This window comes from Urtica dioica, chromosome 4, assembly GCF_054948205.1.
Source record: "Urtica dioica subsp. dioica isolate 48M chromosome 4, U.dioica_male_clone48M_v1_H2, whole genome shotgun sequence".
Lineage (NCBI taxonomy): Eukaryota > Viridiplantae > Streptophyta > Magnoliopsida > Rosales > Urticaceae > Urtica > Urtica dioica.
The window spans coordinates 13,171,433-13,242,258 of NC_142759.1; the positions used below are offsets into that span (position 1 = coordinate 13,171,433).

At 36.6% G+C, this 70,826-nt stretch overlaps 5 protein-coding genes and 2 pseudogenes across 10 annotated transcripts; 2 read left to right on the forward strand and 5 right to left on the reverse strand.

The window, feature by feature from the left end:
• The first annotated feature begins 6,456 nt into the window (after window positions 1-6,456).
• Window positions 6,457-7,780, forward strand: LOC149400575 (GATA transcription factor 4-like). The gene is made up of 2 exons (XM_089612405.1): window positions 6,457-6,849; window positions 6,933-7,780. The coding sequence occupies exons 1-2, from the start codon at window positions 6,664-6,666 to the stop codon at window positions 7,497-7,499; spliced, it is 753 nt and encodes a 250-aa protein (XP_089468531.1). The 5' UTR covers window positions 6,457-6,663; the 3' UTR covers window positions 7,500-7,780.
• A 1,193-nt stretch (window positions 7,781-8,973) lies between these two features.
• Window positions 8,974-12,831, reverse strand: LOC149400576 (alanine-tRNA ligase). Its single transcript, XM_089610257.1, has 10 exons — window positions 12,681-12,831; window positions 11,921-12,186; window positions 11,459-11,525; window positions 11,260-11,337; window positions 11,022-11,074; window positions 10,800-10,883; window positions 10,131-10,183; window positions 9,977-10,041; window positions 9,604-9,662; window positions 8,974-9,396 (listed from the first exon to the last, which is right to left on the reverse strand). Exons 2-10 carry the CDS (start codon window positions 12,170-12,172, stop codon window positions 9,307-9,309), a joined length of 801 nt encoding a protein of 266 aa, XP_089466383.1. The 5' UTR covers window positions 12,173-12,186; window positions 12,681-12,831; the 3' UTR covers window positions 8,974-9,306.
• Window positions 12,832-19,786: 6,955 nt separating this feature from the next.
• LOC149400577 (uncharacterized) lies at window positions 19,787-35,670 on the forward strand. Of its 4 annotated transcripts, none has more exons than XM_089612852.1 (50): window positions 19,787-20,075; window positions 20,565-20,862; window positions 20,953-21,181; window positions 21,307-21,646; window positions 21,746-21,988; window positions 22,075-22,260; window positions 22,362-22,556; window positions 22,662-22,799; window positions 22,940-23,062; window positions 23,148-23,398; window positions 23,526-23,629; window positions 23,853-23,947; window positions 24,031-24,267; window positions 24,546-24,794; window positions 25,006-25,090; window positions 25,171-25,238; window positions 25,749-25,894; window positions 26,086-26,194; window positions 26,270-26,416; window positions 26,550-26,597; window positions 26,675-26,803; window positions 26,912-27,151; window positions 27,265-27,405; window positions 27,488-27,573; window positions 27,658-27,763; window positions 28,016-28,111; window positions 28,250-28,402; window positions 28,560-28,742; window positions 28,842-29,065; window positions 29,238-29,370; window positions 29,465-29,596; window positions 29,809-29,853; window positions 30,145-30,222; window positions 30,397-30,513; window positions 30,743-30,869; window positions 31,007-31,107; window positions 31,287-31,430; window positions 32,459-32,542; window positions 32,745-32,891; window positions 32,981-33,109; window positions 33,244-33,276; window positions 33,367-33,513; window positions 33,595-33,656; window positions 33,779-33,932; window positions 34,039-34,230; window positions 34,313-34,417; window positions 34,509-34,637; window positions 34,744-34,977; window positions 35,059-35,160; window positions 35,269-35,670. In XM_089612852.1, the coding sequence occupies exons 1-50, from the start codon at window positions 19,977-19,979 to the stop codon at window positions 35,419-35,421; spliced, it is 7,296 nt and encodes a 2,431-aa protein (XP_089468978.1). In that variant the 5' UTR covers window positions 19,787-19,976; the 3' UTR covers window positions 35,422-35,670. The 4 variants fall into 4 exon arrangements, with proteins under 4 accessions (XP_089468978.1, XP_089468977.1, XP_089468975.1 ...); XM_089612851.1 differs by having other exon boundaries at window positions 24,031-24,144; window positions 24,217-24,267; window positions 33,241-33,513; XM_089612849.1 differs by having other exon boundaries at window positions 33,241-33,513.
• Window positions 35,671-35,721: 51 nt separating this feature from the next.
• LOC149400578 (uncharacterized) lies at window positions 35,722-37,021 on the reverse strand. Its single transcript, XM_089612853.1, has 5 exons — window positions 36,848-37,021; window positions 36,521-36,641; window positions 36,204-36,411; window positions 36,039-36,120; window positions 35,722-35,952 (listed from the first exon to the last, which is right to left on the reverse strand). The coding sequence occupies exons 1-5, from the start codon at window positions 36,992-36,994 to the stop codon at window positions 35,767-35,769; spliced, it is 744 nt and encodes a 247-aa protein (XP_089468979.1). The 5' UTR covers window positions 36,995-37,021; the 3' UTR covers window positions 35,722-35,766.
• A 926-nt stretch (window positions 37,022-37,947) lies between these two features.
• On the reverse strand, window positions 37,948-39,178 carry LOC149400579 (protein transport protein Sec61 subunit beta pseudogene; annotated as a pseudogene). Its single transcript, XR_016296348.1, has 2 exons — window positions 39,051-39,178; window positions 37,948-38,538 (listed from the first exon to the last, which is right to left on the reverse strand). The product of XR_016296348.1 is annotated as a protein transport protein Sec61 subunit beta pseudogene (transcript).
• Window positions 39,179-39,996: 818 nt separating this feature from the next.
• LOC149400580 (proline-rich receptor-like protein kinase PERK8 pseudogene) lies at window positions 39,997-41,004 on the reverse strand (annotated as a pseudogene). The gene is made up of 3 exons (XR_016296303.1): window positions 40,246-41,004; window positions 40,100-40,171; window positions 39,997-40,004 (listed from the first exon to the last, which is right to left on the reverse strand). The product of XR_016296303.1 is annotated as a proline-rich receptor-like protein kinase PERK8 pseudogene (transcript).
• A 1,152-nt stretch (window positions 41,005-42,156) lies between these two features.
• Window positions 42,157-45,269, reverse strand: LOC149400581 (F-box protein At5g51370-like). The gene is made up of 2 exons (XM_089613584.1): window positions 43,645-45,269; window positions 42,157-42,725 (listed from the first exon to the last, which is right to left on the reverse strand). The coding sequence occupies exons 1-2, from the start codon at window positions 44,808-44,810 to the stop codon at window positions 42,452-42,454; spliced, it is 1,440 nt and encodes a 479-aa protein (XP_089469710.1). The 5' UTR covers window positions 44,811-45,269; the 3' UTR covers window positions 42,157-42,451.
• Window positions 45,270-70,826: the final 25,557 nt, after the last annotated feature.

Here is a 70,826-nt window from a genome sequence, read left to right on the forward strand (position 1 = left end):
ACCGTGCACTAATTGCAACGGTTTGAATGGTGTAACCATGCAATGAAGGCTGTGCGTTTTGTGTTTAAACGTGCTATTATGGATGATCATTAAGGAGCCTTAATGGCTATAAATGTTGGCCGAAAGATTTGTAACCGAATTGCTTGGCTCTCTTATAAAAGGAGACCTTTGCTTCTCATTCGAACACACCAATACTGAAAAGCAACTCTTTCTTAGCTTCCTCTTTCCTCTCCGAAATTGTTTTTCTTTGTAGTCCGGTGGTAGTTTTCATGTCGTGGTTCTAGTTCGCCGAAGTCAAGCATTGTGGTTCAAAGCTTGCCTTGTTCCATCGTTGTATCCTGGGGGGGGGGGGCTTTCGCTAAAGTAATCTGACACCCGTGAGAGAGCGATAAAAAGCTTCAAGAAAATCATCCAACGGACCTCGGCGCTTCTTTTCTGATCACTTCTTATTGTGTGCTCATACTGGTTAAGGTTTTAACCGGTTTTGTAATTTTACTTCTTTTGTCTATTTGTTTTTCATTTTGTTAGTTTTCGGTTTTTTGTTAAATTAGTCTTCGCAAATTGTCGTTATTTTCCGCACGATATTATTCTAATATTGCTAACACCAAAAATATATGATATATTCATATAAATCTTTTTGAATTTTTTTTCTTAACACGCTCCTTATAAAATATAAAATAATTTTTAATATCAACTTTGCTCCCATAAATCATCAACCATGCACAAGTGGTAACTTAATTAATGTGTTTTCTTCTTCCAGAGAGAGAGAGAGAGAGAGAGAGTAAATCTATATTTGTTATGATGAAATAAAAAGAAACATGTCACTCTTGAAGGAGAGAAGTTAAGGGCCTGTTTGGTAACATTTTTGTTTTTTGTTTTTAAAAATACAAATTATGTTTTGTTTTGTTTTCTAATTTTAAAAAAATAAAAACATGTTTGTTAGTCGTGTTTTTGTTTTTTATTTTTAAAAATAAAAAATAAAAACATGTTTGGTAAACATATTTTTGTTTTTTGGTGATAATAAATTACAGTACAACACCCGGAGAGAGAGTCTTTATTCACATTTACAAAACACCCCTAAAAAAAATTAATAAAATAATAAATAAATTCGCTGTACATTTCACATGTCAAAGTCAAACACGCCGATCGGCATCTTCCGCCGCGCCTCAACCGACGACGAACCTCCCTCGCCGCAGTTCATCTCTCGGAGGCTCCGGCGACGGAGTCGGCGAGCTAGAGAGGCTGTGGTGGTGGTTCTGGTGATTTTGGTTGTTCGCGTCTGTGCTCTTGATTTTGTTCTTCTTTTCGGCGATTCTCCGGTGTAGAATCTGGATTCTGGAGAGGTCTCTTGTGGTGGAGCTCACCACGGAGTCTCTCGGAGAGTCGGACCCGGCTCGGTGGCGGCGGAGATGGAGCTTCACTGGTTGTTGTTGCGGTGGTGGTTTTGGTTGGGTGTGATCAGAGCAATCAGCGCCGGAGTTGAAGGTCGCGTGGTCGGGGAATTCGATGTTTGGGACGGAAGAGCCGTTGTAGTTTCCGGCGACGGCGATTGCGGCGGTGGCGCCGGAGAAGAAGACGATGAGAAGAACGATCATTGACTTTCCGAAACCCATATTATGTCTGTGTTCGTATGATTATGACCGGAAAAACCCTGCATCAATAAAACGAAGCGCTATTTTTTGAGTTTTTGTTTTTAAAAATTTTGAAAACAAGTTTTTTTTATTCTCCAGTTTTTGTTTTATTATCTCACTTATTTTTAAAAACAAAAAACAAAAATGACTTTATCAAACACGTTTTTGTTGTTTTTGGTCACTTTTTTATTTTTAAAAACAAAAAACAAAAAATAAAAACGTTACCAAACAACCCCTAAGTGTATACATTATTGTATTAAAGCCAAGGGCAACTTATAAAATATAAATACAAAGTTTCAAACATATGTTATATATTACCAACTTCGCTGTTATATTTGAATATTTTAGCACATACACATCAGATATGAGATTAATATAAATACATTAGCACATATACGTTTTGAAAACAGAAAACTCGTTGCAGTGCAAAACAAATAGATAGTTAAACTTAAACTCACTATCTTATTTAAACACCCCCAATGAAATGGGCTCTAAAAAGTAAATAAATAAAAACTGATTTCCCAATAAGATTGTCCTGAATCCAAGGAGACTCGTGTGCATATCATTATTAATCCCAAAGTTCGTTAATTTTGATTTCATAAAACACGAATTAATTGTGGTCTCTTTCAAAACTTCTCTCGATTACAAAAATGTGAAGTAATAAGAAGTACATAATATGCACATATATGTTGCAAAGGCGCGTTAGCCAATGAATAAAGGACACGTGGCACGGCGTTTGCGTGCAAAGTATTGCATGGAGATTGAGCTGTCTCCGGTGGCCACCACAGGCCATGTGCCAACGTGCTAGTTGGGCCCACGGCCCATATTCACCGACACCCAATAGCCTATTTAATACACTCTCGTGCTTTTTCACGTAAAGAATTTACAAACTTTAGAATTAGTGCAAATGCAAACAAAGTGTCCAATTTGTTTTTTTTTTTAATCTTTGGGGTTCAGTAACTTATCGATCATTTAAAATAAAGAAAAAAAAAATCAGCAAAAACTGAGCTTGAATGATGATGATGATCTAAGTCTAAGGTTTTTCTTTACTTCGTTTAATTACTAGACCCATAAGTCACTGTGATGGAAATGGCTGTCAAATAATATATATATATATATAGGTGCGAAGTTTATATTTTTCCACTTGAGAACAAACATAAGGTACGTACGAGAAAGTAAGGATTTACGAATCTTTAAATCCCACCCCATATATATAAGAATAGAAAAAAGGTTATATTAAATTGGTGTATCGTAACGTGCACATGACCTAAGCACGTGCTATTGCTGACTTGCTTGCTGTTGCTTTGGGATCATCATTTTTTTTAATTTATTTTTTACATTTTCTGGCAATGTCACGTGATTCAAGGTCTCTTCCACCAATGCCAGAAAACCTCAATAATTTCTCTCATCTTACTCTACAATTCTCTCTGCACTCATATCTCTCACTGCTCCTAAATTAGCAATTATATACACTTTCGAATATTTAATATATAACCTAGCTAGCTATGTCGCTATGTGAATACCGTGGAGAGAGGGTTTCAAAAATAACAAATTGTCTGTATGGTATCTTATATACTTTGTTTGTAAGAATATGCAGTGCATAGTTTTATGATTTTTTTTTATTTGACCTCCATTGGTTATGATTTACCATAGAAACAAACCCAAAGCGCATGTGATACTATAATTCAACCTCACATGGATATCTTTGGCTTTTTATGGCAAATAATATGTTAAAAGATAAGATTATTACTGCAACAAGTTTCTGTCGATTATTGTATATATTTTTAACGACAATACAAATTGCTTAAACCTCGTTAGGGATTTTTTCAGTGGGCAATATGTATTTCTTGTTTCAAATAGCTTATTCTGATGAAAATTCCGAAACTAGTACCATGCATGTATTTTTTTTTTATTCTTCTTTTTAGTGGTAATTCTGCATAATATTATATATTTTTTTAAATAGAACTCAATATGTCATCATATCATGTTCATGAGAATTAGTAGCTAAGTTGATATGATTGACGGAAAAATATATGGAAAGTTATATAAGGAAAACGTACTTTCATTATTTGATAGGAGATAGTAAGGCTCCGTACGGTCTAGTACTCTTCCTTTTACACAAAATCTTGTCAAACCCACTCAGTCTTGTGTCCCATCACCACAGTCGTCACTTTCTGTCTTGCCACGTGGCATATTCATATAATTGGGATCGATATTGGTAGAGAGTTTTTGGACTCGGGCTCAACTCAAATAATAATCCTAGACGGTTTATAAATATATTGGCATATAAATTTCATAAAAATTAAAGCTCGGAGAAAAGCGGTGATTGATTGTATGGGAAATGAAAAGAATATATAGTGAAAATATACATAGACATTGTATATATGTATATTCTAAATCCAGAGAATACAATGGGAAATTTGTCTGCGGTGGATGGTACGTATTGAATTAGATTAACTATGGTCTACGGATAATGTTAAATATGCGGTGGTACACAGAATATCAATTTAATGAAAATAAATAACAATTTAATCTCATCATCATTCAACTATATATATGTAAATGGCCGTTATTGTATCTAGATATTTTCCAAGTCATGTCCCCCAAAGAAAGAAAAAAGTTATGCATTTAACCAAATTAAAACGCACATCTCAATTTATTTAGAATACTTGCCACTGTTCAGATGCCATGTCCATTTCTGCATTTATATCTTTGGGATAGAAAGAAGAAACAAAAAGGATTAATAGCATCTTAGTTTTTTTTTCGGGTTTTAATTAAGGATATTCTAATTTTATTTAGTAATGTCAAACGTTTAAGTTAACTACATATTTTTCTAATTGACACTATTTGTAATTATTTTGTCCAACTTCCATCATATTTTTAGCAAATCTTATTTTTCAAAGTTAAAAATGCCACTATCAAATTAATTTTAAAAAACAAATTAACAAACTAAGCCACCTCAGATATCAAAATTGTTATTAAACCAACGTTTCATAAAAATTTCAAATATAGCCACAAATGTGATAGGATTTATCCCAAAATTCCGACCTAATCAGAAAATAAAATAATACGCAAAGAACAAAATAACACAAAAAAATTTATAGCGATTCCCTTTTACATCTACTTTATTGCTGGATATTCTCACTAAACCCAAATTCGGGAAGAAAACGCACTATTTTGCGCTCTACCAACATAATCATCGTCGTAAGTTCTTTAGTCGACAATCCGATCAATTAGGCTCCACATATCACAAGATGCTAACGTGACAAGACTAATCCCCATAACTTTTACGTAAATAATTTTTTTTTCGTTATCACCCTTGTAAATTTTAGTTAATGGCTAAAATACAAAATTAGCTAAACCTTTTCTATTTTACAAAACTAAAGTTTGTTATTGGCTGTTAACAGACACATAAAACGTGTCTAAGTTCACAAAAATCAAAACTGTAAATATAAAATTGATTAATTTGCTAGGATAAGTAAAATTTAGAGACCATGTATGGGTAAGGGAAAAAAAAGCATTGGTGTGTGATTGCAAAGAGTTATCCGTGGGGTCAAGTTAGTCGGTGGGCTAATTGATTAGTACCGGAAGATAAATAAAGCCTAATAAATGAGTGATTATTTGAGAGTTAAAGATTAATTATCTGCCTTCTTGTTGAACTTGAATGAGAAATGTGAAAGTACTGAAATAATAAAATCTTTAAGTCAACCACAACTACCACTCCACATTACAAGCTGTATAGGAGGATTGTACTTGAAGAATATTAATTAATTGTACTAAATTCTACTCTATTGCATACATGTGAATGTGAGTGAGAGTTTATGTAACTGTGTGTTCCAAAGTGACATTCATTCATGGTTCCATAATAATGTAAATGCTTCTTTAGTCAAGGAAAACTGGAATTGCATAAAGCTTTCTTCAGCGACCTTAATAAATCTACCGACACACCTTTTTGTGGCCAAAGCTAAGAGAATTTGATTCAGTCATTATATAATTATTTCTATCTAAAGTAAAGTAGACTATATATAATTGCGAAATCTTGCAGTTAAAGTTAATTAATAAAGGTAACAAAAGAAAATTGCAACTAGAACGAGGTTATATATACTACGACATTTTTTAACTTTTAAACATTTACGATCAACTATACATATTCGAATATTTAACAGAAGAAGCTATTTGTGGTTTCCAAAAAATTTATCATAATCCTCATTTATGAATATTGAAAACAGGGGACAGTGAATTTAAAAAAAATAAAATAAAATAAGAGAAAGGGAGAAGATAGCGTATTGTTGTGAAAATATATAGCAGAAAAAGCAAAAAGATACGACGGGGTAAAAACTATGTATTGTAAGTTTGGTGGTATTATTAATTAGTTGATGTGACAAATTCAAGTAAAGAGAAAAAAAAATTAAAGAAAAAGTAAAAAAAAGCTTTAGCATGAGCATATGCATGCACGTGATTGCATCCATGCAGTATTAACGCGACTTAGAAACTAATCTGTAACAATTTAATTATTTGTTAAACCTGTATTACATACATAATACATAAATATATATGTATATAATGTAATAGCCTGTTTTTGGTGCAGGCTGAAATTATTAAAAAAAAAAAAAAAAAGTCTCACACACACAGTCACTCACTCACAGTCTCTTTATATAACTCTCTCTCTCTCTCTCGCAAGTGGTGCGTGGATTTGTCACGCTCTCTGCACGTTCCTGTGCCCCCTCTTCCCGGCTATTTAATAAATTACTAATTTTCGAGCAAACAAAAATAAAAATGATTAATTATATATATATATATATATATATATATATTAGTTGTATATATCTATATATATTCCCAGTCCCATTTTTCACTCTAACTAGAGAGAGAGGGAGATAGTTAGCTGAGCTGAGGGAAAGAATTCTTCAGTAATACACAAGTCTCAGCCCATAACATACAGATCTTCTCTCTCTCTCTCTCTCTCATTTCACTATCTTCCTCGCTTGATCTCAGCAGTTTGAAAGTCTAATAAAGAAAGAAACAAAGAAGAATGGACTTGTACGGATCTTCCGATTTCGGAATCGACGACCTTCTCGATTTGTCAAACGACGAACTCTTCTCGTCGTCCTCCTCCTCCGCCGACACGTCATCAATCGACCACCGTAATAGCCTCCCTTCCATAACAGCCAACATTTCCTCTCAGCAAACCTTCTTCGCCGCCGATCTCTGCTTTCCGGTGATCATCGTCGTCATTCATCACTAAGCCCTAATTTTGGCTCATTCTATTTTTGTTTTCTAATTTTTATTTTTATTTTTCAGAGCGACAATGACGTGGCGGAGCTGGAGTGGCTCTCGCGCTTCGTCGGCGACGAGAACGATAGCGACATGTCGTTTTTCGCCGGCGCTTCGGCTGGATCGGAGTCCTGTCAAAACGACGCGTCGTTCTTGAACAGATCGGCGCGGGGAAAGCGGACCTCGCGATCGCCGTCGTCTTCCTCCGGCGCGACGGCGGGATGGATCGTTGGCGCCGGAAAACCTTCGGCGAGGCCGAAAAGGCTTTCTCCGGCGGAGGAATCACCAACGACAATGCGGCGGTGCAGTCACTGTCTGTCGGAGAAGACGCCGCAGTGGAGGACCGGACCGATGGGACCGAAGACGCTGTGCAACGCGTGCGGAGTCCGGTTCAAGTCCGGTCGGCTCGTGCCGGAGTATCGACCGGCGGCGAGCCCGACGTTCGTGCTGACTCAGCACTCGAACTCTCACCGGAAGGTTATGGAGCTCCGACGACAGAAAGAGCTTTCACGGCAGCCGAGTACGGCGGAGCAACAGCAACAGCAAGGCCAGTTCTACTCTCACCATCAACAGCACGGCTTTAGGGTTTGCTGACGTGGAAGCGTCGGTGTTTGTTCGTAGTTTATTTTCAATTACTGGCACTCTTTAATTTGTTATTACTTTATTTTGCTGCTATTATGGAAGAAGTACTGAGGACTGGTTTTTCCTTTTTGTTGAAAACTGTTTTTTTTTTTTTTTTTTTTTTTTTTTTGGTTTTAAGATGGTGTTATTATTAATGCTTTCAACTACCAAATGAGTATTGACTTTCTTCATTTTGTTATTACTATAATGAGTTTAGAATTTTAGATATAGCAATGTTATTAGTATATATTTACAGATACTAAAAAATGTCTGAATTGAATTGGTTACTTATTCGTGTTATTTATTTAATATACGATATCGATATCCCATTGATCATCAACCCTCTAAATGATTGATATAAAATAATGTTTAAAAATAAAATATATACTTTTGGGGTTTCACGTGATAGTATGGCAAATGAAGTGAAGATGAGGATGAAAAAGAATATTCTTTAAGGATTAATAAATTTATTTATGTGTACATATTTTTCTTTTCTTTTTTGTAGTCATCCATTCCGTCTCTAGAGATAAATAAATCCAGTGAGGTTAATAAGTTTTGTGATTAGGGGAACATAATTTTGTTATACTGAGGAGTGTACGGATGAGCTAGGGGTCCATGATATGAGATGAACATGAATGTATCTAAGATTTGGGACCGAATTGAAGTGGACCCACCGAGTCACATACTAATTGGCCATAACCAGTTGTTAATTAATTTCACTTTTTACTCAACAGCAAACATAACACAACAGGACGTCCAAAACCAGGCTTAATTAACAACGGAAATTTGACAACGCCCATCATAAGTGAAGATCATACCACAAGTTCGTTGCCGAAACCGCAATCAATGCAGTGAAAAACAACGGTTTGACAACGCCCCGGAACCAATCCATGGTCGTCTCAAACAAGGCTGCCAATACTCGCTCTTCCAAAATTTCATGTTACATTACATCAAATATTTTATGCTATTTTTCTTCCATGTGTCCAATCGGAAATTTGTTTTCTCTCTTCGCCAATCGTGTGTCCAATCGAACGATTCTTAAAGAATAATCTCGCTACACATATAATGTTTAATTTCCCCTCCCAAGTCCCGACGACGGTATGGCTCTTATGATCTCGTACTCAAACATGTCATAATACTTATCCAACTTTGTCATGTCAAATCCCTCGCAAGAAGCTCCGTGTTCCTCGCTCATGCTTTCGTGCTCGATAAACAGCGAACGTGGTCTCAGAAAGGTCACGGTGATTGCTAAACTATGCTCCTCCGTATATAGGAATTTATAATTTGATTGATCGTTTGCTGTAAACTTTTCGTCATTGAGCTCTACTTTCATTCTTCTTCCATTTTATTCGATGCATTAGACCATCTTATAGAACTGTATTTCTTCAGAACATAACTCATTCTTGTAGATATAATAGAATTATACCTTTCCAAACACTAGTCAATATGTCAAAAGCCCTCTATTTTTATTGAACTCACCGCCTTTAGCTATCTCCACAATTTCTCTCTAAAAAACAGTGAGAATAATTTTTTTTTTAAAATAACAGTAATATAAAATCATGCATGAGTTAGCTTAGCTGCATAAGGATACGGGGAAAAAAAGACTAAAGAGGAACACGTTCGCTCTTGTGAAGAAAAAAAAAATGCCTCTTCTTTAGTTAAACTTAATGGAGCCAATAATGTCTAATGGCAATTATTCTCACCGAAGGTAACAGTAAAACCGTGTCTCCATTGAGGATCACAAAATTTCAGTGCTCATAGCATTAAGGAAGTAGATTTTTCATACTGAGATCCCAAAATTGCTGATCTTCGTGACCTCCTTCGACAAAACATTCCTTTCTCTCTTTGCCTCGGAGACAACATTCTTAACCTGACAGCCAAATGAATTCCCCACTGTAAGATTTTCTTGCTTCATTAAAAAAAAATTTGAGAATTATTTTTCTTTTTAAAAGACCGAACTGAACACATTTTGGCACAAGCTTAATTCGATCCAGACTATGCCTCCTTTTCCACAGGAGCCAACTTATAATTGCTGACTGTTAGTATTGGAAGGAAATAATTTTACTGAAGGACATACTTGTGAGAGAAATAGGGATGCTTCTCTCCTTGGAAGCTCGCCACAAATATCTTTTAACCCTGATAGATAAAAACAAATAAAAAATGTGGAACGGTCAGAAATTTAACAGCACTCAATTTTGATATTCTTTGTCGTGAAGCATCGTTCATGTGGATTGTGGAGTAAAGGTTTCGTGTAAATAAATCTCTGGAAAGCTCATGCTCATCGGTCTCTTATCTCCCCAGTCCTCATTGCATTTCCTTCACATTAAGCTATCGATTGCCAATACGATAAATAAAACCCTACTGGTTTGTACTCGAACTTATTGTGATGTGGATATATAATCAGGTCTTATCAAAGAGCGGAAGGGAAAACGATGTATCGTAAAGCATACCTCTGGCTTGTTTTTCAATCTTATATGCTGAGTGAATCACACCTTGGATCTGCTTCCCCGTTTGTCTGTAAATGGAAACTATCAACAGTAAATAGAAAAGTAAAGGGAGAAGCTAGTCGAAGTCCAGAAAAATCTAACGATTATAAGTGCAAACCTAAGCTTTGTTCTTCCTCTTATCAATTCATCTTCCGCTTGATTTAAGCTCTTCTGTAAGACCACATTATTGCACGAGCTGTACAGTCAGATATTGCTAAAAGGATATACGGTGATCAAACAGCAGTCAGAAATTCCAAAGGTAAAGGATTTGATCAACAATAAGCTAAAAGTTGTGGTATTTTCTCCTTTAAAGTGTACACCAAAAAAAAAAATTCATTTTGAACTTTGAATATGGAAAACAGTTGAATCAGCTCATATGGTCTTCAGAATTCTACCTTAAAAGTTAGAAAATGTTAGGTTCAGTTTCTGAGTACATACTATATCATCGATCTTGTTGAATTTTCATGGATTTAGGCAATACAAGTACCTCGTGACAAAGAAATATTATCTAAACACTTGGACTAAATAAATAAATAAATAAACCGGATTTTGACCAAAACAGAATAAGTTCTAGGAAGTTCTATATAACAAGTTACATGTCTTGGACTAGGTTCTGTAGATAGAATTTACACACATTTATCGCCTCATATTATTACAATTTCCTTTGTAGAAAATATAACGCAGGTAAAAACTGTTTTGACCGGACAAATCACAGAAGAAAATCTATGGCAAAAGAATTAAATTTTGAAATGAACCAAGCAAAGACAATATGGCACAGAATTGTTACCTCCAATTTCACACTTTCAGCTTTTATGGCATCAAGTGATTGCCGCAACTCCTTTACTCTTGTATCAGCCCTGGCGAGCAAAGTCTACAAACAAGAAATATCTAAAATAAGTACGAACAAAAAGAATAATCAAATCTATTCGTGCATAGACTCTCCAAAATCAAACTAATGACACGATAACAACAAATATTGTATTGAAACAAAGCATCGATAAAAATTCACCTCCTCGCTCAGGAACAAGCGCATTGCCTTGTGGTACAATAATTGCCGTGGTCCTGTAGATAGTATATATAATCCATTAGTAGAGCATGATTTCAACCTATGTTTGCTCTAATAGGCTATACATTTCCAATTAATTCATAGCTTTATTAGGTGATGATGTAATCAAAATACGTTACGCTAAAGTTACACAGAATTTAAAACCCAAAATGTTTGCAATTGGACCACACTTAAACCGTACTTTTCAATAAAACGATCCCCACTCCAGCAGCAATGCTACCCCCAATCAGTGGATGCGAAGCCGCAACAAGAACAGCCTCTGCACAAAAAGATTGAAAACCCGTTATCTTACTCTTCAACTACGACCGGATTATATATTAAAAAAATTCAGATTTAAAGGTTGATCATATAGAATAGAATAAAATACGGAAGAAAGAAACCTTTAATCTTGGAAAATGCAAGGTCCTCGTAAGCACCAATCTCGGACTTGAGATCTTCTAAAGAGTCCTACATCCAAAATTCCAATTCTTAATACCAAGTTCATACTCTGTGTGAAATCAAATGAACAATAATAGAGGCATTGCTCAAACTTAATCAGCTACAACTATTAGGCTATAGAGATTTCAGAACCTTACGCGCATACTGTTAACCAAAACAAATTCCTCAACTTTTCATCTATTTATTTTTCTTTCATTTATTACGTTCAAGAGAGAATCAAGCAAAACCCAAACCAAGCTTTGTCCTAGAATAAAACACTATAATTTGCTTTTACCCTTGTCCTAATATAAAACGCTAACTTGTTTTTACCCTTGACTTTTTCTCTCAGCGCGAACAATCAAGTCTCAGGTTTTATTTAATGCTGAACGAAATTCACTTTTGAGGATAAGTAAATCTGTACTTACGAGAGTCTGATTGAAATGAGCCGAGGAAGTGGAGAGAATCTGGCAAGTCCGCAATCTTGAGGCTTCAATGGTGGAATTTAGAGTCTCTTGCGCCGCCTTCTGGTAGAGCTGAGCTTGTTCTACCGCTTGATCAAGCCACGGCTTCACAGTTTGCCTCAGAATTTGGGGATTCTCGTCTCCTCTAGCTTGCTCGAAAATCATAGGCGTTGGTTTCTCCTCCGTAGCAGATTCTGGGTTCGTCTCAGTCACCATTGCCGCAACAGATTCTGCGTTAGTTTTAGATGAGGTAGGTAGTTAGCACGCTCTTAATCTTACTTACTTTCCTAACCCAATTCAACAATCAATTCTCAGCTTCATAGATCAGACTCAAGAAAATGAACGAATCCTAGAAATCCAAATCCCCAATTCAATTCCAGATTTCCGGTCCAAACAGAGAACGAGAGAGAAAAATCAAGCTATCATTGAATCAATAAGAACACTAAAAGGACATAAATTATAACATGATGAAAACTCCAAATTTGATCTTTACTTTCCGAACTTAAGAGAAGAGTTAGGTTTTTCTAGAATCAAATTGAAAATTAACAACTACGAGCCTTGATTTCCTCTTCCTCGTGACCAAGAATCCGAAATCCCTCAAGAACAACCAAAATAACCCAGACATTAAAAAAAAACCCTAGAAATGATTGAACGAGATTCGGAGAGATTCAAAAGGAATTTAAACAAACTGATGGAGGGGAAGAGAAGGGGAAGAGGATTCAACCTTGGGTTCGAGTTTGCGGCGGAGTTCTTCCTTCTCCGACAAGTTCTTCTTTTTTTCCCCTTAACCGCGGGTCACTCTAATTTATGTCATTTCAAGTTTCAATATTGACTCATTTCAGTTCCCAACTTAGAAGTCTTTTATAATTTGCACCACGAATCAACAATTCTCCTTGCAGATCGGTCAATTTTTTTTTTTTCAAGGCAGTTTCGCTGTGGTGGGGATTGAACTCACGACCTCTACATTGGAGGTGGTGTGTAATTACCACTAGGCTATCCTAGGTACCACTTGCTTGCAGATCGGTCAATTTAATATGAGAATAACTTTATGTGCAGAGAACATCTCTGTTCATTCTTATAAGGTCCATTAAAAACAATAACCAATTTAAATTTGTGAGATTGCTAAACGGCCAAAATTTTATAAATTTTAAGCAAATAGTCACTTTCATATATTTATAAATGTAAATTTTAGATAAATAGTCACTTACATATATTATATTACATCATCATTTACGACTATTTATCTAAGATTTACCAAATATTTACTATTTTGTAATATCAAACGTGATTATTTTCCTAATTTTTTGTACATATAAACTATCACCTATAGACTTTTTACTATAATACATTTATCTGCATATTTAATTTAAAAAAATAAAAATCACCTACCCAACCAAATAGAGAGAATATAGTAGAAACTTAATTTTGTCTTTGAAAACTATTCAAAATGATTCATGAAGGATTTAAACGTTTGAAGCGTTTACGCCATCTGCTAAAGAGTTTGGAAGTATGAACGGGGTTCTTTTTGTATTCATATTAAATAGTTAAGTTTTTTTTTCACCTCGTAATCTCTTAATATATTAATTTAAAAAACAAGCTCGCGCATGGAGAAAGAGAGAAAGATAGAGAGAGAGAGAGCTAAAAAAAATAAGAAAAGAAACAAAAGTTAGAAGTTCATTTCCTACTTATGATAGGATTGCGAAAATAATCAAGTGCTTTTAGCAAAAGTTTTTGTTTCTTTAATTTTTTTAGATACTCATGTATAAGGAATTTGAGAATATTGTGATGATATTTGCATAATTATTTACGATGATTATGCGATAATAGAATGGTTTTTGCGATGTCATGTATGATAGTTTTTTGGAATAGTTATTTAGGAAGGTTAAACCAATGATTTTTGCGATAACTCATTATGATGGTTGTTTGCGCAACTATTACGATAATTTATGACTAAGAATCTCATATGATTTTTAGTGAGAATTTAACCTTTTTATAGTTTTCATATTATATAATGGCAATTGAAAGAAGAAAGGTGAATGATATTTGATGATTCTACTATCTTAGTGTGTGACATCCGAAAAAGGATATTCAGTATGTTGAATTGTGGGATAAACTGTACGAGAAACTTAAGTTAGTCAAATTTTCGTATATACTTTAGAGTAGAGGTATCTCACATTTTCGGTCCTTTTGCCATGCCTCCCCTTGTATTACAAATGATGAAGATATTGCATACTTTATCGCACAAATTTTTTGATATGTATGACTCGAGTAGCGAAAGTGATTGCTCTTTGTTCTTATTTTTTCGAGTGCAAACAAATAACAAAGTTAAGCACAGTCCATGTATTCCGCTCGCATCTGAACAAATTTATTACTACAATTTTGTGAATGAGAATCATGTTGATGACGTTAACAATGATTATGTTGATGATGGTTATCTGCACGAGGAGCATGTTGACAATGATGGTTATGATGATGATCCAGGATTATGTAGTACTACCTGCATCGCCATATGTGTCGCCACATCAATGATCTTATATACCACCATCAACACATGTGCCACCTCCCCAACTTTTTAATGTTCTTGCATCACTACCGTCGGCCATAAAAGAACGTAAAAGAAAGCCTCTAATTTTCAATGTCGATGATATTGAAGAGCCTAACATAATTTATGCGTCCTAGTCGACATGTAATTTTTTTTATATCAACTATATATAATGCCCATGTTTACTTATAGCGTCTTAAACATGTTTTTATATGAGTATTTTATTCAAGAAGCTGCTATGATATTTACAACAATCAAAGAACTCGCTTGCTCAGTATGACGAATCCCCAATAATGGATATGCGGCAATTTGCAAGGATATGACGTGAATTAACCAAATAAGAGAATAATAATTCACTTAAATGTGGAATACCATACAATTTTATGTCAATGACTCTTGCAACGTTACTTGTGGAAACTTGTGTTTTTAATTTGCTAGTAGACCAATAACGAATACTTGGGAACCGAGGCTTAGGTTAGTCGCAAATTCTTGGCCATTTCCCAAATCGTGTCGTAGGACCAATACTAGAAAGCGTTTGTATTGCTTGACAGTGTGTAATTTGAGGCCTTGTGGCTACATTATGGAATTTCGTACTTGTTCCTTTACACCCCAAGGTACTTATTCATATAGTCATGTGTCTTTTGCCAGCTCAAGATCTCCAAAGGCATGTTGTAGAATAACTCATTCTCGATTAGATTCAAATAATTAGCTTCGATTTTCTTACTCATCTATTCTCTCATCAGATATTCCTCGAAAAAAACGATCAAGCAGAGCTTGAAAGGTGTCGTCAACATCGCCACATGGTTCGAAAGATGATATAACATGGCTCAAGTTTACCTCCACATCGCAAACTCATGGCATGTACAAGGTTATGAGTCGATCACTCCAGAGGTTTCTAGCAAGTTCGTCGGGGCTTTGGCCAACTTGAATGCTCAAACCGGTGATGAGCGCCTATGTAACCCGGCCAAATATGCCTCGATTTCCTCCAATTCCTATATGATTTTTATGATTCGAATGTAAACGTAACTCATGCATGGTGACGTGAGAGAACGGAAACTAGTTTCCAAAAAAATAAATGATTGAAAATCGCTGCAAGATATTGAGCTCAACAAATTTAATCTAGACCAGCCTGAACCCCTATAAGTTACCTAGGTCGTAAATTTTTCTTTACAAGGAATAAGATATTTAAGCACCATCTGCATAAATTGGAACATGTATAAGATCATCCGCATAAATTGGAACATGTATAAGATCTTAATTACATAGACAATATATTTCAAATAAAACAAACCAATAACAATAAACATGGTATCTCAAAACTTGGATACTATCTCAAACAAAACAAGCATTGTAACTATCACAATAGAACATGTATATTATTTTAAGTTCTCACTTTATACCGAATATAGTCATTGGTTGCTAAAAAATTTCTATATACAAAACTTGTACGCTATCTTAAATTCTCATTATATACATAAGAAATTCTCAACATTTACTAATATTAATAAAAACATACAAGAATTAGATCAATACAACTTCTTTATTTTCGCTCCGTAACTCAATACAAATTATCAGTTACATGTTTAGCTCCAAATTTTTTTTTTTTAGCATAAGGCTTGTAAGCTTATAACAAGTGTCCAAGCTTTACGTAATATTAGTCATTGCAAATGTTGATATAAGTCATTGCCAACTTATGTTTGTTACAAATAACACCAATAATAAGTGTCCAAGTTTTATTTATAATGAGTAATTGCTAAATATAATTTATTTTCTTCTTTTTGCTTCTTTATTATAAGTATTATGTTTAACTTTGGTACATTTGTTAATAAAACATGAGAATTCACAAACAAAAGAGCGTGATTTGCTACCTCTGAATTCATATGTGGTCGCAATGTGAGTTCGCAGACCTTCGCAAGAAACCACGTCTCGTAGAGCTTTTTGCAAATCACTTAGTAAATCTTGCCGCAAATGCAAATCCCGTCACAAAGGACTCCTAAAAAAATGTCAGTTGCATAATTTTCCTTCAAAGCACTCATCTTTGCTCGCTGTTGATTTTTCAAGTAAAATCGAGCTCACTTTAATCAAATATAACAATAAAACACTAAAACCCTAATTCACTAATCCAACCAACCCAAACACACAAACATTGCAAACGCGAATCTGACCAAATTTGTCAAAGTGGGACTGGGAGCCGCGAGCGCCGTCGTGATAGACATCGAGAGAAGCATCATGCGAGAGATTAAAAGTAAGAGTGTGAGGGTCTGGAAGAACGAGAAAGAGAAATATATATTTTTAAAAGTATATCCAAGTCTTCTTTTATGAGAGTCTTAACTTTTTTTTATTTATGTATTTATGAGGGGTATATACGCACTCAAAGAAGTCTATTAGTGGTAGTTTGAAAGTATTAGGTTTAGTATATGTGATGGACCCACTAGTGAATTCACGGAGGGAAATTTCTCTTTTAAATTTAAGGGCTAAAAATCTCATCCATTTTCAAATGGAAAGTTAAATCCATAATTTCCTCGTAGGATTTAAATTATTTCTAAAAAGTAAATCTACTATTTTTGTGATGTCTCTTAGTGATGTTTTAACAAGTTAAACAACACCAACCACTTTATCAGATTAATACAACAAATTAAACTGTAAATAAAGAGATTAAGAATTGGTAACCCAGTTCAGTCAACCATGCCTATTTCTGGATGAATGATACTCCCGGTGGAAAGAGAACTTCACTAACTGGTATAATAAGTACAATGACGGACAACCCTGAACGATCACTTTTCTGGTTTCCTAAACTTCAAAACTACACATGTGAATTCTAACTCAGGCTCCCCCAGTGTTTGAGCTCCCATCACTTTCCACTCAACTCACTCACCAAGTGATTAAACAACGCTTATAACAATGCGTGTTTTTTCAATACCAATGCAACAAAAGTCAACTCTGTACATTGATCTAATAATGACAATCAAGAACAACCAAGTAACATCACACAAAGGACGATAAACATTTGGTTTGTATGACACGTTCCCAGCTCCTTTGCTAGGATTCTCAAAGAAATCGTTGAACCTCACTGGTCAATAAAAAAAATAACGAAAGTAAATTAGACAATAAGAACTTTGCAGAAATTCCATGTCACCGATGCTGACGTGAAATTCTACAGCACATGTCACAGCACAAATGTTTCAACGTCATAGAGTTCAACATTTTTTCCAATAACAAAAACAACCAATCTGTAGTAACAACAATTTCCACTATATTGAAAGTGTATTTGAGTTTATCATCACCCTTTAAATAATTTATTCATTCGAGAAATTTATAAATCCTAGTCCAAAATATTCAACTCGCTTGAGATTAACTTAAATTTTATCAAATATTATCATGAAATCTTTTGATCAACCTTATAAACTTATTTTTCATAAATTATCGAACCAATCAATGCTTTTGAGAAATTTATATTATATCGATTTGAAACTCGATTCTTAAATATAAATTTTGTATGAAAACACTGTTTAAAAGCTCTTAAAATTCATGAGATGAAAATCTCAAAAATCTTGATATCATAATACATTTACTCATCGACCTTGTTGTAAGTAAGGATGATAATTTTACCTTGCGACCAATTACTATTTTGTTATTTTCTTTCTCATAACATTCAACATATTTTTTTTTATACGAATATAAAAGAGCATACATGTTGAGAGAGAGAGAGGTTTTTTTTAATTATTTATTTTTAATTTTCAACTAAAATGTATAATATACTTTTTCGGTATTAAAAATAGAATTTTGGGTTAGAGATAAAACAATGTTTTATTTGACACAAACGGAAAGATAGCGTGAGAAAAACTATATTACAGAGTTTTGGGTTGGAGATGCCTTGAGTCATTCGTTCATTCACTTCGCATCTATTTGTTTACTCTATGTTACAAATTGCAAGTCATTTAATACTTATATATACTAGTAATTTTTCTAGGATTGTATTGTTCAAATGAACATAAAAATTAAAGAAATCGAAGTGTCATAAAATCTCAATAAAATCTCACGTTTGTACGATTTTTGTAAATTGAATGAATTTTATATTTTTGTAAAAAAGTTTGGCGACATTTTTTTATGAGCAACAATACATTGCATTTGATTATCATTAATAGTATATATATATATATTTCGTGAAATTTTCAGTGATTATGAGATGAAATATACTAAACTGCTGTCCAACCTCCCCGTCATCCTCATCAATACCGTCATCGGCCAATATGTCATTTACACTAGTTTGATGATGCCGTTGACGATCATTATCACAATCGTCGCTAAATTTATCAAAGTTATGTTGTCTATGTCGAGATCAATCTCTACAATTTCATGGGGGGAGGGGGTACCATTGCCACAATCGTCTCTCCTTTATCAAAGTTATGTTGTCTCATGTTGAGATCAATCTCTACAATTCTACTCATTTATATTATGAGTGCAGAAATATTACGAGGAGATTTTCTCGAATTTGATCACAAAATACTCCACTTCGATCATTTTTGTTTGAATTAATGTGTTGTAGCGCCGATCTCATCAGCGAGTGCTTAGCTCCAAAATAGCGGATGATAAAAAAATGATTGATATCAAAATGAGATAATAAAAGAAATAATAGTAGGTAGAAGAACCCTGGATTTTTTGATTGTCTTACTAATGTTACAATTTTTCGTTGTTGTAATCTATAATATTTTATATTTCAAAATTTTTTGTTTTTCATAATCTGTTATTTATCGATTCGATTTGGTTCAACTTATAAAGTTATAATGACTAAATACTTTAAATAAAACCTCAATACTTTGGAATATTTTGAAAAAGCTATACAAGTATTATTATACTTTTTTCTGAACGGAAAAATATTATTATTTTATTGTATTCATTTTTCTCTTGAGAATTCTGCTGCCTCCAACTCCGACTAAGACGATTTATTTTTTATTTTTTTTAAAAGAAACCCAGACGAAATTCTTTTATGCACAAGCTCAGGTCTGCTCTCAAGTATAATGTTAATTTATTTATTTATTAGACCCTCAATTTTAATGTTTGAATATTGCTTCTTATATAATATTGTTTTTTTTGCATGAATATAGAAGTCTGGTTATTGAATATTAACAGAAATTCACTTTGCTTCCCAAATTTTCTCAAAATTAGATTGTGGACCCCAAAATAAGTGGCCACGACAGTTCAAAGCTGACCCGCAGGTGAGCAAATCAAATCTCACCAAAAGGGCCACACAAGCCTAGGAAGAGTAATAGAAAGTACTATAAATCCAGTCTCGACTTTCCTCACCCTTTTTTTCACCCATCGAACTCGAACGATTCTCCCAAAACCCGTTTCGCTCTCAAATCACTCCTCTTTTCACAATTCGAAATCCCAATCGCTCTCGAGTCCCTCACGCGCCGACGCAAATATCACGCGCCACTCATCTCTGGACGAAACCCTAGCGCTCTGGTTTTGGTCACGATGCCGGTACTCTCTTCGACCACGGCGAACCAGATTCGCTTGCTGCTTCAGAGTCTCGGCGATGGGAATGCCGATTCCGTGTTCCGAGAGCTCTCTCAGGTCAGTGTACCAAATATCGATTACGAAGCGTTTCCCTTTCATACAAATTTTGAAGAAAATTAGCATCGTAATTCTTTCCCATATGTGCAGATATAATTTTCTTTTTTTTTTTTAAAGAAAAGGAATTCTTTGTTTATTTGTGGATAATTGTCGGTGAAATTTGTTTTTATTCTTTGGCTTTGTTTTGGTATACGGATTTATTCCCGTATTTTTTTGTTCTTCCACTCTCTTGGAATATCTGAACTTCCATTGCTGCATGTTTTTCTCCGATTTTTTTTTTAATAACTTTGTGTAGGTCACTGTTCCCAAGACTGTGTGTTTCCTTTTTCCGATCCAAATATCCTTATGCGATTGATTTTCCCTTTTGTTTTTTCGCCGTGAAAATTCAACTTCTTAATTCATATTTAAATATATTCTGAGTATCCTGTGTCAACACAACTATAACACTGTTATTGAGAAGGTTTCGTTTTTTTTTTTGGTTGGTGGCAGTTTATTGAATTTGGAACTGAAGGAAGCATTTTGGTGCTTCAAACGTGTTTAGATCATCTTAATCGGCACAAGACAGACTCGAAGAATGTGCAGCTTGAGAAAATTGTTGCATCAATTTTCAGACTCCTCCTAGAAAGACCAAACTTCAGTACGGTATTCTGTGAGTCATCTAGGAATTTGGAGATCAGTGAAGCATTTCTTGAGAACTTCTCAAGCTCATTGCAACTGCCTGTTCCTGAGAAAATCTGCATCGGCCTTGCTTTATCCAATTCTGAAAACTCGGAGACTAGGATATGTGGTAAGTTTGTGAGACAGTTTTTGCTAAGAGTTTATCTTTCCAGTACGGCTTTTGTTGAGTATTGAATTGAGCCGCTTTTATGTTTGACAGGCAAGAACTTTTGCGTAGCACAAATTGAAGATTTGTGTGCCAATCCTGCCAACCTGAATTATTCTGATCAAATTTTGAGCATTGTCTCATTCCTTCAACATTCCGAAGGCCTCTCCAAACATGTTGATTCCTTTATGCAAATGTTGTCTCTAGTCCAGCTGAATGATGTCACAACATTTGTTTTAACTCCGTTACTTTCAGACGATCAACATGATACCCATTTTATGAGGTTAGTGCCGTCTTTCCTTAGTTGTTATGCTCGTGAATGCGGATTGTTTATCATTTCTCTTGATACTGTCATTTTCCTTAGTGATTGAAATGGCTTATAAGACTTTTTTTTTTATTTTGCCACAGGAATATGGATTTGTTACATGATTCCGAAGAAAATGACTTCGATGTTATTTTGGCTGAAATGGAGAAGGAAATTAACATGGGAGATATTCTGAAGGAACTGGGTTATGGATGCACAGTCGACAGTTCCCAGTGCAAGGAGATTTTATCCCTGTTCTTACCTCTCACTGAACTTACTATTTCAAAGATACTGGGCACTATAGCCTGCACTCATGCAGATCTTGAGGACAGCCAAAACACATTTTCAACATTCGGCATGGCGCTTGGTTTCAACACATCTTCTGATCATCCATCGCTCAATAGCTGGAATATTGATGTCCTCCTAGATACAATCCAGCAACTTGTGGGTGTACTTGAAATCAAATCTTATTTTCTTCGTATATGGAGGGTATGACTTGGTGAAAACACTTTCTTATTGCCTAATTTTGTGTGACGAACGCAGGCACCTTCTACAAATTGGATACAAGTTATTGAAAATCTGGATCACGAGGGATTCTGCATTCCAAACGAGGAAGCGTTTTCTTTCTTTATGTCTGTGTATAAGCGCGTGTCCCAGGAGCCATTTCCACTCCATGCTGTTTGTGGATCTGTTTGGAAGAACACCGAAGGTCAATTATCGTTTCTGAATTTTGCTGTATTGGCATCACCTGAAGTATTTAGCTTCTCCCACTCTATGAGACAGCTGGTAAGCTTGTTTTATTATTATTTCTGCATCTTCATTGATTTCTCTTTCTAATCGTTAGAAGGGTATGTCAATGTAATATCTTGTAGGGGTATGTCGATGCGATGGATAAGCTTCAAGTTGGACATGCAAATCAGGCATGGTTATGCCTTGATCTTTTGGATATCTTATGTCAACTAGCTGAGAGGGGTCATGCTTGTACTGTACGATCAATGCTTCAATATCCTCTACAGCACTGTCCTGAAATCCTGCTCATTGGGATGGCATATATAAATGTATTACATCTCTATTTTTACAGTTTGAATTTAAGAGGATCTCTTGATCTTTCTTTTGTCCAGTATTCTAATTTGATTGATTTTTTTATTATTAATTGCAGACTGCATATAACCTTCTGCAACATGAAGTGTCTATCCATGTTTTCCCTATGATTGTGAAAAATGCTAAGGGTAGTGCTATGATTCTTCATCTCTGGCATATAAATGCTGATTTGGTGCTTAGAGGATTTGTTGAGGCTCATAAAAGTGATTTAGACAGCATTGCAAAAATACTGGATATCTGTCAAGAGACAACGGTATTTTTTCCTTGAGCACATTTTTTTATGATAATCCTAAAATTGAAAATTATGGCGTCACATTTTTCCTTTCTATTGTTTCACTGTGCCCCATGTTTGCTGTAGATTCTGTCATCTGTGTTAGATATGGCCCCTTTTTCCTTCCGCATCAAGTTAGCAACTCTTGCTTCTAAAAAGGAGCTTGTAGACCTTGACAAGTGGTTGAGTAATAATATAATTGCGCACAAAGATAACTTTTTCGAGGTATATTCTGATGGCACTTGCCGACCTGCTAAATGTTCTGCAGATGTAGATATTCTACATGTGCGCGCACGCACACACACACATTGATATCTAAATACAATAACGTTAGAACTGGAAGTGACAAATATGCAACTTCTCAGGAATGCCTCAAGTTCTTAAAGGAGATCCAGTTTGGCGGGCCGCATGATTTTTCTGCCAGACCTTTTAAACATGCTGGTGGAATCTCCAACCTATACGCTGATGCTACTGTCACCTTCTTGAAGGTTCATTCTTTAGCCAAACAATGACTTTATTGATCTTATAGATTGTTGAAATTATATAATTTTTTTTTCGTCTTCTTCTTTTTAGGTTCTCAAAGCTCATGTGGGATTGCTTACTTCTGGTCAACTTTCTGAGGAACTGGAAAGGTTGCGTGCAACAATTGTGGAACCAAGTCCAAGGCTTCAAAACGGAGGAGCAACAGATTCAAGTACTGATGGATATGCAGATGATATTGAATCTGAAGCCAACTCTTATTTCCACCAAATGTTTTCTGGTCAGTTGTCCATAGAGGATATGGTTCGAATGTTAGCCAGGTTCAAAGAGTCGTCTGATATAAGGTATGATGTATACGAGCTTTAAGATATCACTCTATACTACGAATGTATTTCTTATTGTTTACAAACCATATGTTGATGCAACCTAATGATTTGCTTAAGGCTAAAACCTTCATTGTGAAAATTACAGGGAAAAATCAATTTTTGAGTGCATGATAGCGAATCTGTTTGAGGAGTACAGATTCTTTCCTAAGTATCCTGAAAGGCAATTAAAACTTGCTGCTATTCTTTTTGGTGAGTTTATCGTAAGATTTATGCTATTTTTTTTAGTGTTTTGTAGCGATCGGAATTTGGGATGATGACTCGATGTCAATCTAAATGTTCATATCTTTCCTTTCTATCAGACACAGTACTTCTACCAATATATAAGATGTGTCGATTTCATGTCTTGGTCCCAGCTTTATGAGTTGCGTTGGAATACAGCTCAGATATCTAATCTTGGTGTCATTGTTTGTAGGTTCTGTTATCAAGACCCAACTCGTGACTCATCTAACGCTTGGAATAGCACTTCGTGGTGTACTGGATGCACTGCGCAAACCTGCAGATTCCAAAGTTTGTATTCACCTTCACCTATGTTTTTTTTATATCATCTGCAGGACAATGGGTTCTCATAGTCTCACTTTTGACGCGTGCAGATGTTTGTCTTTGGAACTAAGGCCCTGGAGCAATTTGTGGATCGTCTGATTGAGTGGCCACAATATTGCAATCATATCTTACAGATTTCCCATTTACGCAGCACACATTCAGAGGTGGTTTCTTTTATTGAGCAGGCTCTTGCTAGAATTTCATCAGGCCATGCTAATTCTGAAGGTGGTAATCAGGCTGTTGCTCATCACCACAACCCCATTCAAGTTACTCCTGGAAATGTCGATGTAAGTTGTGAAACATTTTCTTAGTCTAGTGCAATGAAGTTTATGTTAAATAATGCTTAAGTAGGTGTTTGTTTCATATTGGAGGCACACCTGAACACATTACTTGTTAGATGTTTTTTGTGTGTTTGGTCTTTTGTGTGTTTGGTCTTTTGTGTGTGTGTGTATGTGTTAAGATATAAGTTCATATTTGCATGTGAAGCTAGCTTTAAATGATTCCTTAAATTTACTTTGTTACTACTGAAATAATTGTTTTTCAATATCATGTGTCGTTGGTTCAGTTAAATGGCTCCAATGCGACACACCCTGGGCAGCAAGTCTCTTCCCCACTGCAGGTTCAACAGAGACATGAAGTCACGCACCCTGGGCAGCAAGTCACTTCTCCAATGCAGATTCAACATAGACATGAAGTCTCTTTGGATGATTCCCTTAGACCTCCCGTGTCTTCATCAACTGATATCAAACCATCTTTACCTTATGTCGGACAAACTTCAAGCTTACCAACTACTGAAGTATCTACTGTTCAAAAAGTAAGCCGATGATCCTTTTCATTTTAACCACATGGGACTTGTTCTGCGGTAAGAAAGAGAGGCTATGAATCTGACTGAGGAAGGTCACAACCCCAAGAGCACGTGGGGTTAATATATATATATATATATATATATATATATAATATATCAGTTTTGTTAAATTCCCAGATGAAAGAGGAATTTCGTTGGCTAATACTTTGATTACATGCAGCAACCAAGTACCGTAACTGCTTCTTCAATGCTTTCGTCTGCATCTCCTGGTTTTGTCCGTCCTGCTCGAGCTACTACATCACAAAGTAAATTTTTATATATTCTCTCCATGCTTTCTATTTTTTTAATATTTCTTGGAGACATTGCTTACATTAACTTTAAACAGGATTTGGTGCTGCTCTGAATATTGAAACCTTAGTTGCTGCTGCTGAGAAGAGAGTAACTCCGATTGAGGTACTTGGTTGTATTACATTTTACGTGTCCTATAAAATTGGCTGTATGCTGTGTGGGTCCATGGTCTGTAGATGATTTAAATTTATCACTTTCAATTTTATTTTTTTATTTTATAAATTTCAATGTTCAATCCACTGAAAGTCTTGATGTGCACAGATGATTGCATAAGCTTGCGATTTGAAATGACACGTTCACCATGGTAGATATTGGAAATTTGGCACCAGTTTATTTTAGCCATTAAAAGTGTGTTAAACTAGTGAGTATTAGTGGAGACTCTGCATGTGGGAATATCGTGGCAAAACATGTGGCTAACACTTGTCCATTTTGGGATGCCTGTTTTTCCTATTCAATAGTTTTTCATGATGCGAGCGAACCCACAACCGTTTTGGTTTGGGTAGAGATGCTTACCACTGAGCTAAATTATGGGATCACTTAACTTGAAAAGAAAAGCATGTTTATTTTTGGTAGCAAATAACTATCAGTGATTTTTTGCGTGTATGCTATGTACAGGCTCCAGCATCTGAAGTTCAGGACAAGATATCATTTATCATTAATAATATTTCAATCACCAACATTGAAGCTAAATCCAAGGAGTTCAACGAAATATTTAAGGAGCAATATTATCCATGGTTCGCGCAGTACATGGTTATGAAAAGGTTTGATTTTCCTATTTGCAAAGGTCTTATAGCTTGAGTTTAAGGGAAAAAAATATATGTAGAAACCTGCAGTTAAATTTTGCCTGATACGTTATCTTGGTGTGTGCTCTGCATTATTTTAAGCTTTGTTGCAATTGCATACAGAGCTATATTACAGTGCAACGATCTTATGAACTCTACATCTATTGCAGAGCAAGTATTGAGCCGAACTTTCATGATTTGTACTTGAAGTTCTTGGACAAGGTCAATTCAAAGGCTTTGAACAAAGAGATTGTCCAAGCCACCTATGAGAACTGCAAGGTCAAATACCTTACACTTGCCTTTGAATATAATTCAGAAATCATGGAAATTTAACAACTATGTGCATACTCTCAGGTTCTGCTGGGATCGGATCTTATAAAATCAAGTTCAGAAGAGCGTTCTTTATTGAAAAATTTGGGTAGCTGGCTAGGGAAGTTAACAATCGGAAGGAATCAAGTCTTGCTTGCTCGTGAAATTGATCCCAAATCTTTGATTATTGAGGTGTGTTTCTTTTCCCATTTTATAAGGACAAAATTTGGACAGTTGTCTCTTATGTGATCATGCAGTAGTATAATGATATAACAATCCCCTACACCGTGGTTTAAATCTTTGTACCTTGACTTTCTTTTTGCAGGCTTATGTCAAGGGACTAATGATTGCAGTCATACCATTTACTTCAAAGGTATAATTATATATGATCTAGAATGCATACTTTGGTTCTGAATTTAGGTGTTGGGATTTACGCTCTATAACTTGCAGATTCTAGAACCATGCCAAAGCAGTCTAGCATATCAACCACCCAATCCTTGGACGATGGGCATTCTCGGATTGCTTGCTGAGATATATTCTATGCCTAACCTGAAAATGAACCTGAAGTTTGACATTGAGGTACAGTTTTTGTTGTTGGAATTTTCGCATGTCATTCCCCACCTACATAATATTGGTGCTCATAATTTCATCCGTCTCTTTTTACTCAACCCAATTGATTTGTCTCAGGTTTTGTTCAAGAACCTTGGGGTGGACTTGAAAGAGATAGCGCCAACTTCTCTTCTTAAGGATCGCAAGAGAGAGGTTGAAGGGAATCCTGATTTTTCTAATAAAGATGTTGGGGCATCTCAATCACAGATGGTATCTGAAGTTAAAACAGGGATAATGACTCCGCTAAATCAAGTTGAGTTACCACTTGAGGTTGCTCCTTCATCGAATTCTGCTGGGCATAATCATTTGATGTCTCAGGTTGGATATGCTAGATAGTTCTATTGAAGGGGTTTTCCCTGTACATTCCCTTGCAAAATTTTTTCATGCAGCAGCTTGTAAACTGATTTTTTTTTTACCTTTTGGTGGCCTAGTATGCTGCTCCGCTTCATCTTGCATCAAGTTCAATAATAGAGGAAGACAAGCTAGCAGCATTAAGCTTGTCTGATCAACTTCCTCCCTCACAAGGGCTTCTACAAGCTAACCCATCTCCGTCGCCATTTTCGGTCAATCAGGTAAAACTTCTCCCTAATCTTCTATGTTTTAGGATATATCAATAATATCCAAACTTTCAATAATATCCATGCTTCGTTGCAGCTCCCTACACAAATACCAAACATCGGAACCCATGTAGTCATCAACCAGAAACTTAGTACATTGGGTTTACACCTGCATTTTCAGAGGTGCGAAATCTTTTCATGCTGGATTTATATAATGGACAATCAGTTTAGTGTTAATAGTTACACTCGTGTTGCTTTTGTTTGCAGAGTTGTTCCGATTGCAATGGATAGAGCCATCAAAGATATAGTGTCTAACATTGTTCAGCGTAGTGTTTCTATAGCTACACAAACAACAAAGGAGCTCGTTTTGAAGGTTGATTTTTAATTTTTATTATTGGTTGACCTTGTGACGGCCATTATTTGGGGGTTCCCATATGTTTGTTTGTTTGTTTGTTTTTTTATTTTATTTTTATATATATATGATTTTCAAATTGTTTTAGAGATCATCAATCTCATGCCTGGTATAATTTTTTGGATTATGTTTCAATCTGTCGTACCAACTCTCAAAATGACAGAGCTTTTGATACCCACTATCTAATGCAATTCTGATCAATTGTGAGTGTAGGATTATGCCATGGAGTTGGAAGAGCCACGCATATTAACTGCAGCACATTTAATGGTTGCTAGTTTGGCAGGAAGTCTTGCTCATGTTACATGCAAGGTGTTATTTTATTCAATATTTTCTTGTCCGTGTACTCCGATATTTTACCTTGTATCTACTCTGCTTCTTGCACGGAGTCTTATTCTTTCACATATCTTCTTTTATATTTGCTGTTTAAATTTGTTTTTCCATGACCAGGAACCCTTGCGTACATCAATATTGAATCAACTGAGGAACTCGCTCCAGGGTTTGAATCTTGCGACTGATCTTTTGGAACAAGCTGTTCAAATCGTGACCAATGACAATCTAGATCTTGGATGTGCTGTTATTGAACAGGCTGCGACTGATAAGGTGCTGTTAATATATATGTATACACTTTTAGTGCGCTTAAACTCACACATGCCAACCACAGCCTGGCTGCGTGCTTACTTTTTATCACACAACACAACAATTTAATTTAATTATCGCCTTCCATGGGCCTGATTATCAATTGTGTGCATCTTTTCAGGCGATACAAACAATTGATGGAGAAATAAATCAACAACTCTCTTCAAGAAGGAAACATAGAGAAAGCACCGGGTCTGCATATTTTGATGGTAACGCGTATGGGCAAGGATCTATGGGTATTCTGCCAGAAGCCCTCCGTCCTAAGCCTGGTCACTTATCAAATACCCAACAGCGAGTATACGAGGTCTCATTAATTCGTGTACAATAACACAATCTCTCATTAGGAAATGATGAAGTAGTTGTTAATTAATTAGTTTTTTGTCTATAATATCATTATATATAGGACTTTGTTCGGCTTCCATTGCAAAATCAATCCAGCCAAAGTTCACATGCTATGCCTGCTGGTCCTTCAGCCACATCTGCTAATGTTGGTATGCCTGGTTCTTATGCTTCGGCATCAACGCAACTTACTGCGGCCTACCCAGCTGCACCCACAAACTCTGGCTTTGAAGCCGTTTCTCGTCCACTGGATGAGGTGGTTGATTCAGTTTCAGCCCTGCAGATTAGGTTTGTAATACCCATGGTCTTCTATTTTTCTTTATCCAAGCTCATCTTCTATACAATTACCTGGTCTCTAGTGTGTGTTGTGGTTATTCTATTCTTAATAATCTAAGAGACCTTTACGTTCTCCTTTTAACTTGCCTATGTATTTGTTGATTAATATTACGGGAATTCTCAGTTCACCCTCAATGCATGTCAGCATGGCTGATGGTCTTAGCCAGCAAAGTTCAGACAATGAAACTGCTACTTCATTTGTTTCTGCTGCCCCTGTACCCGAGCTGCAATCAATTGATCCTACTGATGTCATCAAGGTAACATATATATATATATATATATATTTATGTGTTTGTGGTTTAAATTCAAGTTATGTACTCTTCAAATTGACTTATATTTCATTTCTTAAAGGAATCCGGAGCTTCGTCTCCTGTTCCTTTACCTGCTGCCTCTGCTGTTGCCGCTGAGCGTTCGAGTGACATTACGGATCTTACACTTAACACAAGGAGCGCCTTGGAGAAATACCTTATTGTTTCTCAAAAGGTTGTTTATCTACTTTCATTCAGGCTTTTGTTTCGGAAAAGGATATATGATTTATCGAAGCTCATTTTTATGAAAGATGTGAAACCCTATGTTACTGGTGTAGCCTTTCTCCGGTCTCCTATACAGTTGATGCAGAACAAGAATATAGTCATCTATAACTTTACTGCATTAATCGACAACTTATTTACCGACTTCAATTCTGATTGTTACAGCTGGAAGCATTGGTAACTACTGAAGGAAGAGAAGCAGAAATACAGGTATTTATTTTATACTGTATTTGACTGGTCAAAGCCATTGTATGTTAAAGAAGTGCTCGATATGTAATTTTTTGGTTTGCTTTTGTCTGGTTTAGGCTTTACAGTAGAATTTTGTCATGCACGTCATTCCTGACTGAAAATAGTAGCGTTTTTCTAAACACTTGTAAATATTTATTGGAAGCTATTTGTAACAATTATTGAAAATAGTAGCCTTTGATCTTTATGAATGTATAGTACTCTATTTCTTGAGTGAGGTGTGACGTACATGGAAATATTGGTCTTTGATTTCAGGGAGTTGTCAGCGAAGTTCCTGAAATCATCTTGAGGTGTGTAAGCCGAGATGAGGCGGCATTAGCTGTAGCTCAAAAGGTCAGCGATTCTCCTTAAGCATGCCTGCATATAATTATTTCCAAGGATAATCGATTTGATCTAGGAATAAATCATCCATATATCGTTAATCAATTTGTGTAATTTTGGTAACACTTCCCCTATGTTGTTGGTAAACTTTGTTTTTCTAAAAGTACAATTCCAATCTTGGCATAGGTTTTCAAGGGGTTGTACGAGAATGCATCAAATCTCGTCCATGTTGGTGCTCATCTGTCTATTCTGACTGCCATTCGTGATGTTTGCAAGCGGGTAGTAAAGGAGCTCACACTTTGGGTAAGATCTTCAGTACTTTACCCAGTTTTATGTCGTACTTGTTTTCCCTGAATAGTTCTGCAAGAGTTTTAATCTTCTAGACACGATTCGGCATTTTATCCTGTAATAATACGAATATATTAAATCACAGAGTGTCATTGTAGTTGTAAGAAACAAGTCTTATCCCAACAATTACAAGGTTCTGGATTCAATTTTTGTCGCTGATACCCATTTTTTCAAAACTTAACAGGTGCTTTACTCAGAGGAAGAGCGGAAGTTCAACATAGATATCACAACTGGACTTATTCGCAGCGAATTACTGAATCTGGCAGAGTACAATGTGCACATGGCGAAACTTATCGACGGAGGCAGGAACAGTATGTTGAAATATTGTATTTGTTATATGTGTGTGTGTGTGTGTATATATATATATATATATATATATATATATATATATATAAATTTTCAACTTACCTAGATGTCATTTGATTACTTAACTACATTGAATGTGCAGAAACTGCGACAGAGTTTTCCACTTCTCTCCTTCAAGTATTGGCAGTAGATGATTCAAAAGTAATTTCAGAGCTTCATAATCTAGTCGATGCACTAGCAAAGGTTTGTGTGTACTTTTTTTTAAACAGTAATTCATTTACATTCACGGGGGCCAAAAGGTCAGTTTACAAATGTGTGGGACGGGGGAAAAGGTTTGTGTGTACTTGGGTTTGATAGGAATTGTTCTTGACATTTAAGTTTCTTTTACCCCTCTAAAAAAACTTGTTTGTTCTGCTTGGCAGCTTGCTTTAAAGTCTGGCTCTCCCGAGTCGTTGCAACAGTTGGTTGAGATGGTCAAGAATCCAGCTGGCAATGCAGCTACTGCTGCTGCTTCTTCTGTCGGTGTTGGAAAGGATGACAAGGCCAAACAGTCCAAAGACAAGAAAGTAAGTAAAAGATGTTCTTGATCTCTCAGGGCACGTTTGATAGAAAAAATAAAATTGAATGGGAATAAGAATGATGATAGGAATGGGAATAGAATGAAATGGATATTCTTTTCTTTTGTTTGCTATGCACTTTTAAATAGCTAAAAATACTACTCTCATCCCTACAAAGAAACCTGGATCGTCATTTTAAGAAACCCCATCAAAATGGGTCTGAAACATTTGTCGTATAAAAAAATAGCAAAAACAAAGTCCCCAATAGCATATATCCCACCGCGAGACACACCTCAAACTTGAGACTGGAAAAGAAAACTTGTAAGGAGACAAACTTTTCGGAGGTTGAAGGAGAAAACAAATCACGTTCGAAGCTAGGTCGGCAAAAACCTGAACTTTCAAGGTTCAAAAAAACAAAAAGGGTTTTTTTTAGACGACGAAGGAGACCATCTATGAAGGGTCATAATGGGTCGTAGTTGCTGGAGGAGACCAACGACAAACCAAGATCAGAAAAGCTAAGATCGCGGCAAGCCAAGATTGCAAAATAATGTCGACGAAGAACGGCGCGTTCAGTGTCTCACGGTGGTGTCGAGGACGAATTCGGCGGCCGCGTAGACATAGGCGTAACAAGTTTAGTATTGGCGGTGGTATTCTATAATTTTGAAAGAGCTTTAATTTTTCAAAATCAGAAGTGTTCAATTTATTTTTAAAGCTAAGTTATGGATAGTTTTGGAAAAATAAATGATTAAACAATGGAATGGTTGATTCAATCCACTCTATGATGTAATGAAATTGAAGCAATTCCGTAGAATGGTGATTCCAAACTAAACAAATTGAACTAAACTAAATTACTGAATCTTTTGGAACCAAATCCATTCCATTCCCACCTAATTACCTCCAACCAAACATACCCTCACTTATTCTTCTGATTCTCTCTCTCTCTCTCTCCTCGGGAAGGAGAGTTCTTTCTTAAAAATCATATGATTCAGTATCATATACATATATTTATTTATTTATTTATTTATTATATGAAGCAGACTCCCGGTCCTCTTGCCATGGGCAAAGAAGAGCTCAGTAGCATTGAGTCTATTGAGCCAGATCCTGTTGGTTTCCGTGAGCAGGTATTTTATTTGTCATGTCCTCTTTTCTGCAATTCAAACGTTTGTGACAAATTTTTAGCATGCTATTATTAATTGTGGTTTGTCGAGAAGATGCAATAAAGGTTCAATGCTGTGATATTATTGTGTGAATTTTTGGATCTAATTTTTATCTCCAATGTTATTCTAATTTTCTTTTTCTTCGTCATGTTTGTGCACATTCCAGGTTTCTATGCTGTTTGCAGAGTGGTATCGTATTTGTGAACTTCCAGGTGCAAATGACGCTGCTTGTACCCATTACATCATGCAGTTGCATCAGAATGGACTGCTAAAGGGGGATGATATGACAGAGCGATTTTTCCGCCTCCTCACAGTGAGTTTACTATGGTTTTGAAGTGCCCACTCTTGTCTTGGATCAGAATCACATTTGTAACCTTTTTATTCCTTTTCTGTTAACTTTAGGAACTCTCTGTTGCACATTGCCTAAGTTCTGAGGTGATTACCGCCGGTGCACTGCAAGCACCCCTTTCGCAGACCTTATCTTTCCTTGCCATCGACATCTATGCGAGACTCGTCTTTTCGATTCTGAAGGTAACTTACAATAATATTCTTAATTTTTATTATCATCTTGTTAGATACACCTTCTACACAAACTGCATCTATTTTATTGCTTTTCTTATTATTGGGCACTTGCTTTCATCTAAACTGCAACTCTTTTTCAGCAGGGATCCACCAATAAACCTTTCCTGTTGTCTAAGGTGAGAAAAGATAATTTATTACTTCGATATGCTTGTGTATATTTATTAAATCTTGGGATGGTTTCATTCAACATACCTGCTATCCAACAGATCCTAGCAGTGACGGTCAGATTCATTCAGAAAGATGCAGATGAGAAGAAACAAGCTTTTAATCCCAGGCCATATTTTAGATTGTTCATCAACTGGTTTTTGGATCTTGGTTCACTAGAGCCCCTTACAGACGGATCCAACTTCCAGGTCCATAATCAAATATCCAGTAAAACTTTATTATATCTATTTTGTTTACTTTTTCATTGACCCCTTTCCGCTGTTTTGCAGATTTTGACATGTTTTGCTACTGCTTTTCACGCTTTGCAGCCCCTTAAAGTTCCTGCATTCAGGTTACTGGATTATTTACGATTGTGGTTACGTCTTTGTTTATTAGAATCACAGTGTAATCTCTTTTGATGATCTTTCCACTAAATTTTTCTTCTCTAAAATGTGGTTGATACTCTGAATATAGCTTTGCGTGGCTTGAGTTGGTAAGCCACAGGAGTTTCATGGCGAAAATGCTAACGGGAAATGGTCACAAGGGTTGGCCCCATATCCAACGCTTGCTGGTTGATTTGTTTCAATTTATGGAGCCATTTTTGAGGGATGCAGACCTTGCTCCTTCGGTATGTTTTATATTCTGCTCTCACCACCATTCACGCAATCGTTCCCTCTTTCATTTCACATAACTTCGGTATCATAATCTTTTTAATAATTAAATAACTTTTGCAGATCCATTTTCTGTACAAAGGCACACTGAGGGTGTTGCTGGTGCTACTTCACGATTTCCCAGAGTTCTTGTGCGATTATCATTTTACCTTTTGTGACGTCATTCCTGCCAGCTGTATACAAATGCGGAATATCATCCTCAGTGCGTTTCCCCGGAACATGAGGTTGCCCGATCCGTCCACTCCCAATTTAAAGGTAAAATTGACATTCTCACCCCCGTATATATTTGTTAATTCGTTCACAAATGAAACGAAATCTGAAAATTCTGAATCGACAGATCGATTTGCTAGCGGAAATCACGCAATCTCCTCGCATTCTTTCGGATGTCGATGCTGCTTTAAAGGCAAAACAGATGAAAGCCGACGTGGATGAGTATCTCAAGGTATGTGACATTTTCCAATACGGGTCTATTTTCTGCTTCAAACACCATTAATAACAAGAATCACGGTGTTGTTGTCCTTCCTTTTCAACAGACCCGGCCACCAAATTCTCCGTTTCTCGCAGAACTAAAACAGAAATTGCTCCTTCCTCAAAATGAAGCGGCAGGCATTCGTTACAACGTACCTTTACTCAACTCGCTTGTTCTTCACGTTGGAATGCAGGCAAGTACTTATTTTTACAAGTTGGTCCTTACGCTCTAATACTACCGTCTGTGTGCGTAGTAATGTTTACCCTTTTCTTTGAAATTGAAAAAAAAAAAATACTCAGGCGATCCAGCAGCTTCAGGCTAGAAGTGCTCACGGACAGTCCACCCAAACAGTCCCTCTTGCTGTGTTCTTAATCGGCGCTGCTTTGGATATCTTCCAGACTTTGATATTGGAACTTGACACCGAGGGTCGATACCTTTTCCTCAACGCTGTCGCTAACCAACTCCGCTACCCAAACACTCATACCCACTACTTCTCTTTCATCCTTCTCTACTTGTTTGCCGAGTCGAACCAGGTTAGCATTATTTTACTCGTCTTTTCACTTCACCGCTCTGTTTCTTTTTTCTATTTATAAAGGGTGTGTAATTTTCAACAGGAAATCATCCAAGAACAAATCACAAGAGTGCTGTTGGAGCGCCTGATCGTCAACAGGCCTCACCCCTGGGGACTCCTCATCACATTCATTGAGCTTATCAAGGTTCGCTCATAAAGACACCCTTCATTTTTCTTGCTTTCTTTGATTTAATTAATATTTTTTATTCGGTTTCTTACAATTTTCTTTTGTTGCGACTAAAAATGTGAACAGAATCCTCGATACAACTTTTGGAACCGGGGGTTCATCAGATGTGCGCCGGAAATCGAGAAGCTATTTGAGTCGGTGTCGAGATCTTGTGGAGGTCCGAAACCCGTGGACGAGAGCATGGTATCGGGGGGTTGGGTACCCGAAAATGCTCACTAACTCTGTACAGTCAAAGCTGTTTTTTTTTTTTTACTCTTAGAATATTATTTAGCCTTTTTTTTAGGAGAAGAAATGTACATTGTCATAGTATTAGAGCTAAACTTAATTATACTCTTTGATAGTCCATTTTTTTAAGTTGTAATTTACCATTGTTGCTCTAGATCCATGTTCTCGGTCTCTAATCAGACATTCGAGACAAATTAGTTTCCGATCGTAGACAAGTAATATTTTTGATACACCTTGTTTGTTTATTGTCAAGCAATATTTTCATTTATATTTGTGAGTTAAAAAAAAAACACTAAACAAGCAGTCAAAGGATCAAATTCAAAAATGGAGTGAGCTGAGTCAGAGCTTAAGACACGACAAGTTATTTGCTGCCCGTGCTTTGATTGAGAGTTTTGAAACTTGTGACATCTTCTCTTTGGCTTCATGTCTTGCTCTCAAAACCTTCTTGTTTGCCTCCGCCTTGGTCATGCTTAAACTCTTCTGCAACTTTTCCAACATTTTGGCTCGCTTCTTTTCGAGTTTCTTCTGTTAAAAAACAAACAAATCTTATGGTAATTAGAAAACACGTCACAGTGAAAAGATTATACAAGATAATCAATCAAGCAAGCAACCTCGTAGTTTTTCATCTCCTCCGTAGCCTTGCTAGTGTGCCTGTATTCCCATTCACTTATGACAGCTTCTTTTCTTTTTAACCTGCTAGGCATTCTTTGTTAGTTTGTAAAATTCAAGTGAAAAAAACTCTCCCGAATCAAGTCGGTAGCTTTTTTAATCCTAACCGGTCAAGAATGGCGAGTTCTTGAGCTTTTTTCCATGCTTCAACACGAGTGTCGAACTCGTGCTTCTTCACATCGTCCAAGAATGCATTGTAAGGCTTCGGCCGAGTCATCAGGGTTTGCCGTTGACACTCGGGGCTTCCCGTTTCGGATGCGCTCTCTTCCCACGTTATGCTTTTGCCTCTGCTCTCATTTGACCTCATTTCTTCTCCTGAAATTTCCATGGAATTAACGCACGTTAGGGCTTAGGGAGAGATTCATTGCAATTTACATGCCCACAGGAGAGAGAGAGAGAGAGAGAGAGAGAGAGAGAGAGAGACCTTGGGCGTAGTGGTGGTGCATGTTTGAGATAGACAACTGGTCAAAAGGGTTGACGTTGAAAGAACAGTCGTCTTCTTCGTTTCTAGAATGTTCATTACCATTCCAAGCAGTGCGATAGCTCTACGGGAGGCACATGAACAAACACGCGCGCAAGCATAGAAGGATCAAGGCGATGTAAATACGTTGTTCTTGAAAGAGATTTATGGTGCGATTGCGATGAATTAAGTCGGGGCTTTGAAGCGTGTTCTTGAAGAAAAAAGTTCAAACGAAAACGTGTTCTTGAAGATAAAAAAAGAAAAGAAGAAAAGAGAAAGAGGAATAGGAACCTGTAATCTGGGCGTTGATACGGAAGAAGAGTGGGTGGGAAATGAGGTGAGGAAGTTAAGGGACATGGACGAGGCTGTGGAGTCACCGCTGCTACAAATCGGCGGTGGAGACTCCGACCACTCGTATGCTCTTCGCTTCGAATTCATTCCAACTGAATCCTTGCTCGTCTTCTCTCTCTCACCGTATTACATTACCAGTATTGCTTTATATGACTGGGTTTCTTTATATTCCACTTTCTCTCTTCGACTACGGTTTACCTTAAATGCGAGTCGTACATTCATTTCGTATATGCTTCATTAATCATTATCATCTTGGCATTGGTATTTGATTCCTCGTCCCAACTAACTCTGAATATTCTTAAGAAAAAAAAAATCGCTGAATACGCCCATTAAAATTACTTCCGGAGTTTATTTATATTTTTTTCTTTTCCGTTTTGATTGTAAAATTATTCTTGATTGATCTGTGCTGTACTTAAAAACAATGGATAATCTATCGTTACTTAGGACATAAAACGTTCACATTACAAACATAACAGGAGGGATTTTCTTTGGACAAAATTGTTAAAATATTAGGGTCTATACTCTACTTGGAACCTGAAAAATGTGAAAGGAAAATAAAATGAGAAGCCAATATGTTTTTCTGACTTTATTTGAATCCAGAAAAATAAGAGAAATTTGATTTTCATCACTTTCAAACATAACAAAATATTTTGATTTTCTCGTACATTCTTTCTACCATTTTATTTTTCTTCAAATTTTTACTTTCTATTATTATTCTTATAATTCTTTTGGACTCACCACCATTAGTCTTGGAAGGCTAAATAAATCATAATATAGTGTCGACACAATCGGGTTATACAAGCCTATCCAATTAAAAGCTCACTTCCTACGAAAACCAAACGCGTCTAACGTGTTGCAACATACATTAAATTGTTTAGGCTATGATAAGCACATCAGAGAATCCCATATTATATCTTAAGGCGTTGAAACCGAATCGCTTGACCAAACTACGACCCTCCCGATTCGTAGTGAGCTCAGCTTCCAAGATGGAATTTTGGAACAATGGTACTTGGATAGTGAAGAGCTTCGAGTCCAGTTCATAACAAAATCCATCCATAAGAGGACACAATTCATATCATATCAATTGGTTTCAAGGCACAATTCATGTTTAATTCACCTCAGAGAACAGGAAGTACCGTACAAATTCAACCAACCAGGAAAAATAAGAAGAAAAAAAAAGGTCTACTTCATATAACCAAAAAGAAAAGAAAGAACCCACTAAAAGTTTTCAAGATGTACAAGCTTTAAAACAAAAGTACAAAAAAAAAAAAAAGAAAAAAAAAGAGTATTCCAATTTCTCATCTTCCTCCTCAGATACAATAATTATCAAAACCCGAAATTATTAGCACAACCATGGATATTCCCTTGCTCAGGCGTCTCGGCGGACGAAGTAGAGCTTGCCCATGACGTGAAGAATGGAGACAAAGGCGATGAAACCGATGCTCATAACGAGGACGACATTTGGGGAAATCTTGAGCCCCGGAGCGTCGTCTGTGTAAAACTGAAGCATCGTTCCGGCGGCACCGCCTGAGGCTCCGCTGCTCGCCGGTCTCCTTCTTCTCATGCTCGCGGTGGCCGCGGCACTTCCTCTTTGAGGTCCTGATCCACCTACAACCATTTTTTTTTTCTTCCTGTAATAAGCAAAAAATAAATACCCACTGATAATGGTCAGAGAGCTTTATCATATCAAGGATCTGCCAAAAGAAAATTTCGAGTTTTTTGAAACTCATTCGAAGCAGGTGCAAGTTTCGAGCGGACTGATTGTTTTTTCTTCTCTTTGTGAACATGCAACGAAGGAGCATAAACCAGACATACATACAGCGTATTATCAACTATTAAATTTATCAACTTTTCTTTGCATATTTCAAGCTGAAAGTCAACTAACTCATGATCCGCCCTTTTGCATGTTTAGGGAGTTGTCTACGAATTAGGAATTCAACTGAAATTATTTGAATTGAAATCAGACAGGTACGGCGATCTAAATAAATCCGACACGCAGAAATCCCAAAATTCATGATCCTCCACCATTAAAACCTAACCTCAAATTAAGAATCAAATTACAGATCTATTGACCTAGGATCGGGAAGAAAGCGTACATTAATCGAGAAAAGAGAACGTATAATTACACAGATAAGGAACTCGCCTGAGTAAATTTGATGAACGAGAGAGGAAATTCGCCGAAGTTGATAACGTGAAATTCTAATTCGGAAGAGAAGAGCTTTTAAGATCCGATGACCGTGTTTTTGTTGTCTTATTTATATATCAATGGTTGCGTTGATTCCAAACGGACCCACAAAGGCTTCCACGAGAACTAACCCAATTGAAATGTGCCACGAAAGCATACGGCCGATGACGTCAAAGACACATGGCTATATTTTTACAATTTCCTTCTCAGTCCCGTAGAGTTTGTGTATTTGCATTATATTACGAGATCAGTAGTTAATAAGAGCATCTTTAATGGTAAGCTAAATGTCATTTTAGCTTATCAAGATACATAGTTCTCATTGGTTGAAAAAAAATGGGACCCATTTTTTGCTAAGCTAATGGTTAAGCAATTAGCTCTATAGAGCTAATTTGCTAAGCTAAATCAATAGCTAATATGCAAAACAATGGTAAACAAGTAGCTTAAAATTTTTGCTATTTACTAGCAAATCCCTCAAATTACTAAGCAAATGACCATTAAAGATGCTCTAAGTAGGACTTAATAAGTAGCGAAAATATCAAGAATAAACTCATTATGTGCATTTAATCTAAAATTAGACTTCTGTCGTGGTAAGGGCAATTTTTGAGACCTTGTTAGCAATCCGTTCGATTTCCTAATGGATGCGGTAGTCTTCTGTTCGATGTTACCAGGGGCTCATGGTAAATTTTAGTAGAGTCTAACTCTGACGCCACGATCATCAATTATATATATAACTTATTTGAAATCTTACAAGTTGCAACGATATACAAAACAGCAGTATATTTCTTAAGAATAAATGACATATTTGCCCCCTATATTATGGCAGATATTTCAAGTTAGTCCCCGAATTCTGAAAACGATCTTATTCATATTTGAACTTTGTTTTTGGACCTATTTAGTCCTTCCGTCATAACTCTGTCAGTCAAATAGGTATATTTTAATCACGTGACAATGAAACAAGGGGCAATATAGTAATGAGCAAATGAACATGTTTCGGTAAATCCACAAACCCAGAAAAGGAATATAATCAAATTCATAACAACTGAGTAATGAGCAGACAAACAAAACTGGCATTCCTTCTCCTGCAGAAATCGTTACCCAAAAAGCCAAGCGAAGCCGAGGCGTGGCGGTGGTTTTTTTTTTTTTTTTTTTTTACCATGAAGATGGTAATAGAGGTTGTTGTTAGGGACGTAATTGTAAACGAGCAGCCTCCGGGCATCAGCAATGCAATACCCGACGAGGGAGAGCAAGTGGCGGTGATGAACGCGGCTGATGATCTCGACCTCGGCCTTGAACTCGCGCTCGCCTTGCCCTCCGCCGATCCTCAGCTGCTTCACGGCGATCTCGAGCCCGTCCGGGAGAACCCCTTTGTACACCATTCCGAACCCTCCTTCCCCGAGAAGGTTCTCCTCCGAGAACCCGTCCGTCGCCCGGACCAGCTCTTCAAACGCAAAGAACGGCCTCGAGTTGCCTCTCGGAGAGCTTGCCGCTCCGCTTCCCGAGGCGCTCCCTATCAGAGGCACCGTCGAAGTCGAATTCGCCTTGCCGAATCTGGATCGCAAAAAATAAAAAATAAAAAAATAAATAATGTTAAGAGTTTCAAGAAAAAAAAAATCGATCTTTCTTTCGTCTTTGAAAGAAAGAAAGGTACCGGAATTCGAGGAGGCTCCTATCGGAGAAGGCGTGACGTGGCCACGGAGCCCCGAGACGTTTCTTCTCCGCTTCCCCAGAAACCAGACGCCCAAGACGGCGGTGAACTGTGTCCCCTCGGTGGTGACCTTCAACGCCCTCATCCGCGGCCTCTGCAAGGCCAACGAGCTCGACAGAGCTCACATGCTGTTCTACAAAATGGAGGTCGGGAAAGCGCCGTCGATATTCCTCCGCCTCTCCCAGGCCGGGCCGGGCCTCGCCTCCTCCGTCGAGAAGCTCATCGCCTCCGGGCAGATCCACAAGGCCTACCGCCTCGTGGCCCGCGCGAACCAGACCGGCGAATCGTCGCCCGACACCTGGACGTACAACACGCTCATCGTCGACCGGCGGCGGGGGAGTCAACGCCGCGATCAGGCTCTTCAAAGACATGAATTCGAGGAGACTCAGCACCAAGACGGCGGCCACGGCGCCGATCGCCCCCACTCCCCAGCTCCGCCCTCGATTTTCAATTTGACTTCGGAGCGAGATTGGGTTAGAGATGGAGAGAGAGTGGGAATGTGACGAAGAAGAAGATATTTTTTTTTTTTTTGTTTTTATTCTTTATAAATATTAATTGCTTTTTTTATATGATTACAAATTTACCCTCATTTAACAGAATTTTTGACGGAAATTTTGACGGAAGGACTAAAACAGTTAAAAAACAAAGTTAGAGCATTATAAAAATCGTTTTGAGAGTTCGAAGATTAACTTGAAAAATGTGGCAAACTACAGGGGGCAAATATGTCATTTATTCATTTCTTAATCAATTTCACAGGTAAAACCACATGTAGTTGCTTTATTGCCTAATATGAAAAGTCAACTTTCACAAAGAAACCTACAAACACAAGCCGTCTAACTTGACCAGACGATTTAGAGTTCATTCCGTTGCTTTGTTCTTTATTTTTGGGGTTGTTTCTAGGACAAAAGAATCTTTCAAAAACCACACCATGATTTGTCAAGCCAAATTAAAAAAACAGATCTTATATGCAATAAATTTCGTTTCAATGATATATACTACACACATTAAAAAAGAAAAAATTCTTTAAATTGGTTCGTTCAATTGTTACAGAGAAAAATGAACGCCTCACTCGACGAGACAATGGACACTGCATAAACTCAGAATTAAAAAAACTGGAGCAACATTTAATGGAGGTCATGTGTTGTAAAGGACAGAAACAAGAAGTCCATGAATAAATTTAATGAAATGCATTTTATAATGTATACATTTTTGAAGGTACAACAAATTCCCATTACATGTAACATAAATATCCCGCGTATGGAATGGAAAAGAAAAATGAAGTTTACCCATATGTTTTTCTTTATACTAACTCCTATTAAGTCAGTACATCTACATAATAATAAAAGCCTAATATCACTGTTTTTTTTTTTGGGTTCATTTCCAAATTTATTGAAACTAGTTTGAACAAAATGATTTCCCACAGAACAATAAAGTGGGAAAGAGCCCAGGAAACTACAAACTAAGCCATCCCAGGCTCTCTATCACAATGCTCAAAACCTATAAAATCATAAATAAAAAAAAAATAAAAATTACAATCTAATCTAATGGCGCTTCTGTGTGGTGGTCGCCGCTGTGTATAAAATCAACTAACTGACAGACTAGAAAGGCTAGCAAAAACTCTACCAATGAACTAAAGGCATTACCTAATCTAACCTCAAGGCTTTAGTCTCTTGAAAAACCTACTACCTTTGGTTCCGACCCCTGTGCCCGCGAGACTCGATGACAAGAGAGATTTGGAATCGGGGCGCCATTTCAGCTCTTTCAGGACCGAAAACAGGGAAGCGAGGTCGGGAGAGATCTCTTCGTCTTTTACGTTGTTACACGAGATGACTCGAAGCCGTTGAAGCTCTTTCCATGAGAGAACCACGGCCTCCAAGCCCGCCGTTGTCAGCAGAGAACAGCCTGTCAAAGATATCAGCTTCACCCTCCTACAATTACCAAAATGATAAAACATGAATCAGGTCAAGACTGAGATGGTCAAACAACAAACGACAAGGTCATAGTTTGACGACCTAAGAGCACCGATAGAGAAGTGCACAAATGTTTACTCATCCAACGATCAGAAAATTCGTTATCTTGGTGAAAGAGAATATACTTCCTCACTACACGCCTTGCATAGTGTATAAACATCTCTTCAGTTTTTTTTTTAGTAGTAATGCAAACTAAGGCGAACATGTTTTCGTGGCCTGTTTCGATCATGCAACCTAGTACATATTTGCCAAAATTTGAATCTAATGATCAATCTTTTACGTAGTAATGCATTGATTCTCCTACCTAAAATGCCTACTCGATGCAAAGGTACCAAAAAGGGGCAATGCACTTAGCTATGGAAATAGTGCGATACGGGACGACTACTCTAGCACGGTGATTCACTAATTCTCCTTCCTTTTACGTGGAAACAAAAATGGATTCTCAATCTTAAACTAAAATTTCCATCTATGGGCTTTTCTTTTACGAATAGTCGAAAACTCACCGGAAGGTATCCAAAAAAGATAAAAAAAAAAATCCCTAACATACAAAACATATAATCGCTCTTAAAACAGTCTTCCCTTAACCCCGCCTAGCTATTACGAAAAACTCGATACAACATACCAAAAACAAAAGAAGATCATTATTCCCTAACACAGCGTGTGATCAAAATCTTAAATGGCCTTCCCTTAACCCACTTACCTATTACGAAAATCCACAAAATGTACCGAAGAAGATCGACATAATAACAAACATAACGGGACAGCTAATCTTACAAAACTAATCACATAATCCTCTCACCTATCACGCATAACCCCATCTCTAGTAACAAATACTAACGATAATAACACACAAAAAAGGTAAAAAAAAATCCCGTACCTACAAATAGCTGCGATAGCAAACACGCTGTCCGTCAATCCCCAGCAATCGTGGAAAACGACGTCCCTAACGGCCTCGCAGACGGAGAAGAGAGCCCTCATGGCCTCGGCGCTCCCGACCTGGCACTGCTGCAAATGAAGCTCCTCGATGGTCGGGCAAGAGCCCAAATACTCTTCGGGCCCGGGGCACGAATCGATTCCCCTGCAAGACTTGAGCCTCAGAGTCTTCAGATTCCCACAGTATGAGAGCCCCGAAAGCCATCCTCCGTCCATTCTGTGGTCGCAGAGAGTGAGCTCCTCGAGCATAAGGCAGCACTGCCCGATGGCCTTGACTCCGTCGTAGCTTCCCTCGCAGCCGCAGAGCTCGAGCTTGACCAGCCTCGAACACCCCTGAGCCAGTATAGTCAACCCGATATCCGACACCACCGAGCTGTAGAACCCATCGACGGAGCCGATCAATTTCACGACTTGAAGGTATCTGAGGCCCGAGAGGCCTTTGAGCGCCATGTCGCCGCAGCAGTGGAGCTCGAGCTCTTGCAGAGTCGGGCAATCCTCGCCGACGCTCCTCAGCCCGGCCTCGCTGGCACCGATCGCCGCCAGTCTGCGAAGGTTCGGGTACCAGCTCGCGATCATCCTCAGCCCCTGGTCGATCACGCTCGACTTCATCACGTCGCCTTCCTCGAAGAACCCGCCCGAGGAAGACACCAGCGAGTCCACCGAGACCGAGATCGCCTTCTTCGTCACCACGATCCCGGAGCTTCTGGGCGAGCGGAGGCACGCGTGGACGATGTCGACGTCCGTGAGGTTCGGGAACCGGTCCACCACCCGGCCCGAGTCGAGGAAGCCCCAATCGAGGATTCTGAGGGACCGCACGAACTGGCCGTGGAGGTAGAGCCAGCGCTTGCACACTCGGGAGGTCTGAGGGTAGTGACAGAGCGAGACTCGCGAGAGGATCGAGAGGAGGACCTCGTCGGAGAGAGGCGGCGACGGCGAGGCGTGGTGGTGGTCGAGGTCCGGCTCCGAGCTCGGTGAGACACTCTGGAGCTTCATCAGGACTTGCTTTAGGGCTTCTTCTTGGAGGCTCTGGCTCCGGCTGTGCTGGTGGTGGTGGCTCTGGTTCTGCTTCGTCGGCGGCGTTCGACTCGCCGTTTCCGGCGAATGTGACATTTTGTCGCCGGACGAGTTCCGGTTCTTGGTGCGGATATGGATTGGGGTTTTCGGTTTTCTAGGGTTAGGGTTTCACTCTCTCACACTAATTTTTTTTTTCCTGTGAAACCAAAAACTAAGAATGTATGAAGTTACTTCAACAAATCTCTCTCTCTCTCTCAGAAGATTAAATAAAAAAGGAGAAAAAAATAGCGGCGTTCTTTTCAGTAATTGAATAATCTGGAAAACAATCTCTCTATCTCTATGCGACTGTGAAATTTCACACCAAACAAACACAATATAACGACATTTTATTAATTAATAATTAAGAAAAACCCTTGACTCTACATTTCTCTCTGGTTTTCTTCTTCTATATATATAATTCGGAGGACGACAAAAGTTATTATTTCTGGTTTCTATAATTTCTTCTCTCTCTCTGTCTCTTTATCTCTGTGAAAGCTGCGTCTGCTTTCTCTCTCTAGATTGGATTTATAGGTGGTTTGCACGACGACGGATAATATTAGGATTTGGTAATCTGGTGCGACGCAGAGCAGTACACATTAGATTTTTTACGCCATTAGTAATTTGCCACGTCAGTATCATTTGCTTATCTGCATGAGTGCTTTGGTCTGGTGGCTGTTTATTATAGGATTTGATGCAGATGAGACAATTTATGCGATTTTTATTTTGCTCGTTAAAGACAATTTATGTGATATTTGCTTATTATGAGATTTTGGGGTTGGTGGGTGCTGAAATAATAAAACTAAAAAGAGACGAAAAATGATTAATAAATCAATTTGGGTATTTTGAGTGAGAAAAAATATTCAAATAATAGAGAGAGAATTAAATTTGTCTCACATGCGTGAGATGAGTGATGAATGTGATATAGTTTTTTTTTTTTTTAATTCTTTTTTTTAGATGTTACTTTGGCTGCTTTTGATGGAAAAAGGTGAGCTTCTAGAATCAAGTAATTCTCATCTCAGAAAAAGGAAAGGTATTTGGTTAAAATTAGATAAGGTTTCTATTCTTCTTATCTTTTTATTTCCTAGACCAACAACTTTTCCCTAAATAATGTTTTAATTTTCGGGCAGTGTCAATCTTCATTAGTTGAGGATTGAAGAGACAAGTATCGGCTAATGAATAACTCAATCATTATGATTTGCGAGCAATTGTAAGTTATTACAGAAAGAAGAAAGTTCAAGTAAATGACCTAATATTAGTCGGAGAAAGATTACTTATAACAGGCCAGCATTAACAAAAGTAGTCGATGTTAAAAGTTCTATGATTACATTCTAAGATTCTCTTAAAAATTAAAGATGATTTATTAAAACACACACACACACACACACACACACACACACACACACACACACACACACACACACACACACACACACACACACACACACACACACACACACACACACACACACACACACACAGATAGTGTGTTAAGTTACACATTCCTTTGCACTTGCGAGCGGATATTATGGAACTTTAAAATAAATTTAAAGCATGCTCATTTCATGCAATAATAAAAATATAAAATAAAATGATGAAGGATTTTTTTTTTAAAACTAATACAAATAAGACTTTTTTTTTCCTTAAAAGTTACACGAATTCAAAGGCCTCCTTGAAATCGAGGTTAAAATCCTAACAATTTGTTGCGAAATTTATCGTATTTTTTTCGTGGGTATTGATAGTTAAATAAGTTATATTTTCATTTTGTTTATCTTTGGCAGTTCCGTACGTCAAAGATCAAAATCTTTATTTGAAAATTATGTTCTATGATTAGTTAGAGAATTATGGACAATTTTACAATTTGATTATTTATAAATTTCAAAGATATGATAGTTTAAATCATTTATCTATTTTCACGTCCAATTCATTTTTTTGCTTGTTTAGCTAAGTGTTACTACCCTTCGTGATCAACATGTGATTTCTTATATAGCTATCTAGATTTACTAGTCATTGACTAAGTTTGAAGGGGTCGTACGGGCTTCGGGAGTTCTCACGGTTTGCTCATTTGGCACTATAGCAAAAATGGGAAATATTCGATTCAGAGTGGATATGAAGTTGTGAGCAAGTCTTTTCTAGTGACGAAGCCCTTGAATCCTAAGGCCGTAAAGAGTTGGTGGGAGTTCATGTGGAAGCTTAGAGTGCATCCTAAAATCTGGAGCTTTCTCTGGAAGACGGGTCGGGAATGAATTCCTACTTCCGGGAATCTTGCTTGCCGGGGAATGGTCATTGACCATTATTTGTTATTTCAAAATTCTTAATTTCTTGTTTTAGTTGTCAAGTTTATATTCATTTGTTACGTAATTCAAAATTTTAAACTATTGTTTTATGCGTTTTCTCTCGATGTTGGTTAATTTTGGTTTATTTAGTTCATTATCATGTTAGCGAATGATTTATTTTGGTTTATTTTGTTCATTATGATGTTAGCTTTTAGAAAAATATCGAAACAGATTTTTATCATTATTTTTTTGGTTTATTTTAGTTTATTTTGTTCATTATCATGTCCGGTTTTTCATTTGATTCTAATCAATATTTAATTTCTTTCTTTTATTATATTTCATAATGACTTTCCTTTAAAGTTTTGAATTTTAAATCGCAAGCATGGACTATGCAATATTTAACTGATTTAGTTGACTTTTGATTACAGAATCTTGAAACGTTGGCTAGCGGTTGGTTTATTTGATTTTGCTACATAAGGATAATACCAATATTTTCTATACGTTTATTTATGCCAATGGCTAAATTACAAAATTAAACAAACTTTGGCTACTTCCTTAAATCTATGTTTGAAACTGACTACGTAACTAGATTGTCAAAAGAAAAAAAACCTAAGTTTGAGCGTTCTAATCTAGTTAATTCAGAGGATTGTGGATTACATGAATAATATACATGCACAAAAATAAATATAGCTTTAAATCAAATGATAAACATGTTTATTTATTTTATTCATTGACATTTACACATATAATTACAAGAGCACATAGCTAAATAGCCTCTCTAAAAGATTGATATTACATTTTAACTAACGCGTCGCGTCGTTCATAACTAAAAAATATCCATTATGGTATAAAAAAAATTAATAGTAGCCACTTAAATTATTGGGAAATTGCCTCATCTACTATCAAAACCATAACTTTTTCCAATTTCCCACCAAAACCATAATTTCGACAAAAATGCCACTAACTCAAATGTGCAACTACCCTTTTACCCTCCACTTAAATTTTTCTTACAATCCACACCAACTCTCCATATCCCACTCATATCTCACACTAATCCATGACTCTCTCTCTCTCTCTCTCTGTCGGTCTCTAAAACCCTCGGCGTCTCTACCCCCACGACACTCAAACGTCACGCAGAGCCATACGCCTACGAGACCTAAACGCCCACGAGCTCGTCGTCCAAGACCAGCCCGCGCAGAAGATCGTCGTCCAAGACCAGCTTGCACACAAGGTTTGTCTCGCATTTCTTCATTTCGTGGTTCAAAAAGTTCAAGTTCTATATCATTTTGATAGTTTAAAGAGATTCAAATGTTCTGTTTGGTCTGGGTATGTTCACCAGTTAGTATGAAATCGTCAACATAGTTCATCAATTATTGACTTCAGATGTCAACAGTGGACGTCAACTGTTGACATCTGAAGTCAACAAATAATTAACAACTCTGCCTATGCTTTTTGTACGCAGTTATGGCGGCTATTTATTTATTATTCAAGTACAGTGGAACTTGGGTTGAACCTGGTTGTTATCATGAGAATGGATCTTTCGGAATCATGGTGCCGTATGAAGTTAACTTCGCTAGTTTGATGCAAATCATTTACGCGAATTTGGGCAAATCACCATCCACTCATACCATTGGTGTTGCATACGGGATGGCTGGTGCCATGAAACCTGTTGAGATAACCAACGACGCTACGTTAGAAGGTTATTTATATTTGAGGAAGAGGAGAGAATATGACACGGAGATATTACAATTGATATTGGAAATAAATGAAATTTCATCCGGGCTCGATTCTCCAGGGGTTGGATCCACTCGCAACAGCCATGATAGTGGTTGCGTTGGAAACCCGGCTAGAAGAGTTTTCGACATGCCATCCATACCCGAGGAGGGGTGTGGTTCGGTTTCAACTCCTGATTCGGTAATTCGTGGTACGTTCGGATTGGATGACTTAAGGTTGTCAGACTATGGGACCCAATGACAACAACAACGACAATGCTCTCCACCACGAAACTCGCCTCCACCTATAAATTCCAGATCCCTTCCTCCACCACGAAACTCTCCTCCTCCACCACGCAACTCCCCTCATCCACCACGATCCACTCCTCCACCACGCAACTCCCTTCCGTCACCACGATCCCCTCCTCCACCACGCAACTCCCCTCCGTCACCACTATCCCCTCCTCCACCACGCAACTCCCCTCATCCACCCTCACAAAACTCCCATCCTTCATCACCGTCTACGCCGAATTCACAGAGCGTCCCAAGTTCATCTACTAGGAAAGGTGCAAACATGGATGAGGCTATTATTTTAGATGGTCATTCCCCCGTATTTATTGAGCGACATGCATTGTACAAGGATAAATAGACTTTACAGAAACACTTGATGTTGTTCATCATAAACAACAACTTCACGCATAAGACAAAGAACTCGGACAAAAACACATTGCATGTTGTTTGTCTGGGAGAGCATTGTAATTGGGCTGTCCGGGCCGTGAGAAAGGCTAACACGCCCATTTTTCCAAATTAGAAGGTAAACTATCTTTGTTGAATTATGTATGATATTGAAATAGTGTAATTAGATCTCTGTTTTTTTACATCTACTGTCATTTGTTGACATCTGATGTCATTTGTTGACATCTGGTGTCAATTGTTGACATCTGGTGTCAATTGTTGACATCTGGTGTCAATTGTTGACATCTGATGTCAACAATTGACATTAATGTTGAAATTAAGTTTGTTGTAATTTTCATGTTTTAGGTTCGACAACGACCATAGTTGTGCCCTGAACGTAAGATAAGGACGTCACCCGCAAGCAACAAGTACTTTAATAGGAGAGGTTGTGAAGCATAAGTGTATTGATCCAAGCGTGGGTATGTGCAAACCGAAATAGATAATGAACTACATGCAAATGGATTACGGGGTGTCTATGTCTTACAAAAAAGCTTGGCGTTCTAGAGAGCAGGCTCTAAAGTCCCTCTACGGCAATTCCATGGAGTCGTACGCATTCTTAGCTAAACTAAGGTACATGATTGAGACTAAGAATCCAGGTTCTTTATTTGACCTCGTCACTGGTGAGGGCGGCGTATTTATTAGTTTTTTCATGTCACTCGGCCCATGGAGAACGGGGTGGAAGTATGTAAGACTCGTGATTATCGTTGATGGTACTCATTTGAAGAACTATTACAAAGGAACGTTGTATACGGCGTGTGGGATGGACGGAAACAAACAAATTTTTCCACTAGCCTACTGTATTGGTCCTTCAGAGTCTAACGAAACTTGGATTTACTTCTTCGCCAAATTGAAAGATGCAATTGGGGAACGGGAAGAGCAAGTATTTGTATCTGATAGGCACGCTGGCATAATCAATGACATCAAGACGGTATTTCCGAACTGTGATCATGGTTTTTGCATGTACCATCTTCACGGTAATTTGAAGACTACTTTCAAGGGGATTACGAATGAGGTGAAGTGGAAATTTTACGGTGCCTCGAAGGCATACACTCATCGGGAATTCGAAAGTTTCATGGTCATGTTGGACGCTGAAAATTCCGAAATACGACGATACTTAGCTAATGATGTCGGGTATCAAAGGTGGGCACGATGCATGTTCAGGAGAAAGAGGTACGGTATTGTTGTCAATGGTGCCCACAAGAAGAGTTGTAGTCTTTATATTGTACATTTGATGTAATAAAGTCTCATGAAGACTCTTGCTTGTAATTGCTTATCCATGAATAAAAAGTTGAAACGTTCATTCAATCTTCCTTGTCTGAAGCTTTATGATAAAACCTTAGTCTTTTAGTCCATAAACAAACTTAACAACTTACGAAGAGATAAATGTAGATTTACATGAATAAACTCTTCGTAGTTTGCTTAAAACGATATATTCACAATCTAAGGGTCAAAGGACTATTGACCTCAGTATGATTGTTAGGAGAATCTATGATGTCTGGTTATGGGCCATTGAGAGTTGGAGACTCTATAGTTCTTCTAGGTATCTTCCGAAGGTACTGAATTGACCAGTGCACTTCTAGAGACAAAATAAGAACAAACCATTTAACCTCTTATGTCTCGAGGTCACTACATATGAATTGCATCGTGCTTACCTTAATCCTGAAATGAGACATGTCGTTTCACACCTTACGTATTCTCATTTGAGAAAGTCAGAGTTCGGACTCACTATGTGATTCCGAACAAGGCCTATTGGTGAAATACTAAGTTGTGAGAATGTCATGAGTAACTTTGTGAAGTTCTCATAGATATGGAATTCATGTACAAGATTGCTGAAATGCAATGTATATCACATCATGCTTTGTTCCTTGGAATGTGAATAAATGAACTGGCCAGTGTCCAAATTGAGTCTTGACTCCTTTGGATGAAACAATGTGACTTGTTAGCTCCTCGTCAATACATTGTTTCTAACTTATTCACAAGCTACAAATGAGTTGAGGAAATAACAGCTAAAAGGGTAAAATGGTAATTTTGTAAATCCCGACTAGCTGATGATATTCATGAATGGTAAACACAGATAATATTCAGTGGATCCGCTCATCATAATTTGGTTGAATTCTTGAGTAGAAAATAAATTCATTTGAACCGAGAGATTTTCAGTGTCAACTCTTTAGTGGAGTCAGTTGACATTAAGCTAAACTTGGAAAAGGTTTGTAAACTTTTGAGTCCAAGTGTTTAGCTCAAGCTTTGTTCATTTGGATCCATGAGGTCAGTGTCACGATTCACATCGAGTAGGAATAGTTAAACTAGAAGCTAAGTCAAAACAAAAACGAGACAAGTTTTTCGAAAATTGTCAAAATGGTATTTTTGTCTTTTGAGACATAGGATGAAATGAATGTCAATAAATTTTTTGACATGGTCATTTGATGACAAGTAACACTCGGCCAAAATTAGATTTATTGGGCCTTGTGGATTAATTTCATTTCATAAGAATTTTATTGAAAATTTTTAATGGGCCTTTTTCATGTTGTCATGAACAAATGAAAAAGCTTCTAGAAGCCTTTTCTAGATGACCTTGGGCGCCCAACATACCCAAAGAAAGAGAGAATATTTTGTGCATAAATGTATCATGATATTTGCCAAAAGAAAAAAAGGAAACAAATTTCCTATGCATGGCAATAGGAATTTCGGCCAAGTGAGTCAAAGGCAAGGCAATGAACAAAAAAAGGAAACAAATCCAAGCCTTCTAGAAGGCTACCTTGGCCGTGTGACATAAGTGGGAATGAGGCAATATTTGCTCATGAATATGTGATATTCTATAGAAGAGGAAACTACCTTATTGAAGGTGAGACCTATCCTATAAATAGGAGCCTCATTCCACACATTTCATTCATCCAAAGTTTTAGAGATTGAGAGCTTCTCTCTCTAGACTTGGCCGTCCCTCCCCTCTCTCTCTCTATTCAATTTCGTTTTATTGTTTTGGCACCTAGGTCCTCATTTGACCTAGAGTTTAGCTCTTCGACTTCAAGACTCGTTCTTAAGTCGTAGTGTTTAAAAGTGCCCACACACTAATTCCTTTTATCTTGAGTGATTTAGTTATAGAAACTTTCGTGGTTGCTCGAGTTAACGAGGAAAGGAAGAGAGACGCGCTGCGAGGGAGATGAACGTTGCAACCTTTTCCAAAAGCTTCTCAACGTTCAAGCTTCTAAAAAGGTTAGTAATCTTTTATGCTTATATTAGTTTTTATTTACATGTGCTTGCTCTTTGTCTAGGTTAGTAAAAACTGTTTTACTTGAAAAAAGAAAATTTTTAAAATTCCGCCGCTTAACGAAGCGTTAAACTTTTTTTAAAACCCTAGATCGATTCCAACAGGTATCATGACGAACAACAACGCGGAAGCATTGAATGCATTAAATGTAAAAGTCAGACAATTTCCAGTTTCGAAGTTGATGGATTTGCTGAGAGAGAAGTATGAAATGGTTTTATGAACATCGAGACGCTGCGGCAAAAACAAACACGCTCCTGACAAAAGTATACCAAGCCAATGCAGACAAGTACATTGCATACGCTGTTCGAATATAGGTAAAGTCTACAATTGTTGTATGTTTCATGTTTTGTACAAGATTTTGATGAAGTTATGTTTTCTACTAGGTGAGGCCCTCTTCAGTCGACGAGTTTGAGGTCGTAGACAGAGAGGGGATTGTATATGCTGTTAATTTAGAAGAGAGGACATGCTCATGTCGGCGATGGCAGGCTCATAATTTTATTTGTCCACACGCAATCGCAGCATGTCGAGTACGTAATCATCAAGTTGAGAACTACATTTCCGAGTTCTACTCTACGAAGTATTTGCGGGCAACCTACGCAGGTGTACATCATCCTCATGGCGACATTTCGAGTTGGAATATTCCCCCCGAGGTGGAGAATATCAAAGTTCTTCCACCTCAACACAAAGCACGTGCCGCCGGTAGGCCTAAAAAGAGAAGAATACCCTCTCAAGGTGATGACATTATTAGGCGCAAGTGTACGCGTTGTGGGCAAATTGGCCACAATCGTCAAACATGCAATAGTGCTACTCCTTTGTCCACGCAATAATTTTAGACTTCTTTGTGATTTCCACCATTTCAGTAGTGACTCTTGTTGATTTCTTAGTTTATTGAGAAATTTATTTGTAATCTCCGACTTGTATGCATATTTTAGACATCTAAAGTCAACAATAGACGGTAACTGTTGACATCAGATGTCAACAATCGATGTCAACTATTGACATCTAGTGGATGAATTTAAATTTAGTTTTTCACGTAGGCATGCAATTCACAACATTACACGTATATAAAAGGGACATAGTGTAATTAGACATATTAAGCAGTTTCAAGCATTCATGTCATACAAAAACCCATACACAAATATAAATATTACGAATTTTAGACCAATGATGTGGGGAATTCATCGTTAGAGTCTTTCCTTGTTGATCCTCATCCTCCTATAATAGAGAAGTTCCTCTCTCTGGGTTTCTAGCATAAATAGTCGTGTCCCCTTGGGCACGACTTCCATAAAATCTCATTTTTCCTTCAACTGAGTCTCCCAGTCGTCTCCGATGATTTCTTTCATAACACTTTCGAGACACATGATCGGACCCGATTCAGTTTCACTACAAAAAGTATCCAAGTACCATATGTACTCAGCCTGGCTCATTTGAAACTCCGTGAGTTGTGCATCACCGAGTTCCGATCTGCTTGCCTTATTAACATCAATTGACTACAATTTTAGTAATTGTCTACAGTTATAGGTATGAATGTCTACAATCATAAAAAATGATAACCAAAAATCAGCTTTGCTTGGCATCAAAATGTACCTCATTTTTAGAACATTTTCTCTTTCGGGGCTCGAAGTCATCATAGCTTGTCACCGGAGATTCAATGGAGTGTTTTTCTGACATTTCTGCATATTTTTTACAATATTAGAGTCAACAACGTTCATTAGTTGTTGACATCAGATGTCAACAGTTGACGTCCATTGTTGACATCTAATGTCAACAACTGATGAGAGAAATTGACATCTAAACTCTACAGAGTTCATCAGTTGTTGACATTAGATGTCAACAGTTGACTTCCATTGTTGACATCTAATGTCAACAACTGATGTGAGAAATTGAATTCTAAACTCTATAGAGTTCGTCAGTTGTTGACATTAGATGTCAACAATGGACGTCAACTGTTGACATCTAATGTCAACAACTGATGTGAGAAATTGACTTCTAAACTCTACAGAGTTCATCAGTTGTTGACATTAGATGTCAACAATGGACGTCAACTGTTGACATCTAATGTCAACAACTGATGTGAGAAATTGACTTCTAAACTCTACAGAGTTCATCAGTTGTTGACATTAGATGTCAACAATTGACGTAATGTCAACAATGGACGTCAATTGTTGACATCTAATGTCAACAACTGATGAACTCTGTAGAGTTTAGAATTCAATTTCTCACATCAGTTGTTGACATTAGATGTCAACAGTTGACGTCCATTGTTGACATCTAATGTCAACAACTGATGAACTCTGTAGAGTTTAGAAGTCAACTTCTCACATCAGTTGTTGACATTAGATGTCAACAGTTGACGTCCATTGTTGACATCTAATGTCAACAACTGATGAACTTTGAAGATTATTAACATACCAAAACAATATCCTAAAATTTTAACCACAAAATTTAGGGAAAAAACGACCTGATCTTGGACTAAATATGGAGTTTTGAGTTTGGCGTTTGGATCTCGTCGGCATTTGGGTCTCGTGGGCGTTTGGGTCTCGTGGGTGTTTGGGTCCTCGGGTTTTAGAGAGCTGGTGCGAGAAAGAGAGCTTTGGCGTTTGGATCTCGTCGGCGTTTGGGTCTCGTGGGCGTTTGGGTCCTCGGGTTTTAGAGAGCTGGTGCGAGAAAGAGAGCTGGTCCTCGGGCTCCTGGGTTTCTTGGGTCTGGTGACTTTGGGGTAAACAAAGAGAAAGAGAAAGAGAGAGAGATCGAAAAAAAAACAGTCCGACGTCCGACGAGGGGACGGAGAGAACGAGAAGAGAGAAGAGAGAGTGAGAGAAATAGATAGATTGACAGGAAGAGAGAACGAGAAAGAGGAGAGATAAGACTGACGCGAAGAGAGAGAGAGAGCCAAATAGAGTGGGGTTGGTGAGATTGTAAGAATGTAAGAAGTGAATGGTAAATAGGTAGTTTTGCATAGGTGTTCGTGGCATTGGTGTCCAAATTATGCATTTGGTGGAAAATAGGAAAAAAGTTATCATATAGGTAGTAGATGTGACAATTTCCCTAAATTATTTATCGACAAATAGGACAAAAATGCGCTTTTTAATTTTAAATAGATAAAAAAAAAAAAATTAATCGCATAGAATTTTTTTACTTCATTAATATTTGACTTAATATTTTCTTTCTTTCCATGCATGTGTTTACTTGTTAATATAAGTTAATAACCCAAAAAGTACAATAAACTGACGAAAATGATGATGTATAAACATACAAACAACCACCAAATATACTATGCAATGTATGATACATGGCCGGCACTATTGTGGCCTTAGGCAAAAATTGAAAATGAGGCTTTTTTAATACAAAAAAAAAACTTCTAAGACATCCAAATAAAAAAAAAATAGTTAATTAACCATCATTTCTAATAAAGATAGGAGAATACAATACCCTTAATAAATAAAAACATAATGTCCATTGATATTTTTATCACTTTGTGTGTTCTAAATTGTCCATTTTTCATCCATGCACCTTCCATCTATGCACCTAAAAAGTAGACAAAACATACAAACAAAAAAAAAGTTAAAACAATAAAGATCTATGTAAACTTTACTTTTCTTACTTTGTGCGATGCAAAAGTACTAATGAGATCATCGAATTCAAGCTCGTGTAACATATTTTTTCAATGGACAACATAGCTAATCCATTCAACCGCTCTTGTGACATAGTTGATCTTAGATAAGATTTTATTAATTTCAACTTCGAAAAACTCCTCTCTGCGGAAGCCACGGTTACTGGAATTGTCAATAAAATCCGGTAAGCAATGTATGCATTGGGACAAGAATCCACATTTTTTATATAATGAAGTGTTTCCATCGGACTACTTTTTTCTTTCAAAATTTCTCTAAGCACTTTTAATTCAGAAAATATATCTAAACCATCAATGTCCGAAAGTCCCTTACATTTCAACACATCTTCAAGATTCAATGAAGATTTTTTCAAATCACATTCATCTAACGACTTTAGCTTTTTGAAATTGAATAAAAATCCAAAAACATTTTCATATGCTTGAAATTGCTCAAATATACTTGTAAGCGAAAAAATAACTTGATCCACAATGTAGAGGAAATATTCAATTCGAAATGATTCTTCGAGAGTTTGGTTTTTATCGCAATCAACACTTTCACCAAAATGCTTTTTTCTACGAATCACACGTTTTTCTCGAAATTTTGGTTCTACATTCATCTCATTTGCAATCTCTTTCGCCGAAATCATAGCACATGTAAAACCATTTTCTCTATAATTTTTAAAATAAGTGAGTAGGCCTTTCAATTGATCTATAGCAATCTCAATATGCATATCTTCACTTTGTAAGGTTTTACTCACTTAATTAATAGCAAATAATACATCAAACCAAATAGTTATGCCTAGCAAAAATTCAAAATTCTCTAATTCATACTCCGCTAGACATTTAGCTTCACTCTTGATTTTAGGATCCTCACATGTTTCTCCTAGCTCAAACAAGGCATCTCTTATTTTTGGAGCTTGATATCTAATTGCCTTAACACTATCAATTCGACTTTCCCAATGAGTTTGTGACAATGATTTAACGGTCAAATCCGATATGTTATCTTTTAGTATTTTCCATCTCTTAGTAGAAGAAGCAAACAATGAATAGATGCGTTGAAAAACTCCAAAAAAATGATATAGCTCTAACACAAGAGTTTGCAACATCGGAAAACACCAAATTAAGACTATGACAACCACAAGGTGTATAAAATGCTCTTTAATTTACATCTAACAATCTTTTTTGAAGACCTTGGTGCTTTCCTTTCATATTAGATCCGTTATCATAACCTTGTCCTCTTATATCTTGTATGTCAAGTCCTAGTCTTTCAATTTCTTCGACAAGTGTATCAAAAAGACCTTTACCCGATGTATCATCCACTTGTAAAAACCCCAAAAAATACTCTTCTACGGTTATTGGATCTTTTCCCATACAAACACACCTTAATATGATAGACATTTGTTCTTGGTGATTTGAATCGGGAGTGCAATCAAGTAGAACCGATAAGTATTTTGCATCTTTTATATTTTTCAAAATTTTACTTTTAACTTCATTTGCTAACATTTGTATAAGCTCATTTTGAATCCGATGTCCTAGATAATGATTATGAATATCTCCACTTTGAATACGTTGAACATGTTCTTGCATTGTTGGATCGAATTCGGCTAGCATTTCAACAAGACTAAAAAAATTTCCATTATTTTCTTGATAAATCTTTTCATTACTTCCACGAAATGCAAGATTATTTTTAGCTAAATTTTTACGATTGCAATTATTCTTATTAAGACATTTCTCCAATGTTCCTTCTCTTTGTTTATTCTTTCTTGAGCATGTTTATCAATTGTCAATTTTTTAGATAATCTCAGCTCTAATTCAAACCAAGTAGTCATGCATACAATGTGATCATTACTTATCTCATGACTTCTTAATTTTGCACTAAGATTCTTCCAATCATTTGTCCCTTCATCACCTAATTGATTTTTGGTATGGTTGGCCTTAAATAATTTACAACAAAAGCAATATACTTTATTGAATTCCTTTGAATATACTAACCATCTTCTATCAAGTTTTTCGCCATTTGGTAGTTTCCTATAGTAGTAAGAAAAAGCAAAATGCCTAGAATTTTTATCTTTTGGAAAACTAATTTCACTCTCTCTAATAGGACCTTTCTCAATTAGTATGTCTCTAAAATTGTTATCAATATTGTTCCATCGTCCCGGATCATAAACATTTATTGACATCTCATTCATGTTTTTTTTTAACCTCTCCTTCTATTTCAATGTCAATAAAATCATTTCCGGGTTCTTCCTCATCGTTAGTCTCTCTAGATTTTTCTACCCGCGTATCATCATTTCCATGTGCGCTCACTTCTTCATCAACTATGGTTACTAAATCTTTTTTTTTTTTGAGAAATTTATCAAGAGCTCCTCTTTGAGAGTTAACCAAATCTTCTTCTCTCCTTTTTTTTTTTTCAATTTGTCATAACCCGAAGCAAATTTTCGACAAGACATAACTAACAAAGAAAATCAACACAAGCACACAAACACACAAAAAAAAGAAGAAGCTAACAACAATAATAATCTCAAACAAAACAACTTAATTAGAAAGATGGAACCTGAAAAGTGATGAACAAATTGCTCCAACTTCAAGCTTTAAAGTTGATTGTTTTTTCTTCACTTACTTGCTTGAGAATAACTTCTGTGAAAAAAATAGACCAAATAACGTTCTGAAATTTTTTTGACGTTTGAAGTTCCCTATTTGCTTTAAACTCTATTTTGATAACCATCTTTGTGGGCCTAAAAATAATTAAAAGCCATAATATAAAAAGCCCACTTCCATTTGAGTTTTTAAATTTATTGGACCAATAAACTACAATTTTTGAGGCCTTTATTTTTCTTCAACCAGGGGAGGCCTTAGGCAATTGCCTATACTGCCTAAGGGAATGACCGGCCCTGGTATGATACTATATTACTATATGACTAAAAAATGAAAACGTAAAAGTCATTCGTGAATTCTCTCCAGGATGACCGCGTCGCTGAAATAACTGTAGTTTAATTAATAAACACTTTACTAATATTTATTAACGGTTATTATATGTTGGAAACTAGATTTAGGATTTTGAAAAACGTTTATCTTATCAAATTAGCCGGAAAATAAATAAATAAATCTCTATGAAACCTAAACATGAAGCATGTAACATTAAATCTGAGACTAATCTTTTTGGAACAACAAACTAGTGATCTTCAATTCTTGATGATCTTATGCAAACATCCTTCTTGGTGAAGTTGAAGAGCAACCACAAAAAGAGTCTTCAACAATAATAAAGAAAATCGTGTATATATGTGTGGGCACAAGTAATTCAATGTGACATGAAATCAATTTTCAAGCCACAAAGTTACTTGGAAAGTCTCGGTATTAAATCACAAAGTATCAAAACCGAGTGCCAAAAAGAAAAGAGAGAGTTCTTCTATGAGAGAGAGAGAGAGAGAGAGAGAGAGAGAGAACTTGTCTCAAGAATTGTGTTTTCGCCGTGCAAAACATGGCACTATTTATAGCCAAGACTGGCCGAGTGGTAAGGTCCGATGATCCACAAAACATGGCACCATGATCTCCCCACTTATTCCACTTCTCTCTACTTCTCTTCCTTGTCACTTGCGGCCAAGTCACTTCCTGGATCCTAGGAAGACTTTCCTTGATGGTTTGGCACTTGTTAATTTTTTTTTGTTTTAAACACAAAAATTACAAGTATGCAAACCGAGTCCAAGCTTGCCTTTATGCATGACACGACTAGGAATATCCATGTCATTAATTTTGCAACCAATCACAATTTTCATGTCATTTAACTTCTCCAATTAGTCAAGAACTAATAGGAAAAAGCCAGGTGAAAAAATCAAGGATAAAATAAGCCTTAAACAAACGTTAATGCCACAACCATAAATCAAATTTATAACTTATGGTATTAATTTTTTTAGCATCATATGATAAACATCAAAATCAAATTTAGACAAATAGATAAACTTATGTGAAAAACTAATTTTCTCAATAAGTGACATTTACAAGTGCATTTTCACAAATGTACTTGATTTGAATCTTATTCCAAGTAGTTCATTCAACTAATATACTTTCAATAGCATGTTGTAGAGACCTTATGGACCAATATGAGAAAAACTTAAGGTTTAGCTTCTTGACAAAAGTTTCCAAACTTTCACGAGTTTAACCACGGTTCTAAACGTCGACGAAAATAGACGGCGCCGTCGTTGCTGGGAGCTCAGCGGCCGACGAAGACAGCATTTTTCGTTTTATCGTTAAAAGCCGTTCGAAATTCGAGGAAACGGCACGTCGTTCTGCAAAATGACATCCGAAGTCTGGCTGCAGTTGAAGAACATGAAGATGCCGGCGAGAGTCGACGATTTTCGGTGACTTTCGCTTTTGTTTTAAAAAAAACCAGATATGAAAAAATGGGAAAAGAAAGAAAATGGGAAGAGAAGAACAATGGGAGAGAGAGAGAGAGAGACACACAGTGGGTTTCCAGAGAGAGATGGCATACAATTTTGGAGTCGTCCGTTCGGGTTCGTCTGAGAAGAGTGGCGCCTGGTTGTATATGTCGGATTTTTTTTGCTCGAATGAGATTTGGATAAGGTAGTTGTTTGTTTCTTCTTCTTTGGAATTCAATAGCTGGTCATAAGTCACAACTCTCAAAGTTTTTTTTTATTCTTTCTTCTCCTTTTTTTTTTCAGAAGTTAGAAAAGTTTCTTATTCTTTGGTAACGTTTGTTGGGTTGAGTTAATCCTGGCCTAACGGTAACGGGACGGGACGGAATCCCCGCTACCGTTAGGCATAGTAACAGGAGCGGTAGTCCCGTTATCGCTGACGGACGGGACTCCCGTCCCGTTACTTTGGCTAACGGGACCCGGTGATCCTGTTAGTCCCGCTGTTTTTTTTTTTTTTTAATCTCGGCCGTTGGATCTTTGATCCAACGGCCCAAAAAAAAGAGCCGTTTTTTTTACCGTTTAAATATAGCCGTTTAAAGAGTTTCGGCCGAATTTTTTTATTTTTTTTTACCCACTTAATTCTAAAATCTATAAATACCCCCCCATTTCATTCATTTTCTTCACACCTTTCCTTCAAACTCTCTCAAATTCTCTCAATCTCAATCTCAAATTCTCTCAGACTCTCTCGATTTTAATCTCAAATTCTCTCTAACGCTTTCATTTTTTCATGGCCTCCTTATCCCGCAACCAAGGAGGTCGAAGGGGAAGAGCTTCCCGAGGTCAACAAATGCACCGTTTTGAAGAAAACTGGTTGCACTTATCTCAAAACGCCCCCGACCCAAACACCCAATACTCATTCGATCCAAATTATGTTGCTCCTACTTTCAACCATTCGGAATTCACCGAAATTCCAAACACCAAAGTGCCATACTACCCTCAAATGGATCCCGAGCAAGCCTATCAAGCTCAAATTCCGCCATCCGAAGTGGCTTTTCAAGAATTTCAAGTATTCGAGCAACATTATCGTGAATCCCAAAATCCAAATGAAGAAGAAGATGACGATTAAACCCAAAATCCAAATGAAGAAGAGGAGGAGGATGAGGAGGAGGAGGAAGAAGAAGAAGACCTACCACCACCACCACCACCTCAACCTCGAAGTCAAGTTCCACGACCTCGACAACGTGAACAACAAGAGGAGACCCGACAACGACGACAACGACGAGAACAACAACAACAACAACAACGTGAAGCACCTCAACAACAACAACAACCACCTCAACAACAACAACCACCACGACGTCGTGCTAGGTCCGTTGTGTGGACCTTCTTTGAAGAGGTGATTGCGAACGGCGAAAAAGCCAGAAAATGTCACAGTTGTGGCAAAATCTTCAGCACTCACAACACAAGAGTCGGGACGTCGCTATTGTGGAGTCATCACAGGCACTGCCAGGGGACTCAATCTGGAGCCTCGTCAAGCCAGGTAAGTCACATCGATCCTGTAAGCTTTAGGCGTGAGTTAGTAGAATATTTTGTTTCCACCGATCAATCTTTTAGTCATATCGAATCTCAAGGCTTCGTTAGATTCATTAGTTCTATAATTCCAAATGTTCAAATAATGTCTAGGAAAGCCTTGAGATCCGATATCCTAAAATGGTTCTTAGGAGAAAATGAACAAATGAAAGACACCATATCATCTGGTAAATATAGCGTTGCCTTAACCTCGGATATATGGACTGGTCAATCTAAGATGGATTTCATGAGCGTTGTAGTGCACAATATATACGACGATTGGAACCTAAACAAACGTATCATTGCCTTTAGGAGGATAGAAGGTTCTCACACTGGTGAAAACATCTTAGACATCATAGTTAGTGTTATAGGTGAGTGGGGTTTGACCAATAGAGTTATATTTGTAACCTTAGATAATGCCACAAGCAACAACGCCATGATTAGGGAGTTAAAGGAGAAACTTAACGTTGACGATACCCTTTTGCGTCAACGTTGTGCTACCCATATCATAAACCTCATAGTTCAAGCCGGAGCCGCTAGTTATGACCCTTCGATCAACAAGATTAGGAATTACATTACTTGGATAAATAGTTCAACCTCTAGAGTAGATGAACTTAAGAGACGCCTTAGACTAAACGGTCTCCAAGAACGCATCTTTCACCTAGATAACAAAATTAGGTGGAATTCTATCTTTCTCATGTTGACCAACTTCTTATCCGAGCATTACGTCAATGTTATTGTTTTTTACATTAACAGCGAACATGGGGAAAACGCTATATCCGAATATGATATTAGGATGGCTGAATCATTTGTTTCTTTTCTCGACATTTTTTACAAAGAAACTTGTTATCTCTCTGCTGTTTACACTCCTACTTCTTTTCTCGGTCTTCATACTATGACCGCAATTGCTGTGCATCTTGATAAATATAAAAACGAAACAATTTTTCAAGATTCTATTCAAGCAATGACAGCCAAGTTTTTAAAATATTGGGGGGCTGGAAATGTTCCATTATTATACGGTTTTGGAGCCATTCTAGACGTCCGATGTAAAATTGGTGGTTTAAAAAAATTTCTGAAGTACATTAGAAACCATTTCGTGGACCAAGATTACGTTGCACTTGATCTCCCGAGGATCGTGCAAGCTTTTTTTTATCTTTTCAAGGTGTACGAGGCGAAACTCCTACCGCAATACCGAGCACAACCATCTCAATCACAGACGCAGTATCCGAGAAGACACCAATACACGAATGTCTTCGTCAACGCGCCCGCTTACAGCCCATCGCCTCAACAACAAGAAGCTGGGACAAGTCAGACGAGGTCGAGCGCAACCGACGCACGGTCCCATCCGGAGATCCAAGAGTACGATCGGAACGATTGGGTCAGGTCGGATGACGAAGCCATCGACCTCTTGGTTTGGTGGAGACAGAATGCGAGGAGGTTCCCGGTCTTGTCATCTATGGCACAAGACATCCTCACCATCCCTGTTTCAACCGTGTCATCTGAGGCGGCTTTTAGTAGCGCGGGCCGCATCATCGACGATAGAAGATGTAGCTTGAAACCGGAGATGGTCGAAGCATTGACGTGCGGTAAGGATTGGATTCAACATAGAAATCGAGCACAAGAAACATTCATGTGCTTCGATATTCTTGACGATTTTGAAGTTGATTTCGCAAATGTAAACATAAATGGTTAGATTAACTTGTATAACTAAGGGATATCCCGGCCCTTGTCCGGGATAAATTTTCAAATAATTAACGAGGAAAGGGGTGCTCTTTTTCCTCGCCGTCGCACCTTTTTAGGGGTCGGTGAGGTTTTTTAGGAGGCCCATTTATAATTTCACATTTTTTTTTATTAATTTTTCTACCCATTTACTTCACAATCTTTTCAATTAAGTCCTTGTATATAATTATTTAACTTCATTTAAATCTTCATTTCTACCCACTTAATTTAAATTCCTTACAATTACATCCTTCTATTTAATTATTTAAATTCTTTTAAAAAGTTATTTTTTTATTTTTTTTTTATTTTTTTTATGCCTAACGGGGTCCCGAATTCCCATTAGGCCGAATCCCGCTCCCGTCCCACTACATAACGGGACGGGACTCCCGTTTGGCCAATTAACGGGAGGGGACGGATGGCGGTAGCGGGAGACGCGGGAGATCCCGCTAGGCCAGGTTTACGTTGAGTTGAGTTACGTGTTGGGAATTGGGATACTAATGTATTTAATAAATCATAATTAATGATGGTGAGGAAACCGATAACGAGAACCGAAGCTATAAAAGATAAGTGGGAAACGAAAATTAAATGAAAAAAAGAAGAGAGAAACGATTCAAATTTCAAACGAATAACAGTGCAACTAAAGTTAAAATAAATATATTTAATCCGGTCCGATTTTGAATTGGTAAAAGTACACACTCCTAGACAAATTAGCTTAATTAGTTATATATATATATATATATATATATATATATATATATAAATTGAAAAATATATGTATGTATATATTATAGGTATAATTTTTTAATATATTTTGTAACATCGATTTGTCGATTTTCCATCGAAAACGGCATTTGAAAACAACATATCAATTACCTTTTTCCACATTTTTTCCATTCGATTTTCCGCCGGCTTGTCGATTTTCCGTATATCATGAGGTTCGAAACGGCGTCGAAAACGGCATTTTAAACCTTGAGTTTAACCTTGGTGTCAATTTAAACCAATATAGAATTGACACTGACAATCTCTTGTCTCAAATGTTTTACTTTTTTGCTCTATGCACAACTCCTTAGTATATTGGGATCCATTGAATAGATAACATGTTTACCCTTCATGAATATCATTAACTTGATGAGAAATGCCATTTCACCCTTCTAGTTTTTATTTCCATAAATTCATTTGTTCTTAGTGAATAAGTGCGAGCATTTTAGTGTGAGTTGGAACTACTGATTCACAATGATTGATTCAATGAGTGCACTCACTTGAATACCAGGCCTCGTAGCACATCAAGGAGATGTATGTTTCATTTCATTGATTTAATCAGTCACTTCAAAAGATTGCCTAAATCAAGAGACTTATCACTTAATGTAATTCATCACTCTATACCACTACAGCTTGTAGGCACATATGCCAACATATTAATTATACATAATTTATGAAAAAATTATAATATTTTGTTTACGTAATAGGCCACTTGAAACGTTGGATTTGCAATCTAACCAACCTTTCAAGTATGTTTTAAAATCTAGCTACATTTGGTGTTGTGACCTAATTAATCAGATGCATTTTACAGGATTGCCCCTTACATTTCCATACGTTAATTTTGGTAAATGGCTAATTTACAAAATAAATGAAGCATTGACTAGTTCCTTAAAATCAAGTTTAAAATTGGCTAGATAGCTACGGCACCCAAAAAATTAAGTTATTTATTAACAGCTAAAACCTATTATTAACGATACATGAATTAAAAAGAATTCGAGATTTTAAGAATAAATTCAGAGAATCAACAAATCAATGCGAAAATCATCGGTTGAGAAATTTGGATCTCCGACCACCGATTGGAGAAATTTGTTGAGAGATTTAGGTACCCACATCATAAACTTTGTTTTTAGACCGACGGTGAGGCTACCTAGCTCCGATGATCTGAAAATGTATTATTGGGACGGAGTTCCTCCCGTGAAAATTTCCACATAAGGTGAATAGAAACTTTAAGGCAGAACAATGGTATGTTCTTCAAGATCTTATCGCCATAAATACATAAGACTTAGAATCACTCAATCTTGACTTCATTTTAAGGGGATATAAGCCTTTGAAGTTTTAAAGAAAAGACAAAAAAAAAATGGAAGTCTAGAGAAAGTGGGAGAGTTATGAGAGATTTGAAGTAAAAGAGTGAGTAAAAAGATAAATTTAAATAAATGAGATAAAATAATTGATTTTTCAATGTGTATTGAGATCCTAAAAATTAAGAAATTTGAATATGAATTGAGTTTTTTATTAATTTTTTTAAAGATCGACTAAAATTAAATTAGTATGTTTAAAGTTGCTTAATTGTTTATATTTTTCCCAAACTGCAATAACCATATTATGTAAAAAAAAAGTTGTCTAACACATGCTTCATATTTGCTTATAAAAGCCAAACTACGGAGTTGATCGATATGAGGAAGTAATTGTAAGATGGAGAATAATTATAATAGAAAATTAGAAAAAATAGGTAATTTAAACGTTTGACATTGCTAAATAATTACGTTTGATAAATGTTAGGTAAATAATCATTTTTAGACGTAAATCTTATGTAAATAGACAATGTTTGGTATGTAAAAGTGGCTATTTACATAAGATTTACATATGAAAGTGACTATTTATTTAAGATTTATCAAACGTTGATTATTTAGCCATGTCAAATATTTAAATTAGATATTTTCCTAATAAACTTTTATAAACACGTGTTTTAATGAGTTGTGGTGTTGTCTCGACGTTGGCTCATGAAGCAATATCAATCAAATTTACACATTGGTGTGACATTTCGGGTTGTAGAGCACCTCATTGTTTAATATCTTAAGCTTGTAGATACTTATTATTTTTTAGCTACTTGGGCTCGTAGATAACTTAAAGTTATGATAAAGTTAATTTAAGTCGTAGAGCATACATTTATTTCTCTCTACTTACTTAGTTTGTAGGATACTTTTGCATTTAAGTTACTTGAGTTATAGATTACTTATTGATATCGAGTTACTTTAAGTCGGTAGTCATTCTTCTCAAGCTACTGAGCTTGTAGATTTGAATTTTTAGTTACATGAGATCGTAGATTTTTAATTGCTCTTGAGTTACTTCATATTATAGAGTCACATAAGCTTATAGAACTTTTATCACCTTGAGTTACATGAGCTCGCACATTCCTTATGGCGCTCGATTTGCTTGAGGTCCTAAAATTAGGGGTGTTCATCAAAATCGCCAAAATCGAACAATACGATCATCCAAACTAAACCTCATTCTTTTTTAAATCGTTCCATTAAAATCCGATGAAGTTTGGGTTGTAACCAACCCAAACCGCAGTTGTTTCGGGTTGGTTTGGTTTTTTATAGTCGTGAGATTGAGTTGAACTAAACCAACCATATAGTGTTAATTCTTTAATTTTTTTAATATTGCAAATATTTTATATGTACTATTGTTAAAAAAATATCATTTTTTAATAATATTATAATTAAATAAAAAATACTCAGTATTATACTTTATTATTTGTGACTACATGAAAATTGGGTAGTTAAAAATATGCGTAATTTTTATTTTAACATGTAAATTTTCTAAGGATAAGTAAAATTTTGATTTTATTTGACAAAACTTTTTAGATATAATATACGTATATGATTTTCATTCGAGTTATAAAGTCATTTGTCGATAATTATAATCCGAAAAAACCAACCCAAATCAACCGATTATTTTCGGGTTGGTTTGGTTTGGTTTTATATTTCAATCGGATTGGTTTGGATTTTAAACTAAAAAATTAGTTGTAGTGGTTCAGGTTAATAGTACATGAAAAAACCGACTAACCCAACCCGAAAACACCCCTACCTAAAACACCCGTTACTATCAAGCTGCTTGAACTAGTAGAGTCTTTGTTATTTTTGCATTAATAATTTCTTGAGCATTAATTAAACTTAAACTCGAAAACATCATTCCGAGTTTAATTTACAAGGTTACGGGGCTACTTGCTGCAGACTAATAAGGCAAAACCGCAAAAGGTATCTGTGTAGAAATATACATATATATTTTTTTAATAACACATATTTGTTAAATTTTGTATAATTTCACACACAAAAAATGGAATTCCATTTAAATATGGGCTATAGAATTAGAAGGAAACCACTAACCGTGTACAGTAAGACAAACCAAAACAGTGAGCAATTGTAAAATAACAGCAAGAATTTGACAAACAAAAAAATATATTAGATATTGAATATATAGTAATGCTGTTATAGCGTACAATACATAAGTTTTCAAGTTTTAAATAATTATTTTTCTTGTTGTTTATATATATATTAAAAAAAATGTTATTTATTGTTGTGAGCTATATTTAACGTTCACTAAGCTTGAAATGACTTAAAAACTCACTGTATTAGAAATATTACACTTCTAAAACACTATTCCTTTTTCCAGTTTGCTTTAGGGGGTAGAAACTATAGGCCAATTGCTCTAATTTGGGCCGAGGCCCAATAAGTTAGCTCTGCCACTTTTACGAAAAAGGTCTCACTCTGGCCCACATACTTGTTTTTTATTTTTTGAGAAAGCCCACAAAAACACTTATCTTAGTGGTATTTGCATCTTATGTAACAAATTGGCAATTCAATTACAAATAAGTCACACGCAAAAATTTTAGAAAGTTTTAGAGGAAGATGAAGTGATTTTTAATGAGGTATTGTAAAAATTCAGAAGACATGGAGTAACTAATAAAAAGATTAAATGATGAGAGAGTAATTTGAAATTTGCACATGTGACACGAATGTAAATACGTTACACAAATGCAATTTTGACAACTTTGTGACACAAATGCAAAAAACCGACGAATTTGTGACATTAACGCAAAATTCCCCAAATTCTTACCGTTTCCATTATAATTGGTTTCAATGACAGCTGAATAATTGTTTACTAAAATAAAAAAAATTAAGAAACAGCTGAATAATGTAGAAAAATAATATACCAACTCTTATCTCTGAAATATCTCTGCTGAAAAAAAAAATCTCAAATGACTTATCTTAGCTGCTTTGACATTTGTCAGATACAAATTAAAATTGCATTTAAACTAAGTATCTAAAATTATTACAGAAACATTCGTATTCTCTGAGCAGGTAATGAGTTGAATTGTAGCAGGTCATTTGTAAATAAATTTTTGGGTGTATCGAGGAAAATGAAGTAAATTTAAAATTCAGAGGGAAAAGGTGTATATTGGCGGATTCAATTATTTTCGAGCAAAAATAAAGAGTTATTTGATTCAATATTATTTTCTTGAAGATAAAAATAGAGGAATAGGCTTGTCCGACTGTGAGATAAACGCGTGGCGGTGAGGTACGTGACAGCGTGATACGAGCGACACGTTTAGGAAAGGGCGGTTGTCGAAGGCTTCAAGTTCCAATGCGCAGTCATTTTAGCAGTTTCCTCTTCGGGAGAGCAAAGAGAGAGAGAGAGAGTAACGAGGGAAAAATAAAGGAAGTGGACGAAAGCTGAAATGGCATTATTAATTTTAGTGACCAGAAAATGACGACACCCAATTATTGAGGGATACGATGGTCTCTCTAAAGCCACATATCTCTCTCGACTCCTCTAACCCCACTTCCATTTTCATATTCCTATGTCTCTGCCACTGCCACTGCCACTGCCACACAAATAAAATCACAAAACTCTCGGCCAAAAAAATAAAAAAAATTAATTCACCGGACAATATATTTATAAATATATTCTTTTGTGCTCTTTATTATAAATTTTGTTTAGACATTTTTCTCGCTGTCAGCGAGAATTGAATCAACTACTTTTATGGAGATGGTGTAGAATAAGCCACTAGACTACATTAGGAACCACTATTATAATATTTATGTTTTTTATCCGTTCTCTATTTCGTTGGCAATTTAAATTTAGTTGTTACTTGGTAGACAAAAAAGTATCTCATAATTAGGAAAATCAAGACAATGTAAGTCATGATAAGGAATGTGTATGTAAACATAGAACTAGATGCGATGACATCATTTTTTCGGTTTGTTATTGAGAAATTAACAGCAGTAATATCAATTATATATCACTTATAAAAAACACATATAAAATTCAAATATTGACATATTTAGTATCAAATGTGTCACAAAATCAATCAATTCATGATCACAAATATCACGAAATCAACTAATTCGTGACTGATTTAGTACTAAATGTGTCAATATTTGAGTTTTGGGTGATTTTTGATAAGTGTCAAGCAAATGATATTATTGCTGTTAATATATTTTTGTTATTTTGATTATAGTTGATTATTTATTTCATTTTCAAAAACACTATGGGTTTTCACTGAAACGTTTAATATAATTCTAGTACGTTCATGGGAAATCCTAGTCTAATATCTCTATCAAGGACTTTTATATAACTCTTAATCTCTCGTTGGTTCTTCCAATTTACGAAGTTTTTTTTGCCAGAATTGCTGATTTTTTTATACATACAAAATTACTATTTCTCTGATATTGTTAAAATTTCTATAAGATTTTTTGTTTTTTGTTTTTTGTTTTTTCCAAGGTGTTGCATGGTTGGTGTGTGGCCTCTTCTTTTCTTTCCCCCTTCTTAATATTCTTTCAAATTCAAATTATTTGCATAAACCATCGCCAAATCCTTCTCTTTATGTTTCTACTCTTGCCGTCAAGCCCAATGAACTTGACCTACCCGACATTAATTTTTCGTCTATAACCCGTTGACATATCATTTTTCGTCATCACCATGTTTCGGTGTATTCTCAGCCCATTAAAAACTACAACCAAGAGAACCTACCATCTATTTTCTCCATATCTCATACTCT

What these genes read in the sequence shown, in the direction of transcription:
- LOC149400575 (XM_089612405.1), top strand. Translation starts at nt 6,664, where the DNA reads ATGGACTTGTACGGATCTTCCGATTTCGGAATCGACGACCTTCTCGAT. An exon ending in CCGCCGATCTCTGCTTTCCG is followed by an intron (nt 6,850 to 6,932) that starts GTGATCATCGTC and finishes TTTATTTTTCAG; the next exon opens with AGCGACAATGACGTGGCGGA.
- LOC149400576 (XM_089610257.1), bottom strand. Translation starts at nt 12,172, where the DNA reads ATGGTGACTGAGACGAACCCAGAATCTGCTACGGAGGAGAAACCAACG. An exon ending in AGAGGAAGAACAAAGCTTAG is followed by an intron (nt 10,042 to 10,130) that starts GTTTGCACTTAT and finishes TTCCATTTACAG; the next exon opens with ACAAACGGGGAAGCAGATCC. An exon ending in GATTGAAAAACAAGCCAGAG is followed by an intron (nt 9,663 to 9,976) that starts GTATGCTTTACG and finishes TTTATCTATCAG; the next exon opens with GGTTAAAAGATATTTGTGGC.
- LOC149400577 (XM_089612849.1), top strand. Translation starts at nt 19,977, where the DNA reads ATGCCGGTACTCTCTTCGACCACGGCGAACCAGATTCGCTTGCTGCTT. An exon ending in CAGTACATGGTTATGAAAAG is followed by an intron (nt 25,895 to 26,085) that starts GTTTGATTTTCC and finishes CATCTATTGCAG; the next exon opens with AGCAAGTATTGAGCCGAACT. An exon ending in CATTCATTGAGCTTATCAAG is followed by an intron (nt 35,161 to 35,268) that starts GTTCGCTCATAA and finishes AAATGTGAACAG; the next exon opens with AATCCTCGATACAACTTTTG.
- LOC149400578 (XM_089612853.1), bottom strand. Translation starts at nt 36,994, where the DNA reads ATGAATTCGAAGCGAAGAGCATACGAGTGGTCGGAGTCTCCACCGCCG. An exon ending in TATCAACGCCCAGATTACAG is followed by an intron (nt 36,642 to 36,847) that starts GTTCCTATTCCT and finishes TGCCTCCCGTAG; the next exon opens with AGCTATCGCACTGCTTGGAA. An exon ending in GCACCACCACTACGCCCAAG is followed by an intron (nt 36,412 to 36,520) that starts GTCTCTCTCTCT and finishes TGGAAATTTCAG; the next exon opens with GAGAAGAAATGAGGTCAAAT.
- LOC149400581 (XM_089613584.1), bottom strand. Translation starts at nt 44,810, where the DNA reads ATGTCACATTCGCCGGAAACGGCGAGTCGAACGCCGCCGACGAAGCAG. An exon ending in GCTATCGCAGCTATTTGTAG is followed by an intron (nt 42,726 to 43,644) that starts GTACGGGATTTT and finishes TGGTAATTGTAG; the next exon opens with GAGGGTGAAGCTGATATCTT.